Genomic DNA, 72,089 nt, shown 5'->3' on the forward strand with positions numbered 1-72,089 from the left:
ATCACTTTTAGGTGATTTGGAATCAAAACCACTTTTATTCCCCTTGAATGACTTATAAAGCTTAAAAAGCAGGAGTCCTTTGCCTGCATCCATGTGCTTTCTCCTGCCCACCTTCAAATGCTAGAAGGCAAATTGCTTGCATTTGGCCACACTTCTCCCTCCTGTGCCCATAGCAGACATTGCAAATCAATCATGGCAATTTTTCTTGTGGCCTTAGAATCCTTGTCAATGCAACACTCCAGACAGACACTGTTAATCCATAGGAGGTGGCATTACAGATGACATCTACTTTTCATTCTGAGCCTGAAAAGAATTAAACAGATGTGAGAAGGGAGCAGTATAAGTAGGCACAAGGAGAAAGGGACAAATCCATATTCCATGGAAATATTGTAAGCTTTATGTCTTCAGACTTGCATAACAGTGACAAACAGAAGAGCTTGGAGACAACACAGCATTGTGATTACAAACATAACTATCGATGTCAAGCTGGCTGGCGTCCAATTTTAGTTTCTATCGTTCCTAACCATGTAGCTGTAAGCAAACCACTTAACCTTTTTAAGCCTCAGTGTCCTCATCTGTACAATAAAACTAATAACTGCATCAAGTTGCTGTGGAGGAAACAATAATCCATGTTGGACCTGGCGTGATGGCTCATGTCTGTAATTCTAGCACTTTGGGAGGCCAAGACAAGCAGATCGCTTCAGCTCAAGGGTTTGAGACCAGCCTGGGCAACATGGTGAAACCTCATCTCTACAAAAATTTTAAAAAATTAGCTGGGTGTGGTGGCACACACCTGTTGTCCTAGCTGCTTGGGAGGCTGAGGCAGAAGGATCACTTGAGCCTGGGAAATTGAGGCTGCAGTGAGCCGAGATTGTGTCACTGCACTGCACTCCAGCCTGAGTGACAGAGCGACAATCTGTCTCAAAAAAAAAAAAAAAAAAAAAAAATCCATGTAAAGCACCTAACCCAGTGCCTAGAACACAGGAGGTAATAAATAATAAATATATATTAGTTATTGATTTTTTTTTTTTTTTTGAAATTGACAGATTAACAAGTATAAAGGTCACCAGGGGCTGAGTCTTGAACTCCAGAAATATTTCAAATGAAATGGTCTGCTTCCTATTAGGAAAATGTAAGACAAGACCACTTTCCACTCAACCCCAAGAAGCTTTCTATTTACTTTGTCCAATTTTTATTCACATCTAAACCACTATTATAAAAACATTAAAGAAAACATTTTAAACAATAAGCATTTACCCATAATCACAGCCCTCATACACAACTCATTTCATTTTTCAAGTTTCTTTCCAGTCTTTTCTCAAAAGCAGAGTTTTTAAAAATATGATAATCTTGATCTTGTTTTTTTCTTTTTTTTTTTTAATTTTTTTTTCTTTTATTATTATTATTCTTCTTATTATTATTATTATACTTTAGGTTTTATGGTACATGTGCGCAATGTGCAGGTAAGTTACATATGTATACATGTGCCATGCTGGTGCGCTGCACCCACCAACTCGTCATCTAGCATTAGGTATATCTCCCAGTGCTATCCCTCCCCCCTCCCCCCACCCCACAACAGTCCCCAGAGTGTGATATTCCCCTTCCTGTGTCCATGTGTTCTCATTGTTCAATTCCCACCTATGAGTGAGAATATGCGGTGTTTGGTTTTTTGTTCTTGAGATAGTTTACTGAGAATGATGATTTCCAATTTCATCCATGTCCCTACAAAGGACGTGAACTCATCATTTTTTATGGCTGCATAGTATTCCATGGTGTATATGTGCCACATTTTCTTAATCCAGTCTATCATTGTTGGACATTTGGGTTGGTTCCAAGTCTTTGCTATTGTGAATAATGCCACAATAAACATACGTGTGCATGTGTCTTTATAGCAGCATGATTTATAGTCCTTTGGGTATATACCCAGTAATGGGATGGCTGGGTCGAATGGAATTTCTAGTTCTAGATCCCTGAGGAATCGCCACACTGACTTCCACAAGGGTTGAACTAGTTTACAGTCCCACCAACAGTGTAAAAGTGTTCCTATTTCTCCACATCCTCTCCAGCACCTGTTGTTTCCTGAATTTTTAATGATTGCCATTCTAACTGGTGTGAGATGGTATCTCATTGTGGTTTTGATTTGCATTTCTCTGATGGCCAGTGATGGTGAGCATTTTTTCATGTGTTTTTTGGCTGCATAAATGTCTTCTTTTGAGAAGTGTCTGTTCATGTCCTTCGCCCACTTTTTGATGGGGTTGTTTGTTTTTTTCTTGTAAATTTGTTGGAGTTCATTGTAGATTCTGGATATTAGCCCTTTGTCAGATGAGTAGGTTGCGAAAATTTTCTCCCATTTTGTAGGTTGCCTGTTCACTCTGATGGTAGTTTCTTTTGCTGTGCAGAAGCTCTTGAGTTTAATTAGATCCCATTTGTCAATTTTGGCTTTTGTTGCCATTGCTTTTGGTGTTTTAGACATGAAGTCCTTGCCCATGCCTATGTCCTGAATGGTAATGCCTAGGTTTTCTTCTAGGGTTTTTATGGTTTTAGGTCTAACATTTAAGTCTTTAATCCATCTTGAATTGATTTTTGTATAAGGTGTAAGGAAGGGATCCAGTTTCAGCTTTCTACATATGGCTAGCCAGTTTTCCCAGCACCATTTATTAAATAGGGAATCCTTTCCCCATTTCTTGTTTTTCTCAGGTTTGTCAAAGATCAGATACTTGTAGATATGTGGCATTATTTCTGACGGCTCTGTTCTGTTCCATTGATCTATATCTCTGTTTTGGTACCAGTACCATGCTGTTTTGGTTACTGTAGCCTTGTAGTATAGTTTGAAGTCAGGTAGTGTGATGCCTCCAGCTTTGTTCTTTTGGCTTAGGATTGACTTGGCGATGCGGGCTCTTTTTTGGTTCCATATGAACTTTAAAGTAGTTTTTTCCAATTCTGTGAAGAAAGTCATTGGTAGCTTGATGGGGATGGCATTGAATCTGTAAATTACCTTGGGAAGGATGGCCATTCTCATGATATTGATTCTTCCTACCCATAAGCATGGAATGTTCTTCCATTTGTTTGTATCCTCTTTTATTTCCTTGAGCAGTGGTTTGTAGTTCTCCTTGAAGAGGTCTTTCACATCCCTTGTAAGTTGGATTCCTAGGTATTTTATTCTCTTTGAAGCAATTGTGAATGGGAGTTCACTCATGATTTGGCTCTCTGTTTGTCTGTTATTGATGTATAAGAATGTTTGTGATTTTTGCACATTGATTTTGTATCCTGAGACTTTGCTGAAGTTGCTTATCAGCTTAAGGAGATTTTGGGCTGAGACAATGGGTTTTTCTAGATATACTATCATGTCATCTGCAAACAGGGACAATTTGACTTCCTCTTTTCCTAATTGAATACCCTTGATTTCCTTCTGCTGCCTAATTGCCCTGGCCAGAACTTCCAACACTATGTTGAATAGAAGTGGTGAGAGAGGGCATCCCTGTCTTGTGCCAGTTTTCAAAGGGAATGCTTCCAGTTTTTGCCCATTCAGTATGATATTGGCTGTGGGTTTGTCATAAATAGCTCTTATTATTTTGAGATACGTCCCATCAATTCCTAATTTATTGAGAGTTTTTAGCATGAAGGGTTGTTGAATTTTGTCAAAGGCCTTTTCTGCATCTATTGAGATAATCATGTGGTTTTTGTCTTTCGTTCTGTTTATATGCTGGATTACATTTATTGATTTGCGTATATTGAACCAGCCTTGCATCCCAGGGATGAAGCCCACTTGATCATGGTGGATAAGCTTTTTGATGTGCTGCTGGATTCTGTTTGCCAGTATTTTATTGAGGATTTTTGCATCAATGTTCATCAAGGATATTGGTCTAAAATTCTCTTTTTTTGTTGTGTCTCTGCCAGGCTTTGGTATCAGGATGATGCTGGCCTCATAAAATGAGTTAGGGAGGATTCCCTCTTTTTCTATTGATTGGAATAGTTTCAGAAGGAATGGTACCAGCTCCTCCTTGTACCTCTGGTAGAATTCGGCTGTGAACCCATCTGGTCCTGGACTTTTTTTGGTTGGTAAGCTATTGATTATTGCCACAATTTCAGCTCCTGTTATTGGTCTATTCAGAGATTCAACTTCTTCCTGGTTTAGTCTTGGGAGGCTGTATGTGTTGAGGAATTTATCCATTTCTTCTAGATTTTCTAGTTTATTTGCATAGAGGTGTTTGTAATATTCTCTGATGGTAGTTTGTATTTCTGTGGGATCGGTGGTGATATCCCCTTTATCATTTTTTATTGCATCTATTTGATTCTTCTCTCTTTTTTTCTTTATTAATCTTGCTAGCGGTCTATCAATTTTGTTGATCCTTTCAAAAAACCAGCTCCTGGATTCATTGATTTTTTGAAGGGTTTTTTGTGTCTCTATTTCCTTCAGTTCTGCTCTGATTTTAGTTATTTCTTGCCTTCTGCTAGCTTTTGAATGTGTTTGCTCTTGCTTTTCTCGTTCTTTTAATTGTGATGTTAGGGTGTCAATTTTGGATCTTTCCTGCTTTCTCTTGTGGGCATTTAGTGCTATAAATTTCCCTCTACACACTGCTTTGAATGCATCCCAGAGATTCTGGTATGTTGTGTCTTGGTTCTCGTTGGTTTCAAAGAACATCTTTATTTCTGCCTTCATTTCGTTATGTACCCAGTAGTCATTCAGGAGCAGGTTGTTCAGTTTCCACGTAGTTGAGCAGTTTTGAGTGAGATTCTTAATCCTGAGTTCTAGCTTGATTGCACTGTGATCTGAGAGACAGTTTGTTACAATTTCTGTTCTTTTACATTTATTGAGGAGAGCTTTACTTCCAAGTATATGGTCAATTTTGGAATAGGTGTGGTGTGGTGCTGAAAAAATTGTATATTCTGTTGATTTGGGGTGGAGAGTTCTGTAGATGTCTATTAGGTCCGCTTGGTGCAGAGCTGAGTTCAATTCCTGGGTATCGTTGTTGACTTTCTGTCTCGTTGATCTGTCTAATGTTGATAGTGGGGTGTTAAAGTCTCCCATTATTAATGTGTGGGAGTCTAAGTCTCTTTGTAGGTCACTCAGGACTTGCTTTATGAATCTGGGTGCTCCTGTATTGGGTGCATATATATTTAGGATAGTTAGCTCTTCTTGTTGAATTAATCCCTTTACCATTATGTAATGGCCTTCTTTGTCTCTTTTGATCTTTGTTGGTTTAAAGTCTGTTTTATCAGAGACTAGGATTGCAACCCCTGCCTTTTTTTGTTTTCCATTTGCTTGGTAGATCTTCCTCCATCCTTTTATTTGGAGCCTATGTGTGTCTCTGCACGTGAGATGGGTTTCCTGAATACAGCACACTGATGGGTCTTGAGTCTTTATCCAGTTTGCCAGTCTGTGTCTTTTAATTGGAGCATTTAGTCCATTTACATTTAAAGTTAATATTGTTATGTGTGAATTTGATCCTGTCATTATGATGTTAGCTGGATATTTTCCTCGTTAGTTGATGCAGTCTCTTCCTAGTCTCGATGTTCTTTACATTTCGGTATGATTTTGCAGTGGCTGGTACCGGTTGTGCCTTTCCATGTTTAGCGCTTCCTTCAGGAGCTCTTTTAGGGCAGGCCTGGTGGTGACAAAATCTCTCAGCATTTGCTTGTCTGTAAAGTATTTTATTTCTCCTTCACTTATGAAGCTTAGTTTGGCAGGATATGAAATTCTGGGTTGAAAATTCTTTTGTTTAAGAATGTTGAATATTGGCCCCCACTCTCTTCTGGCTTGTAGAGTTTCTGCCGAGAGATCCGCTGTTAGTCTGATGGGCTTCCCTTTGATGGTAACCCAACCTTTCTCTCTGGCTGCCCTTAACATTTTTTCCTTCATTTCAACTTTGGTGAATCTGACAATTATGTGTCTTGGAGTTGCTCTTCTCGAGGAGTATCTTTGTGGCGTTCTCTGTATTTCCTGAATCTGAATGTTGGCCTGCCTTGCTAGATTGGGGAAGTTCTCCTGGATAATATCCTGCAGAGTGTTTTCCAACTTGTTTCCATTCTCCCCGTCACTTTCAGGTACACCAATCAGACGTAGATTTGGTCTTTTCACATAGTCCCACATTTCTTGGAGGCTTTGCTCGTTTCTTTTTATTCTTTTTTCTCTAAACTTCCCTTCTTGCTTCATTTCATTCATTTCATCTTCCAGGGCTGATACCCTTTCTTCCATTTGATTGCATCGGCTCCTGAGGCTTCTGCATTCTTCACGTAGTTCTCGAGCCTTGGTTTTCAGCTCCATCAGCTCCTTTAAGCACTTCTCTGTATTGGTTATTCTAGTTATACATTCTTCTAAATTTTTTTCAAAGTTTTCAACTTCTTTGCCTTTGGTTTGAATATCCTCCCGTAGCTCGGAGTAATTTGATCGTCTGAAGCCTTCTTCTCTCAGCTCGTCAAAGTCATTCTCCGTCCAGCTTTGTTCCGTTGCTGGTGAGGAACTGCGTTCCTTTGGAGGAGGAGAGGTACTCTGCTTTTTAGAGTTTCCAGTTTTTCTGCTCTGTTTTTTCCCCATCTTTGTGGTTTTATCTACTTTTGGTCTTTGATGATGGTGATGTACAGATGGGTTTTTGGTGTGGATGTCCTTTCTGTTAGTTTTCCTTCTAACAGACAGAACCCTCAGCTGCAGGTCTGTTGGAGTACCTGGCTGGCCGTGTGAGGTGTCAGTCTGCCCCTGCTGGGGGGTGCCTCCCAGTTAGGCTGCTCGGGGGTCAGGGGTCAGGGACCCACTTGAGGAGGCAGTCAGCCCGTTCTCAGATCTCCAGCTGCGTGCTGGGAGAACCACTGCTCTCCTCACAGCTGTCAGACAGGGACATTTAAGTCTGCAGAGGTTACTGCTGTCTTTTTGTTTGTCTGTGTCCTGCCCCCAGAGGTGGAGCCTACAGAGGCAGGCAGGCCTCCTTGAGCTGTGGTGGGCTCCACCCAGTTCAAGCTTCCAGGCTGCTTTGTTTACCTAAGCAAGCCTGGGCAATGGCGGGCGCCCCTCCCCCAGCCTCGCTGCCGACTTGCTGTTTGATCTCAGACTGCTGTGCTAGCAATCAGCGAGACTCCGTGGGCGTAGGACCCTCTGAGCCAGGTGCGGGCTATACTCTCCTGGGGCACCGTTTCCTAAGCCCGTCAGAAAAGCACAGTATTCGGGTGGGAGTGGCCCGATTTTCCAGGTGCCGTCTGTCACCCCTGGAAGGGGAACTCCCTGACCCCTTGCGCTTCCCGAGTGAGGCAATGCCTCGCCCCTGCTTCGGCTGGCGCACGGTGCGCTCACCCACTGACCTGCGCCCACTGTCTGGCACTCCCTAGTGAGATGAACACGGTACCTCAGATGGAAATGCAGAAATCACCCGTCTTCTGCGTCGCTGGCGCTGGGAGCTGTACACCGGAGCTGTTCCTATTCGGCCATCTTGGCTCCTCCCCTCCGATCTTGTTTTTTTCTATTAATTCTCTGAACCAAGAGTTTTTATTTCTAGGCTTCTCTCCATGACAGTTGCCACATGCAGGTAACTTGATCTGTCTTGGGCCCAGTGCCCTTGTCTGTCAAATGGGAATAATAACAGGAGCATTGCTAGCCTCAAAGCTTGTTAGATGGAGCAGATGAGAAAATGGATATGAAAATATGAAGTCAAAAACATAACTGTTGTAGTCATCTCAAAGGAGAGTTATTTACAGGAGCCAGTGAAATGACAAATGTGAAGGAACTTATGTAAAGTGGTATTTTTAAGTGAGCAGGGAATAGAGGGTTGAAATGTAAAATTTAAATAAAATTAGAAAATAATACATTAAATTGTAGATATGATTTAAAGTGCTTCAAAAATTATGGCAAATATCACCCAAATAATTCCCTCTGGCAATTATGGTAAATTGTTGGATCTTTTTGTTTTGTTTTGTGTTTCTTTTCCTCTTTTCTGCAATACATTTTAGATTTAATGGCCATTTTTCTCTACCTTCATAAATAATACAGTATCCTCCAGGGTGCTCAAATATTTAGTGAACATATTAAACAAAATCATTTATAAGTTACACTACGTAGTAAAGAAAAAATATCAAACTGGAATCAGAGACAAAAGTAGATACCTAAATGGATGTGTATAAAACCCTGACATTAACAGTCACTTCATGGTCCTGGAGCTTGCCCCAAGGAATCTTCTGCCATCAAAGTATTAGCGAGCAATGTTGAATTTACTGAGGATCTCATGGGGGAGATGACAGAGGGTTTATCATATGTTATGGTTTGGATGTCTCCTCCAAGTCTCATGTTAAAATGTAAACCCTGATGTTGAAAGTGGGGCCTGGTGGGAGGTATTTGGGTTATGGCGGCAGATCTCTCATGAATGACTTGGCGCCCTCCTCATTCATGGTAATGAGTGAGTTCTCACACTGAGTTCATGCAAAATCTGGTTGTTTAAAAGAGTGACACTTTCTCTCTCGCTGTCTCTCTCTCTCTCTCTCACTCTTCCCATGTATCACACCTCCTCCCACTTTACCTTCCATCATGAGTAAAAGCCCCCTGAGGCCTCACCAGAAGCCAAACAGGTGCCAGAGCCAGGTTTCCTGTACAGCCTGTAGAACTATAAGCCAAATACACTTCTTTTCTTTATAAATTACTCAGCCTCCAGTATTTCCTTTATAGCAGTGCAAGAATGGACTAATGTGGAAAATTCGTACTGGGGATGAAGCATTGCTATGAAGATACCTGAAAATGTGGAGGCAGCTTTTGAACTGGGCAACAGGCAGAGGTTGGAAAACTTTGGAGGGCTCAGAAGAAGACAGGAAGACCAAGGAAAGTTGGGACTTCTGAGAGACTTGTTAAGTGGTTGTGACCACAATGCTAATAGAAATATGGACAAGGAGGCCAGGCTGACAAGGTCTCAGATGGAAATGAGGAATTTATTGGGAACTGTGGCAAAGGTCACCCTTGCTCTTTGCTATGCCTTAGCAAAGAGCTTGGCTGCGTTGAATCCACGCCCTGAGAATTTGAAGACATAGGGTAGCTGGTAGAAGAAATTTCTAAGCAGGAAAGCATTCAAGATGTGATGTGGCTGCTTCTAACCACCTAGGATCAGAGACAAGAGCAAATAAATGACTTAAATTGGAACTCATATTTAAAAGGGAAGCAGAGCATACAAATTTGGAAAATTTGTAGGCTGGCCATGTGGTAGAGAAGGAAAAAGCATTTTTAGGGGAGGAATTCAAGTGGGCTGTGGACCAATCACTTGCTAGAGAGATTAGCATGACTAAAAAGAGGAAAGTGCTAATACCCAAGAAAATGAAAAAAAAAAAAAAAAAAAGGCCTCAAGAGCATTTCAGAAGTGTTCAGGACAGTCTTTGCCATCACAGGCCTAGGGAGAGGCCTAGGAGAAAAGAATGGTTTCAGGAGCCAGACCCAGGGCCCCACTGTCCTGCACAGCCTCAGGATGCTATTCTCCACATCCTGGCTGCTCCAGCTCAAAGCAGCACAGGTACAACTCAGGACACTACTTCAGAGGGCACAAGCTGTAAGCCTTAGAGGCTTCCATGTGGTCAAAAACCTGCAGGTACACAGAAGGGAAACATGAAGTAGGTTTGGCAGCTTCCACCTAGATTTCAGAGGATGTATTGGAAAGCATGGGTGCCTAGGCAAAAGTCTGCCACAGGGTCAGAGCCTCCAATGAGAGACTCTACTATGGCACTGCCAAGGGAAAATGTGGAATTGAAGCTCCACACAGAGTCTCCACTGGGGCATTGCCTAGTAGAGCTGTGGGAAGGGGGCTATTGCCCCCTAGACCTCAGAATAGTAGAGCCACTGTCAGCTTGCACCTTGAACCTAGAAAAGCTGCAGCCTCTCAATTCTAACCCATGAGTGTAAACTCACTCAAGTAAGCCATAGGGAAGGGACCGCCCAAGGCTTTGGGAGGCCACCCCTCATACCAGTTTGCTCAGAATGCAGGATATGAAGTCAAGGATTGTTTTGGAGCTTTAAGATTTAATGTCTGTCCTGCTGGGTTTCAGTCTTGCATGGGGCCTGTTGCCCTTTTCATTTGGCTAATTTCTTCCTTTTGAAATGGAAATGTTTATCCAATGCCTGTACCACTATAGTATCTCAGAAGTAAATGACTTGTTTTTTTGTTTTTTAATCATACAGGCTCATAGGTGGAAGGAACCTGTCTTGAGACTTTTATGAGATTTTGGACTTTGGATTTTTTATTTAGTTGATGCTAGAAAGAGTTAAGACTTTGGGAGACTACTAAGAAGGGATGATTGTATTTTGCAATGTGAGAAGGACATGAGATTTAGGGGGCAAGAGGTGAAATAATATGGTTTGGATGTTTGTCTTCTCCAAATCTCTTGTTGAAAGGTAATCCCGAATATTGGAGGTGGGGCCTGGGGAGAAGCATTTGTATTATGGGGGTAGATCTCTCATGAATGTCTTAGTGCCTGTCTTGTGGTAATGAGTGAGTTCTTGCTGTGAGTTCATGCAAGATCTGGTTGTTTAAGAGTGTGGTACTTCCTCTTTCTCTCTCTCTCTATTGCTCTCTATTCCTCTCTCTCTATTGCTCACTCTCACCTCACCATGTGACACACCTGCTTCTGCTTCACCTTCCACCATGAGTCAAAGCTCCTTGGGGCCTCACCAGAAGCCAAGCAGATGCCAACATTATGCTTCCTGAACAGCCTACAGAACCATGAGACAGTTAAACCTCTTTTCTTTATAAATCAGCCTCAGGTATTTCTTTATAGAAATGCAAGAACCGACTAACACACCATAGCAGACAACCTGAAATATTCTATATCAGTCAGTTGAGATTAGGTAATGTTGCAGTAACAAACGTTTCCAAATCTCAAAGCCTTAGCAAAACAAGTGTTTATTTCTCCCTCGCTCTAAATATTCAAAATAGGTTGACAGGAAGATGCTGCTCAACGAGCTTGTTCAGGGATAAGGCTGATGGGAACTCCGTTGTCTTTTCCCTTGCCATGATCAACTTGGCAAGGGAAAGGAAGCAAGGTCCAGAAGTAACAAATGTCTCTTCTCATCACTTCTGCTCCCATCATTGACAAAAGCCAATAACACGGTTTCACCTAGCTTCAAAGGAGGTGGTGAAGTATAATTCTGCCTGTGCCTGAGAGGAGAACTAGAAATGTTTGGTACACAGCAATAATGGCTACTGTGTAGTCCTGAGATACTTCTTCATCTCTTAGATCCTCTTATCTCTGTTCTTTCCAAGTTGGGTTGGAGAACAAAGGGAAGTAAAAGAAGAGGTGAAGGGCATTCTTTTGTTCTTCATTTCTTGCTTGCAGTACCCAGTCTTCCAGGCTTCTATGCTCTTCTAGATTATTCTCTATAAAAATTCAGAAGTTGGAGAGGCTAGGTACTGCAAATACCTTCCCTCCAAATTCCTCACTTTAAAAAATTATGATGAGTAATTCTACTGTGGCACACAGTGTCATTGGTCACAAGTTTTCATACCAAAGCTATAACAGGCCTCAGCTAATAAACTTTCTGCTATCAGATCCCACCTTCCTCAGAAAGGTGTGTATGTGTGTATTTTTTCTCTCTCTCTCTCTCTCTCTCTGTGTGTGTGTGTGTGTGTGTGTGTGTGTGTTGGAAGCAATAAAATAAAACTATTTTTCAAATATCCAGATAGTTATTGATAAAGTAGGAATTTCTCTGAATTTTATCTTGGAAAACTTTAAGTAGAGAAAAGAGATCAGTTTCAAAGTCAAGAACATGAGATTTAATATTGAATTCGAATTTGGCTTCTTCACTCATCAATTGTGTGACCTTAAGACAAATCTTTAATCCTTCTAAGCTTCAATTTCTAATCTGTAATATGAGGGAATAATATTAACTTCTATCTCAACATAGAACATAGAGTTGTAATGAGGGTTTAATGAGCACAGTGCTAAGCATATAGTAAGCATTCAATAAATTCTGGCTCCTATAATAATAGTCTTTTCCTCTTCCAACAAAAAATCCCTTTTTTAACCTTTGTGACCAGCACAGAAGACAATGAGATCATCACCATCTTGAATGTGGGCTTTTTTACTTTTATTAAATCACAAATATTCACTAGGGAATATTCATTCCCTAGAAATTCATTATTTGGTTAAAAGGGTCAGAAAACCAAACACGAAATGTCTTAAGCCAAAAGATAAAATTTCTCTGATGTATATGTATGAAAGGCTTTAGGCACAGCTAGATCTAGTTGCTCAAATAACATCACCAGATTCAATATCTGTTGTCTTTATTTTCCCTTCTTTGGTTTTATTATCAGGCTTTCTTTCCTCTCATAGTGCTAAAAGGATTGCCAAGCAGCTCCACAGTTTTATCTTATTCTCTCAATAACCATGCTGAATAGTCATAGGGAGATTTCCTTTTTTAAAACATAGCAAAAATCTCAGAATTTTATTTCATTGATTCTGCTGGGACCACCTGATATCCTTGAAACAATCATGGCGGCCATGGGAATGTGGTGCACTGGTAGGGCAAACCTGGTTCTCTCCCATACACCAAATTGGTAGTAGAGTCAGCAACGCTGGAATTATTTGTGTGGGGTGTGGTGAAGGCTTATATATCCAAAGAAAAACGGGTTTCACTTACCAGAAAAAGAGTATAGGGATGGATACTGAGCAAGGAAAAACCAGGTGACTACTACACATTTTATGAATATACACACTTTTGGAAACAGCAGGGTCCTACCATTGACTTAGAGCAAAAAATGCAGTATCTCCACTGGCACCCTCCCATTCCTTGCCCACAGCTAACACTGCTAATCATTCATAGCCCTCTTGTCTATGGAGTTCAGAAAATACTTCAGAATCCTCCTTCTTCATGTTTTCTTGGTTATTTTTTTATTTTACATTTGTCTTTAGGCTTCTAATCCACAAGCACAAACTAGTTTATTTTGTAAGTTCAGCACATGCTGTTTATACTTCTTACACTTTATCTAGTCTCATTTGGTCTATTGTCCCGGTCTGTTGAGATCTTAGGTGAGCACTCATAGTACCCAGTTTTAACTTCATATTGCTGACAGAGCCAGTGAAGAGACTGAAAAAACAGTCCTGAATCTCTAATGCCACCCGAGCAGCTGTGGTGGCGTGGCATGGAGAGCATCTCTGGTTGCTGGTAGAGGAAGAACACAACAATTGTGAGGCATTGAAATCACCGCCGTCCTGTTGGAGCACGAAGGAAAACTAGACCAAACTCAGCTGACACTTGTTCATGGAGGGAGCATTTAAAACCAGCCTTACCCAAAGGGGAATCTCCAATCCTAGTGGTCCAAACTTGAGTTCCCACAAACCTTGCCACCAAGGACTACAGTGCTCTGTGTCTCCAAGTAAACTTGAAAGGCAGTCTAGGCCATAAGGACTGCAACTCTCAGGTGAGTCCTAGTGCTGAACTAGGCCCAGAGACAGTTGACTGTGTGTTGGGGGTAGGGCATGTGACATACTGATACACCAGCTAAGGCAGCCAAGGGAGTGCTGGCATCACCCCTTCCCTAACCCCAGGCTGCACAGCTCCTGGCTCCAAAAAAAGACCCCTTCCTTCTGCTTGAGAACAAGAGAGGAAAGAGTGGGAAGGACATTGTCTTGCATCTTGCATACCAGCTCAACCACAGCAGGATAGGGCACCGGTCAGGGTCATGAGGCCCCCATCAAAGCCCTAGCTCTCAGACAACATTTCTAGATATGACCTGGGCCAGAAGGGAACCCACTGCCTTGAAAGAAAGAAGCCAGTCCTGGCAGCATTCATTACCTGCTAAGTGAAGAGCCCGTGGACCCTGAATAACCTTCCTCAAGCAGGAGGAAGGTGTCTCTTTTGGAGCCAAGAGCTGTGCAGCCTGACATTAGGGAAAGAGTGATGCCAGCACTCCCTTGGCTGCCCTAGCTGGTGTCTCAGTATGTCACATGCTCTACCCCCAACACCCAGTCAACTGTCTCTGGGCCTAGTTCAGATACCCAGATACTACATTGAAGGCCTCAGGTGAACCTCCAAGACTTGCTGGCTTCAGGTACCAGCATGGCCACAGTTGGGTAGAACACCAAGCATGCTCTTAGAGTGCCCAAGTCCAGGACTTGACTCTTGGATGGCACTTCTGGACCTGCCCTCGGCCAGAGGGGAGCCCACTGCCCTAAAGTTTGCATCTCAGGCCAGGCAGCATTCTCCACAGGCTGACTTAAGAGCTCTTAGGCCTTTAGGGAACATCAGCAGTAGTCTGGCAGTACTTGTTGTGGCCTGGAGTGGCAGTGGCTGCAGGGTGAGACTTCTCTGACTTTGGAAAGAGGAGGGAAGAGTAGGAAGAACTGCATCTTGTGATTGAGTGCCAGCTTAGTCTCAGTACAATAGAACACCAGGTAGTCTTGTAAAGTTTTTGACTCTAATCTCTGACTTCCAGATGGCACCTCTGGACCCACCCAGTGCTTGGGGAACCTTGTTTCCCTATGGGGAAGGACATAAGCAATTTAATTTAATTTAATTTAATTTCAGCAATATGAAGTTAAAACCAGGTACATAAGCCTGGCTGACTTTATCACCTGCTTGTGATGGAGCCCCAGGGCCTTGAGTGAACATAGGCAGTAGTCAGGGAGTAATTACAGCAGACCTTGGGTGAGACCCAGTGCTGTGCTGGCTTCATGCTTGATCCAGCAAAGTCAAAGTCATGGTGGCCTCAGTGGAGCTTGTGTCACTCCATCCCCAGCTTTAGGTGGCTCAGAACAGAGAGACTCTATTTGTTTGTGAGAAAATAAGGAAACAGAACAAGAGTCTCTGCCAGGTAATCAAGAAAATTCTCCCAGATCTTGTCCAAGACCATTGTATTAGTCAGTTCTTGCATTGCTATAAAGAAATGTCTGAGACTGGGTAATTGATAAGAAAAGAGGTTTAATTGGCTTACAGTTCTGCAGGCCATACAGGAAGCATAGTGGCTTCTGCTTCTGGGGAGGCCTCAGGAAACTTACAATCACGGCAAAAAGTGAAGCAGAAGCAGACAGTTCTTATATGGCCAGAGCAGGAGGAAGAGAGCAAGTGGGGAGGTGCCACACACTTTTTTAAAAAATCAGATCTTCGAAAACTCACTCACCATCATGAGAACGTCACCAAGGGGATGGTGCTAAACTATTCATGAAGGATCCACCTGCATGATTCAATCACCTCCCACCATGCCCTGCCTCCAACACTGGGGATTACAATTCAACATGAGATTTAGGCAGGGACACATATCCAAACCATATCATTCCGCCCCTGGCCCCTCTCAAATCTCATGTCCTTCTCACATTTCAGAATACAATTATGCCTTCCTGTAAAGTCTTAACTCATTCTAGGTCTTAACTCAAAAGTCCACAGTCCAAAGTCTCATCTGAGACAAGGCTAGTCCCTTCTGCCTATGAGCCCATAAAATAAAAAACAAGTTATTTACTTCCGAGATACAATGGAAGTATAGCCATTAGATAAATACTCCCATTCCAAGAGAGAAATCAGCCAAAAGAAAAGAGCTACAGGCCCCATGCAAGTCCAAAACCCAGCAGAGTAGTCATTAAATCTTAAAGCTCCGAAATAATTTCCTTTGACTCCATGTCTCGCGTCCAGGACATACTGATGCAAGGGGTGGGGTTCCAAGGCCTTGGGCAGCCCCACCCCTGTGGCTTTGTAGAGTTCAGCCCCCATGTCTGCTGTCATGGGCTGGCACTGAGTGCCTGAAGTTTTTCCAGTCAATAGTTGCAAGCTGCCAGTGTATCTATCATTCTGGAGGCTGAAGGCCCTCTTCTCACAGCTCCACCAGGCAGTGTTCCAGTGGGGACTCTCTGTGGGAGTTCTAACCCCACAGTTCCCCTCCACACTGCCTAATATGGTTGGGCTGTGTCCACACCCAAATCTTATTTTGAATTGCAGTTCTCATAATCCCCATGTGTCATGGGAAGGGCCAGGTAGAGATAATTGAATAATGGGGGTGGTTTACCCCATCCTGTTCTCATGATAGTGAGTTAGTTCTCACAAGATCTTATTGTTTGATAAGAGGCTTCCCCCTACACTGAGCTCTTATTCTCTCTCCTGCCACCCTGTGAAGAGATGCCTTCTGCCATGATTGTAATTTTCCTGAGGCCTCCCCAGCCATGTGGAACTGTGAGTCAGTAAAACCTCTGTTATTTATAAATTACACAGTCTTGAGTATTTCTTCATAGCAGTGTGAGAATGGACTAATATAGTAGATTGATACCTCAGGGAGTGGGGTACTGCTATAAGGATACTCAAAAATGTGGAAGCAGCTTTGGAACTGGGTAACAGGCAGAGGCTTGAATAGTTTTGAGGGCTCAGAAGAAGATAGGGAAATGTGGGAAAGTTTTGAACTTCCTAGACACTTGGAGGGCTCAGAAGACAGGAAGATGTGGGAAAGTTTGGAACTTCATAGAGGCTTCAGAATGGCTTTGACCAAAATGCTGATAGTGATATGGACAATAAAGGTCACACTGAGGTGGTCTCAGATGGAGATGAGGAACTTATTGGGAACTGGAGCAAAGATGACTGTTATTATGCTTTAGCAAAGAAACTGGTGGGATTTCATCCCTGCCCTAGAGATCTGTGAAACTTTAAACTTGAGAGAGATGATTCAGGGTTATTTGGTGGAAGAAATTTCCAAGCAGCACAGCATTCAAGAGGATGCAAGGCATGAAAGAAAATTCACAGGGAAAAAAAAATTTCTGGGGATAAATTCAAGCTAGCTGCAGAAATTTGCATAAGTAATAAGGAGTCCAATGTTAATCCCCGAGACAATGGGGAAAATGTCTCCAGGGCACGTCAGCCACCTTTGTGGCAGCCCCTTCTATCACAGGCCTGGAGGCGTAGGAGAAAAAATCATGGTTTCATGGGCCCCACCCAGGGCCACCACTTTTGTGTGCAGCCTAGGAACTTGGTACCATGCATCCCAGCTGCTCCAGCTGTGGCTAAAAGGAGCCAAGGTACAGCTTGGGCCGTGGCTTCAGAAGGTGCAAACCCCAAGCCTTGGCAGCTTCCATGTGGTGTTGAGTCTGTAGGTGCAGAGAAGTTAAGAATTAATGTTTGGGAACCTCTGCCTAGATTTCAGAGGATGTATGGCAGCACCTGGATGTCCAGGCAGGAATTTGCTGCAGGGTTGGGGCCCTCATCAAGAACATCTGCCAGGACAGCAAGGAGGGAAATGTGGGGTCAGAGCCCCCACACAGAGTCCCCAGTGGAGCACTGCCTAGTGAAGCTGTGAGAAGAGGGCCACTGTCCTCCAGACCCCAGAATGGTAGATCCACTAACAGTGTGTGCTGTGTGCCTGGAAAAGCTGCAGGCCCTCAATGCCAGCCTGCGAAAGCAGCTGGGAGTGTGGCTGTACCCTACAAAGCCACAGAGGCAGAGCTGCCCAAGGCCATGGGAGCCCACCTCTTGCATCAGTGTGACCTGAATGTCAGACATGGAGTCAAAGGAGATCATTTTGGAATTTTAAGATTTAATGACTGTCCTATTGGATTTTGGACTTGCATGGGGCCTATAGCCCCTTTGTTTGGGCCAGTTTCTCCCATTTGGAATGGGCATATATGCCGAATGCCTGTACCCTCATTATATCTAGGAGTAACTAACTTGCTTTTGATTTTATGAAGCTCCTAGGTGGAAGGGACTTGCCTTGTCTCAGATGAGACTTTGGACTTGGACCTTTGAGTTAATGCTGGAATGAGTTAAGATTTTGGGGAACTGTTGGAAGAGCATCATTGTGTTTTGAATTGTGAGAACATGAGATTTGGGAGGGGGCAAGAGTGCAGTGATATGGTTTGGCTGTGTCCCCACCCAAATCTCATCTTGAATTGTAATTTCCATAATCACCATGTGTTGTGAGAAGGGCCAGGTGGAGATAATTGAATCACAATAATTGAATAATTGAATAATAACTGTTTCCCTTATTCTGTTATCATGATAATGAGTTAGTTATCATGAGATCTGATGGTTTTATAAGAGGTTTCCCCCTTCCCTGGTCTCTCATTCTCTCTCCTGCCACGCTGTGAAGAGGTGCCTTCAACCATGATTGTAATTTTCCTGAAGTCTCCCCAGCCATGTGGAACTGTCAGTCAATTACAGCTCTTCTATTTGTAAATTATCCAGTCTCAGGTATTTCTCCATAGCAGTGTGAGAACAGACTAATTCATTGCCCTAGTAGAGGTTCTCCATGAGGGCTCTGACCCTGCAGCAGGCTTCTGCCTGGACATCCAGGCTTTTCAATACATCCTCTGAAATCTATGCAGAGGCTTCCAACCCTCAACACTTGCACTCTGCAACCACAGGCTTAACACCACATGAAAGATATCAAGGCTTTCTGTTTGCACCCTCTGAAGAAGTGACCTGAGCTGTACCTGGGTCCCTTTGAGCCACCACTGGAGCTGGAGTGGCTGGGATGCAGGGATCAGTGTCCTAAGGTAGGGCAGGGTGGTGGAACACTGGGCCTGGACCGCAAGACTATTCTTCCCTCCTAGGATTCTGGGCCTGTGATGGGAGGAGCTGCTGCTAAGGTCTCTGAAATGCCTTTGAGGCCTTTTCCCCATTGTTTGGCTATCAGTACTTGACTCCTCTTTACTTATGTAAATTTCTGCAGCCCACTTGAATTCTTCCTCTGAAAACAGGCTTTTCTTTTGTACCACATGGCCAGGCTGCAAATTTTCCAATCTTTCACATTCTGTTTCCCTTTTTAATATAAGTTTCAGTTTCAGGTCATTTATTTGCTTACCCATATGAGCAAAAAAACTCGCATGCTCACTGTTAGAAGCAGCCACGCCACATCTTGAGCACTTTGCTGCTTAGAAATTTCTTCCACCACATACCCTAAATCATCATTCTCAAGTTCAAAGTTCTCATTATTCTCAAGTTCCTGCTCCCTAGAGCAGGAACACAATGCAGCCGATCTCTTTGCTAACACATAAGTGACCTTTGCTCCAGTTTCCAGTAAGTCCCTCATCTCCATCTTAGACATCCTCAGCTTGGACTTCACTGTCCATATCACTATCAAAATTTTGGTGACAACAATTTAACAACTCTCTAGGAAGTTCCAAATTTTTCCTCATCTTCCTCTCTTCTTCTGAGTACTCCACACTTTTACAACCTTTGCCTGTTACTCAATTCCAAAGTAGCTTCCACATTTTCAGGTATATTTATAGCAATACCCTACTCTTGATACCAATTTTCTGTATTAGTCTGTTCTCATATTGCTATAAAGGAATTCCTGAGACAATTTTCAAGGGCAATTTACAAGAGAAGAGGTTTAATTTGCTCATGATTCCACAGGCTGTACAGACATCATTGTTGCTTCTGCATCTAGGGAGACCTCAGGAAACTTACAATCATGCCAGAAGGTGAAGGGGAAGCTGGCATGTCTTACATGGCTGGAATGGGAGGAGGTGCTACACACTTTTAAAGCAACCAGATCTCATGAGAACTCACTCACCATCATGAGAAAAGCACTGAAGGGTGGTGCTAAACCATTCATGAAGGATCCACCCCCATGATTCAATCACCTTCCACCAGGACCCACCTCCAACACTGGGGATTACAATTCAACATGAGATTTGGGCAGGGACACATATCCAAACCATATCAACCATCAAGGCAGTACCTCTATGAGTCTATATGAACCATAGCATCCCTGGGCTTGTGGTGCCCCCTAAAGGAGATACAGCTTAGATCACAAAATCCAAGTTCTTTTAAATATCTGAAAAGCCCTCCCCAAGAAGGACAGGTACAAATAAGCCCAGAAAGTGAAGATTACAATAAATACCTAGCTCTTCAATACCCAGACACCAAAGAATATCTACTAGCATCAACATCATGCAGGAAAACAAGATTTCACCAAATGAACTAACTAAATAAGGTGCCAGGGACTAACCATGTCAGATATGGGAACTTTCAGACAGAGAATTCAAAATAGCTATGTTAAGGAAACTGAAATAAATTCCAGACAACACAAAAAGGAAATTCAGAATTCTATCAGATAAATTTAACAAGGAGATTGAAATAATTTTAAAGAATCAAACAGAAATTCTATAGCTGAAAAATGCAACTGGCATACTGAAGAATGAATCAGAGTTTTTTTTTTTCCTTTTTTTATTATTATACTTTAAGTTTTAGGGTACATGTGCACAATGTGCAGGTTTGTTACATACGTATACATATACCATGTTGCTGTGCTGCACCCATTAACTGGTCATTTAGCATTAGGTATATCTCCTAATGCTATCCCTCCCCCCTCCCCCCACCCCACAACAGTCCCCAGTGTGTGATCTTCCCCTTCCTGTGTCCATGTGTTCTCATTGTTCAATTCCCACCCATGAGTGAGAACATGCAGTGTTTGGTTTTTTGTTCTTGTGATAGTTTGCTGAGAATGATGGTTTCCAGCTTCATCCATGTCCCTACAAAGGACATGAACTCTTCATTTTTTATGGCTGCATAGTATTCCATGGTGCATATGTGCCACATTTTCTTAATCCAGTCTATCATTGATGGACATTTGGGTTGGTTCCAAGTCCTTGCTATTGTGAATACTGCCGCAGTAAACATACATGTGCATGTGTCTTTATAGCAGCATGATTTATAATCCTTTGGGTATATACCCAGTAATGGGATGGCTGGGTCAAATGGTATTTCTAGTTCTAGATCCCTGAGGAATCGCCACACTGACTTCCACAATGGTTGAACTAGTTTACAGTCCCACCAACAGCGTAAAAGTGTTCCTATTTCTCCAACTCCTCTCCGGCACCTGTTGTTTCCTGACTTTTTAATGATCGCCATTCTAACTGGTGTGAGATGGTTTCTCATTGTGGTTTTGATTTGCATTTCTCTGATGGCCAGTGATGATGAGCATTTTTTCATGTGTTTTTTGACTGCATGAGTGTCTTCTTTTTTTTTCTTTTTTTAGGTTTTTTTTTTTTTATTATTATACTTTAAGTTTTAGGGTACATGTGCACAATGTGCAGGTTTGTTACATATGTATACATGTGCCATATTGGTGTGCTGCACCCATTAACTCATCATTTAGCATTAGGTATATCTCCTAATGCTATCCCTCCCCCCTCCTCCCACCCCACAACAGTCCCCAGTGTGTGATGTTCCCCTTCTTGTGTCCATGTGTTCTCATTGTTCAATTCCCACCTATGAGTGAGAACATGCGGTGTTTGGTTTTTTGTCCTTGCGATAGTTTGCTGAGAAGGATGGTTTCCAGCTTCATCCATGTCCCTATAAAGGACATGAACTCTTCATTTTTTATGGCTGCATAGTATTCCATGGTGTATATGTGCCACATTTTCTTAATCCAGTCTATCATTGTTGGACATTTGGGTTGGTTCCAAGCCTTTGCTATTGTGAATAGTGCCGCAATAAACATATGTGTGCATGTGTCTTTATAGCAGCATGATTTGTAATCCTTTGGGTATATACCCAGTAATGGGATGGCTGGGTCAAATGGAATTTCTAGTTCTAGATCCCTGAGGAATCGCCACACTGACTTCCACAATGGTTGAACTGGTTTACAGTCCCACCAATGGTGTAAAAGTCTTCCTATTTCTCCACATCCTCTCCAGCACCTGTTGTTTCCTGAATTTTTAATGATCACCATTCTAACTGGTGTGAGATGGTATCTCATTGTGGTTTTGATTTGCATTTCTCTGATGGCCAGTGATGATGAGCATTTTTTTCATGTGTTTTTTGGCTGCATAAATGTCTTTTTTTGAGAAGTGTCTGTTCATATCCTTTGCCCACTTTTTGATGGGGTTGTTTGTTTTTTTCTTGTAAATTTATTGGAGTTCATTGTAGATTCTGGGTATTAGCCCTTTGTCAGATGAGTAGGTTGCAAAAATTTTCTCCCATTTTGTAGGTTTCCTGTTCACTCTGATGGTAGTTTCTTTTGCTGTGCAGAAGCTCTTTAGTTTAATTAGATCACATTTGTCAATTTTGGCTTCTGTTGCCATTGCTTTTGGTGTTTTAGACATGAAGTCCTTGCCCATACCTATGTACTGAATGGTATTGCCTAGGTTTTCTTCTAGGGTTTTTATGGTTTTAGGTCTAACATGTAAGTCTTTAATCCATCTTGAATTAATTTTTGTATAGGGTGTAAGGAAGGGATCCAGTTTCAGCTTTCTACATATGGCCAGCCAGTTTTCCCAGAACCATTTATTAAATACAGAATCCTTTCCCCATTGCTTGTTTTTGTCAGGTTAGTCAAAGATCAGATGGTTGTAGATATGTGGCATTATTTCTGAGGGCTCCGTTCTGCTCCATTGATCTATATTTCTGTTTTGGTACCAGTACCATGCTGTTTTGGTTACTGTAGCCTTGTAGTATAGTTTGAAGTCAGGTAGCGTGATGCCTCCAGCTTTGTTCTTTTGGCTTAGGATTGACTTAGTGATTTGGGCTCTTTTTTGGTTCCATACGAACTTTAAAGTAGTTTTTTCCAATTCTGTGAAGAAAATCATTGGTAGCTTGATGGGGATGGCATTGAATCTATAAATTGCCTTGGGCAGTATGGCCCATTTTCACAATATTGATTCTTCCTACCCATGAGCATGGAATGTTCTTCCATTTGTTTGTATCCTCTTTTATTTCATTGAGCAGTGGTTTGTAGTTCTCCTTGAAGAGGTCCTTCACGTCCCTTGTACATTGGATTCCTAGGTATTTTATTCTCTTTGTAGCAATTGTGAATGGGAGTTCACTCATGATTTGGCTCTCTGTTTGTCTGTTATAAGAATATGTATATTCTGTTAATTTGGGGTGGAGAGTTCTGTAGATGTCTATTAGGTCCACTTGGTGCAGAGCTGAGTTCAATTCCTGTATAAGAATGCTTGTGATTTTTGCACATTGATTTTGTATCCTGAGACTTTGCTGAAGTTGCTTATCAGCTTGAGGAGATTTTGGGCTGAGACAATGGGGTTTTCTAGATATACAATCAGTCATCTGCAAACAGGGACAATTTGACTTCCTCTTTACCTAATTGAATGTCCTTTATTCCCTTTTCCTGCCTAATTGCCCTGGCCAGAACTTCCAACACTATGTTGAATAGGAGTGGTGAGAGAGGGCATCTCTGTCTTGTGCCAGTTTTCAAAGGGAATGCTTCCAGTTTTTGTCCATTCAGTATGATATTGGCTGTGGGTTTGTCATAAATAGCTCTTATTATTTTGAGATATGCCCCATCAATACCTAATTTATTGAGAGTTTTTAGCATGAAGCATTGTTGAATTTTGTCAAAGGCCTTTTCTGCATCTATTGAGATAATCATGTGGTTTTTGTCTTTGGCTCTGTTTATATGCTGGATTACATTTATTAATTTTCATATGTTGAACCAGCCTTGCATCCCATGGATGAAGCCCACTCGATCATGGTGGATAAGCTTTTTGATGTGTTGCTGGATTCGATTTGCCAGTATTTTATTGAGGATTTTTGCCTCAATGTTCATCAAGGATATTGGTCTAAAATTCTCTTTTTTTGTTGTGTCTCTGCCATGCTTTGGTATCAGGATGATGCTGGCCTCATAAAATGAGTTATGGAGGATTCCCTCTTTTTCTATTGATTGGAATAGTTTCAGAAGGAATGGTACCAGCTCCTCCTTGTACCTCTGGTGGAATTTGGCTGTGAATCCATCTGGTCCTGGACTTTTTTTTGTTGGTAAGCTATTAATTATTGCCTCAATTTCAGAGCCCGTTATTGGTCTATTCAGAGATTCAACTTCTTCCTGGTTTAGTCTTGGGAGGGTGTATGTGTCGAGGAATTTATCCATTTCTTCTAGATTTTCTAGTTTATTTGTGTAGAGGTGTTTTCAGTGTTCTCTGATGGTAGTTTGTATTTCTGTGGGATTGGTGGTGATATCCCCTTTGTCATTTTTTATTGCGTCTATTTGATTCTTCTCTCTTTTCTTCTTTATTAGTCTTGCTAGCAGTCTATCAATTTTGTTGATCTTTTCAAAAAACTAGCTCGTGGATTCATTAATTTTTTGAAGGGTTTTTTGTGTCTCTATTTCCTTCAGTTCTGCTCTGATCTTAGTTATTTCTTGCCTTCTGCTAGCTTTCGAATGTGTTTGCTCTTGCTTCTCTAGTTCTTTTAATTGTGATGTTAGGGTGTCAATTTTAGATCTTTCCTGCTTTCTCTTGTGGGCATTTAGTGCTATAAATTTCCCTCTACACACTACTTTGAATGTGTCCCAGAGATTCTGGTATGTTGTATCTTTGTTCTCATTGGTTTCAAAGAACATCTTTATTTCTGACTTCATTTGGTTATGTACCCAGTAGTCATTCAGGAGCAGGTTGTTCAGTTTCCATTGATTGAGTGGTTTTGAGTGAGTTTCTTAATCTTGAGTTCTAGTTTGATTGCACTGTGGTCTGAGAGACAGTTTGTTATAATTTCTGTTCTTTTACATTTGCTGAGGAGTGCTTTACTTCCAAGTATGTGGTCAATTTTGGAATAAATGTGTGGTGCTGAAAAGAATGTATATTCTGTTGATTTGGGGTTTAGAGTTCTGTAGATGTCTATTAGGTCCACTTGGTGCAGAGCTGAGTTCAATTCCTGTGTTTCCTTGTTAACTTTCTGTCTCATTGATCTGTCTAATGTTGACAGTGGAGTGTTAAAGTCTCCCATTATTATTGTGTGGGAGTCTAAGTCTCTTTGTAAGTCACTTGGGACTTCCTTTATGAAACTGGGTGCTCCCGTATTGGGTGCATATATATTTAGGATAGTTAGTTCTTCTTGTTGAATTGATCCCTTTACCATTATGTAATGGCCTTCTTTGTCTCTTTTGATCTTTGTTGGTTTATAGTCTGTTTTATCCGAGACTAGGATTGCAACCCCTGCCTTTTTTTGTTTTCCATTTGCTTGGTAGATCTTCCTCCATCCCTTTATTTTGAGCCTATGTGTGTCTCTGCACATGAGATGGGTTTCCTGAATACAGCACACTAATGGGTCTTGAGTCTTTATCCAATTTGCCAGTCTGTGTCTTTTAATTGGAGCATTTAGCCCATTTACATTTAAGGTTAGTATTGTTATGTGTGAATTTGATCCTGTCATTATGATGTTAGCTGGTTATTTTGCTCGTTAGTTGATGCAGTTTCTTCCTAGCCTTGATGGTCTTTACAATTTGGCATGTTTTTGCAGTGTCTGGTACTGGTTGTTCCTTTCCATGTTTAGTGCTTCAGAGTTTTTTAATAGCAGAATTTATCAAGCAGCAGAAAGAGTTCATCAGCTTGAAGACAGGCTATTTGAAAATACACAATCAGAGGTGACCAAAAAAAAAAGAAGAAAAAACAACAAAGCACACCTACAGAATCTAGAAAATAGCCTCAAAAGGGCAAATCTAAGAGTTATTGGCATTAAAGAGGAGGTAAAGAAAGAGATGAGTAGAAAGTTTATTCAAACAGATAGTAACAGTGAACTTCCCAAATCTAGAAAAAAATTACTATCCAAGTATGAAAAGGTTATAGAACACCAAGCAGATTTAACTCAAAGAAGAATACCTCAAGGCATTTAATAATCAAACTCCCAAAGGTCAAGGATAAAGAAAGGATCCCAAAAGCAGCAAGAGAAAAGAAACAAATATCATACAATGGAACTCTGATATGTCAGGCAGCAGACTTTTCAGTGGAAACTTTACAGGCCAGGGGATATTGGTGTGACATATTTAAAGTGCTAAAGAAAAAAATCTTTTACCCTAAAATAGCACATTTGATGAAAATATTCTTCAAACATGAAGGAGAAATAAAGAAGTTTCCAGACAAAGAAAAGCTGAGGGATTTCATCAACACCAAACCTGTAGCTCAAGAAATGCTAAAGGGAGTACTTTAATCAGAAAGAAAATGATATTAATGGAGCAATAATCACCTGAAGGTACAGAACTCACTAATAATAAGAAGTACAGAGAAAAACACAGAATATCATAAAACTGTAACTGTAGTGTGTAAACTACTCTTATCCTAAGTAGGAAGACTAAATGATAAACCAATCAAAAATAATAACTACACCAACTTTTGTAGACAAAAGACATAGACAGTGCAATAAGATATAAATAGAAACAACAGAAAGTTAACAAGCAGGGGGATGCTGGGTGCTGTGGCTCATGTCTGTAATCCCAGCACTTTAAGGCTGAGGTGGGCCTCTCAGGAGTTTGAGATCAGCCTGGCCAACATGGTGAAACCCCATCTCTACTAAGAATACAAAAATTAGCTGGGCATGGTGGCATATGCTTGTAATCCTAGCTACTCAGGAGGCTGAGGAGGGAGAATGGCTTGAACCTGGGAGGCTGAGGAGGGAGAATGGCTTGAACCCAGGAAGTGGAGGTTGCAGTGAGCAAAGATCAAGCCACTGCACACCAGCCTGGGTGACAGAGCAAGACTCGGTCTCAAAAAAAAAAAAAAAAAAAGCAGGGGGATGAAATTAAGGATTAAAGTGTAAAGTTCTTATTAGTTTACTTTTTGCTTTATTGTTTGTTTATGCCAACAGTGTTAAGTTATTATCAGGTGAAAACAATGGGTTATGAGATGATACAATACTTGCAAGCCTCATGGTAACCTCAAACCAAAGAACATATAATAATTACACAAAAAATAAAAAGCTAGAAACTAAATCATATCACCAGATGAAATTACCTTCACTGAAGGAAGACAGGAAGGAAAGGTAGAAGGAAGAGAAAATCACAAAGCAAACAGAAGCCAATAACAAAATGGCAGGAGTAAGTCCTTACTTATCAATAATAACATTGAATGTAAATAAACTAAACTCTCCAATCAAAAGACATAGACTGGCTGAATGGATGAAAAAAAACAAGACCCACCAATCTGTTACCTACAAAAAACACACTTCATCTGTAAAGACACACATAGACTGAAAGTACAGGAATGGAAGAAGATATCCCATACCAATAGAAACCAAAAAATAACAGGAATCGCTATACTTATATCAGGCAAAATAGATTTCAAAACAAAAACTGTAAGAAGAGACAAAGAAGGTCATAATATAATGATAAAGGGGTTAATTTAGCAAAAGGATATAACAATTTTAAGTATATATGCACCCAACACTGAAGCACCCACGTATAAAGGAAATATTAAAGACAGAGATAAGCCCCGATACAATAATAGCTGGAGACTTCAACACCCCACTTTCAGCATTAGACAGACAGAAAATTAACAAAGAAACATCAGACTTAATCTGCACTATAGATTGAATGAATCTAATAGATACATACAGAACATTTCATCCCGTGGCTATAGAATACACATTCTTCCTCAGCACATGGATCATTCTCAAGGATAAACATGTTAGGTCACAAAACAAGTCTTAAAGCATTCAAAAAACTGAAATAATGTCAAGAATCTTCTCTGACCACAATGAAATAAAACTAGAAATTAATAACAAGATGAATTTTGGAAACTATACAAATACATGGAAATTAAACAATATGCTTCTGAATGACCAGTGGGTCAATGAAAAAGTTAAGAAGAAAATTGAAGGTGTAGGGTATGGTGACTCATGCCTATAATCCCAGCACTTTGGGAGGCCAAGATGGGTGGGTTGCTTGAACCCAGGACTGTGAGACCAGCTTGGGCAACATGACAAAACCCCATTTTTACAAAAAAATACAGAAATTAGGCAAGTGTGGTGGCACACACCTGTAGTTCCAACTACTCGGGAGGCTGAGGCAGGAGGATTTCTTGAGCCCAGAAGTTGGTGGTTGCAGTGAGCCATGATCATGCCACTGCACTCCAGCCTGGAAGACATAGAGAGAACTTGTCTCAAAAAAAACAAAAAAGGAAAATGAAAATGAAAGATTTCTTGAAACAAATGATAATGGAAACACAACATACAAAAACATATGAGATACAGCAAAAACAACACTAAGAGGGAAGTTTATAGCTACAAGTGCCTACATTACAACTGATACTGAAGAAATTCAAAGGATAATTAGTGGTCACAATGAGCAATTATATGCTAATAATTTGGAAAATCTAGAAGAAAAGGACAAACTCCTAGACACATACAACCTACCAAGATTGAAACAAGATGAAATTCAAAGCCTAAACAGATCAATAACTGACATACATATGTATGTATATGGCAAGAGATAGGAGTTTAGTTTTATTCTTCTACATATGGATACCAGTTTTCCCAGCACCATATATTGAAGAGACTGTCTTTTCCCCAGTGTATGTTCTTCACACCTTTGTTAAAAACTAGTTCACTCTAGGTGTGTGGATTTGTTTCTGGGTTCTGTATTCTGTTCCATTGGTCTATGTGTCCTTTTTTTTACTTTCTTTGTTTGTTTGTTTTTTCCAGTCCCATGTTGTTTTGGTTACTATAGCTTTGTAGTATAATTTAAAGTTAAGTAATGTAATTTCTCTAGTTTGGAAACTGAAGAGGGCATCAAAAAATGGAAAAGTAATTAATTTTCATGTATTGGAAGAATCAATATTGTTAAAATGTCCATACTATCCAAAACAATCTACAGATTCAATGCAATCCCTATCAAAATACCAACAATATTCTTCACAAAAATAGAAAGAAATTCTAAAATTAATATGAAACTATGGAAGGCCCAGAATAACTAAAGCTACTCTAAGCAACAAAAACAAAGCTGGAGGATGCACATTATCTGACTTCCTATTACACTACAGAGCTATAGTAACCGAAACAGCAAGGTACTGGCATAAAAACATTCAATGAACAGAATAAGGAACCTAGAAACAAATCCACTCATCTACAGTGAACTCATTTTTCACAAAGGTGCTGAGAATATATACTGGGGAAAAGATAGTCTTTTCAATAAATGGTGCTCAGAAAACTGGATATTCATATGCAAAGGAATGAAATTAGACTCCTGTCTCTCACCATATACAAAAATCAAATCAAAATGGATGAAAGACTTACATCTAAGACTGCAACTATGAAACTACCACAGGTAAACATTGACAAAAATCTCCAGTACATAGGATTGGGCAAAAGTTGACCAATACCTCACAAGCACAGGCAACTAAAGCAAAATGGACGAATGGGATTACATCAAGTTAAAAAGCTTCTGCACAGAAAAGGAAACAATCAACAAAGTGAAGAGACAAACCACAGAATGGAATAATGTATTTGCAAACTAACCATGTGACAAGGGATTAATATGCAGAATATATAAGGAGTTCAAACAACTCTACAGGAAAAAAAATCCAATAATCTGATCAAAAAGTGGGCAAAAGATTTAAATAGACATTTCTCAAAAGAAGACATACAAATGGCAAATAGGCATATAAAAAGGTGCTCACCAGAGAAATGCAAATCAAAACTACAATGAGATATCATCTCACACCAGTTAAAATGGCTTATATCCAAAAGATAGACAATAACAAATGCTAGCAAGGATGCAGAGAAAAGGGAACCCTTGTACACCAGGAAGGGTGGCAATGTAAATTAGTACAGCCACTATGGAGAACAGTTTGGAGGTTCCTCAAAAAAACTACAAATTGAGCTACCATATGATCCAGCAATCACATTGCTAGGTATACACCTGAAAGAAAGGAAATCAGTATGTTGAAGAGATATCTGCACTCCTATGTTTGTTGTAGCACTGTTTATAATAGCTAATACTTGGAAGCCACCTAAATGTCCATCAACAGATGAATGGATAAAGAAAGTGTGATACATATACACAATGGAGTACTATTCAGCCATATAAAAAGAATGAGATTCATTTGCAACAACATTATGGAACTGGAGATCATTATGTTAAGTGAAATAAGCTGAGAACAGAAACACAAACATTACATGTTCTCACTTATTTGTGGGATCTAAAAGTCAAAACAATTGAACTCATGGATATAGAGAGTAGAAAGATAGTTATTAGAGGTCGGGAAGGGTATGGGGGCATGGTGAGGAAGTGAGTGTGGTTAATGGGTTAAAAAAAAGTTTTAAAAAAATGAATAAGATCTACTATTTGATAGCATAACAGGGTGACTATAGCCAATAATAACTTAATTGTACATTTTTAAATAACTCCAAGAGTATAATTGGATTGTTTGTAACTCAAACGATAAATGCTTGAGGGGATGGATACCCCATTCTCTATGATGTGCTTATTTCACATTCCATACCTGTATCAAAACATCTCATGGAGCTGGAACAAGACAAGGATGCCCTCTTTCACCACTTCTATTCAACATAGTACTGGAAATCCTAGCCAGAGCAATCATACAAGAAAAAGAAATAAAGGGCATCCAAATCTGTAAAGAGGAAGTCAAACTGTTGCTGTTTGCTGATGACATAATTGTATCCCTAGAAAACCCCAAAGACTCGTCCAAAAAGCTCTGAGAACTGGTAAACAAATTCAGTAAAGTTACAAGATACAAAATTAAACTACACAAATCAGTAGCCCTGCTATACACCAACAGTGACCAAGCTGAGAATCAAGAATTCAACCCCTTTTACAATAGCTGCAAAAATAAAATAAAATAAAATAAAATACTTAGGAATATACTTAACCAAGGAAGTGAAATACCTCTACAAGGAAAACTACAAAATACTGCTGAAAGAAATCATAGATGACACAAACAAATGGAAACACATCCCATGCTTGTGGATGGGTAGAATCAATATTGTGAAAATAACCATACTGCCAAAAGCAATCTACAAATCTAATGCAATTCTCATCAAAATACCACCATCATTCTTTACAGAACTAGAAAAAAAAAATCCTAAAATTTATATGGAACCAAAAAAGAGCCCACATAGCCAAAGCAAGACTAAGCAAAAAGAACAAATCTGGAGGCACCACATTACCCAACTTCAAACTATACTATAAGGCCATAGTCACCAAAAAAGCATGGTACTGGTATACAGACAGGCATATAGACCAATGGAACAGAATAGAGAACCCAGAAATAAAGCCAAATACTTACAGTCAACGGATCTTTGAAAAAGCAAATAAAAACATAAAGTGGAGAAAAGACATCCTATTTACCAGAGGTGCTCGGATAATTGACAAGCCACATGTAGACGAATGAAACTGGATCCTCATCTCTCATCTTATACAAAAATCAACTCAAGATGGATCAAAGACTTAAATCTAAGACCTGAAACAGTAAAAATTCTACAAGATAACATTGAAAAAACCCTTCTAGACATCTGCTTAGGCAAAGACTTCATGACCAAGAACCCAAAAGCAAACAAAAAACAAAGATAAATAGATAGGACTTAATAACTAAATAGCTTCTGCAAACCAAAAGAAAGAATCAACAGAGTAAACAGACAGCTCACAAAGTGGGAGAAAATCTTTGCAATTTATACATCCAACAAAGGACTAATATCCAGAATCTATAAGGAACTCAAACAAATCAGCAAGAAAAAAAACCAAACAATTCCATCAAAAAGTGGGTTAAGGACATGAACGGACAATTCTAAAAAGAAGATATGCAAATGGCCAACAAACATATGAAAAAATGCTCAACATCATTAATGATCAGAGAAATGCAAATCAAAACCACAATGCAATACCACCTTACTCCTGCAAGAATGGCCATAATCAAAAAATCAAAAAATAATAGATGTCAGCATGGATGTGGTGAAAAGAGAACACTTTTACACTGTTGGAGGGAATGTAAACTATGTACAACCACTATGGAAAACAGTGTGGAGATTCCTTAAAGAACCAAAAGTAGATCTACCATTTGATCCACCAATCCCACTACTGGGTATCTACTCAGAGGAAAAGAAGTCATTATATGAAAAAGATACTTGCACACACATGTTTATAGCAGCACAACTCACAACTTCAAAAATATGGAACCAGCCCAAATGCCCATCAATCAACAAATGGATAAACAAAATGCTATGTACATATATATACATATATATGGTTATTCTAAGTGAAGTAACTCAGGAATGAAAAACCAAACATCATATGTTCTCATTCATAAGTGGGATGCAAAGGCATAGGCATGATACAATGGATTTGGGGGACTTGGGGGAAAAGGTGGTGGGGGATGAGGGATAAAAGATTATACACTGAGTACAGTGTACACTGCTCAGGTGATGGGTGGACCAAAATCTCAGAAATCACCACTGAAGAATGTATTCACATAACCAAACACCATCTGTTCTCCAAAAACCTATTGAAATCTTTTAAAGGAGAAAAAAAACCTCTCATGTACCCCATAAATATATATACCTGCTTTGTACCCACAAAAATTAAAAATTAAAAAAAGATATTCAATCTTGACTTTGTCATCCAAGTTTCAGTTAAACTCCAAGTTTCATGCCTCTCGTAAAGGCAACCCATGTCTGTTTGATTAATGTTGAGTGGAGGGGCTAATAATAACAGTTCTTGGTGTGTCTCAAAACATCGCTCTTCAGCTGCTTCCAGTTAGATTATAAACAACAGAACTGGCTGGCATTTTAGAATAAGAAAAAGTTCAAGGTAAATATAAACTCACACACACATACATTAAAGTGCTACTATATCTTCTTTTTTTTTTTTTTTCTATTTTTGATAGACTTGGTAAAACTGGTCCTACCCAAATTTAACAAATTTCAATCAAGACAAAAGCAATTCTCTAACAAAGAAGGGAAAGAACTTTGACCTATCTTAACTAAATCCATCATAGCTCCAAAATAGAATATTTTTCTTTGCCCAACATGGCAAGTTTCAGGGAGCACCAGGGCCCCGGAAAACAATCTACTTGGGTGAAGCAGAAACAGTTTGTTTCATGTCAACAGTTTGCTTAGCTTGCCGTAGGAAGAATTCAGAGGCATACATGGATTGGGAGAAATGTGTCCCGCCTCCCATGGGAATGCAGATATGCAGAGCGGAGAATGTAACTCCACATATTAAAACAAGCTCCTCCTGGTATTTGGGAATCTGCCTCTTGCTGCTTAATACACACTGTGTTCTCACACCCCAGGCTGGGACCTTCATCTGGGATGCCAAGGGACAGGACCTCTGTGGGACATTTGAGTCCTATTGTAGGAGGTTAGTCGAGAAAGGTCATTTTTCTGGTTTTGCAAGAACACATGGGACCAAAGGCTAGGCTGGTTGTTTGGACAGACCCCATTAGTTTTGTTCTTTGGCCCCCAGCTGCTTGAAGACGCTTTTGAAAGCATCATCTCTGGGACTCAGCAAACGAGAAGCACAAGCGATGTCTTGCTTCCTGTTAGTTGGCCTGAAACCACCCTGCTGTCTTCCAGTTGACCCTGCTTGTCTCTCCAGCCAAGATTGTTCCTTACTTTTCCAACAACATCATGCACCTTCTATCCCTCTTTTTCAGTCCTACAAGTGAGACAATACTTTTCCTATGGTATATGGAGGTCTCCAACATTGGAGCAATTGTATTAAGCACTTTGTTTACATCTGCTATTGACTCATAAATACTCACGATAGTCCTAAAAGATAAGTGTTATTATAACTTTCTTTTGCAAATGAGGACAGTGAGGTCAGATAAACCAGAGATCCATATTACAGGGGCAGAAGCGAGAATCCAACCCAGCTCTGGCTGACTCTCCAGGCAGACTCTTACCGGCATGCTAACTGACCCTTTACCTCCTAGTGGGCAATTCCACAGATGTTGACTGCACTCTATTGTGCTGGCCTTCTGGGGACATAATGAGAGATGTGACACTGTCCCTGAAGAAGCTTTCTGGTGTTACTTGAAACACTGATTTGGAGCTTGTATCCAGCTGAAAATTTGTTCCAGATCAAAAAAAAAAAAAAAAATGCTTCCACTCCTGAGTCGGATCCAGAGCCAGCCTTAAATGTGCTATGAATGCTTCTTGCCAAGCACCTGCAGATGCCTCCCCAAAGGCCTGGCATGCCTTTGTTAGAGATGTGGGCCTTTGGGCAAAGGCACCTGTGACAGCACTCAGCACAGAGTCTTGGGAGTCTCCTGTGGCCTAAGCCAACTTTACCCTAGTCCCCAGAGAAGCAAACGCTGAGTCTACACAGACATATGGATGGAGGGTTTGCAACCAGCCTTGAAAAGTCATCTATTGAGTCCTGAGTATGATTTGGGGAACAATGTAGGGAGGGCAGAAAGTTCCCCAGTAAAAACATTGCCTCTGGGGAGGGTGGGATGAGAGTGACTGCTTCATGGGTATAGTCTCCCTTGGGGGTGATGGAAATGTTTGAGAATTAGAGCTGATGGTTGCACAACATTGCGAATGTATTAAAATGCCACCAAAATGCACACTTTAAGGTGGTTAATTTTATATGATATAAATTTTACCTTGATTTTTTAAAAAAGTTAAAAAAGTCACCTCTGCCAAGTGCCATAGTTCCTGAAGTGCTACTGTTCAGAATAGGACTATTCTCTCCCTCCACCTCCCTCCTGCCCCTGTTTTCACCTGGACCTTCTGTCTTGTCTGAAGCTGTGGGAGGGTCACTTTCAGGCCCCTTTTTGTCTCTTATGTGTTCTTCCCTCTAGGAAGAGATACACCTTCCGAGGCTGGTGAGGCTCAGAAAAGAAAGAGGACCTTTTCATGTCTTTGATCTAAGGGTGTCCATGGACCTAGTTCTCAGCTCTGGACTGATATTGTTACCAAGTGTAATAAATATGCGAAGGGACTGAGGCCTTCCCACCACTGCCTAGAGCCACCTCCTCCCTCACCAGCTGCTCCCTGAGTCACTGATCACCAGATCCAAGTGTGCCTCTCTCTAAACGTGTTCATGATCTTGCTTGCAGGAGTAAGTTGGCCTTTGTTTCTCTATGTAGGGCTTTTCTTTAGGAAACATCCTACCTACTTTCTCGTCCACCTTGAAATTCTTTGTGTTCAACAGCCACCACCAGAAAAATGACATGAAACTATTTTTGTAGCAAAAATGTACTTATTGATTTCCTTTACATCGGTTTTCATTTTAAATTCAAGTCAAAGGACAATTCTCACTGTCAATCACCAGCTGTTTGGCCCCATTTGTCCTTCTAAGCTGGAGGAAATGTGAATAAACGTTAGAAGGACAAGTAAGATTGTTCTTGCAAAATCTGCCATGTTCAGGAATCTGGAACTTCAAAAGAAAACAAAAAGGTCTTTTCATCTCCTTTCTAAGTTTTCATTGTTTCTTTTTTTAAGCTAATTTCTAACTGTAATCACAGGAGAAAGGAGGTTTGGGCAATTATGCCGCAAATCTGATCTGCAGAGGCAGCCCACTGGGATGCTATTTTCCTCAGGAGCTGGAATTTTGGCCAAAATCATCTGGGAAACTTTTCTCTTCTTCTAATTTATTCTGCCTATGGAGACCTTGTTAATAATGCCAAAAATGCTTCACATTTGTATCGCCATTTTAAATTTTTTCCAAACCCTTGTCACATTACTCATCTTACTTGATCTTCACAAGTCTCTTGGGAAGTGAGTGGAGAAGGGACTGGGATTCATACATTATGGATAAGAGAAGTGAGCTCAGAGAGGTTAAGCAACTTGACCAAGATCACACAGCCAGGCAGTCAGAACAGAGTCTAGAGATCTTATTTCTAGTCTTGTATCTTTAGAAGTAGACTGGGTCACAAACACAGATTACTGCCCTCCTGGCCTACATCAGAAACCCATCCATGAATGTCCAAGGAAGTATAATTCCACCCCTGGATATACTTGGTTCTCTCTTCTCATTAATATTTGACTTGAGCATCACAGTTGTTCTTTGGAGCTATGTTTATCATTCTCATGACTTGTTGTTCTCTTCACTGTCTGCCTGATGCTTGGAGAAATCAGTGGATGACGGAGTGATTCAGTAAATCTTTCTTTGATCTGTTTTAAATGAAATCCTATTTACAGGATACACTTCACTTCTTTTGATGTGCAGCTCACTAATTAGCTCACATCTGAGAGTAGGTTCCCTGGAAGAAAAAAAAATTAATTAGCTCATTCCATCTTGAAAAGACACAATTCTTGAACTAATTATGGTATTTGAATGATTAATCTCCTTTAAATACACATGTGTTCAATGGTATTACAGTTAGGAAGAATGCATAATGAGAAAAAAGACAGAAAGCTAAGGGAAGTGAAACCAAGTGGCAGCTCGAGGCAAAAATCCTGCCCTTGAGGCCCAAGGTAGAGTTTAGGGATTCTTTATTACCCAGGTGGAATTTCATTGGCATGCAAAATGGTGGAGCAGGCAAAAGTTGGTTCTGAACCCTCTTCAAATCTTTCACTTTCTGCTTCTTTGCCAGCTCTTGATGCCAATGTCTTAAGATCAAACTACGTATGTAAGCCTGCTGCCAAGAAAAGAAGTTATTTAATTTACACTAAAGTGTTAATGACTGATCATTAACTAAATTACCTAAATTAATTGATTAACTAAAGTGTTAATCACGTTCTATCTAGTTTTGCTCCTTCCACAGTTATGTACTTTTGAATAGGAAGCTACAATTCTACTCCAATGAATGATTCTGTACTTGTGGATTTTTAGGAGATGACATATGGATTTGATTCAAGATCCCTTTCTGACTTATTGGCAGTGGCTGTGTGCTTCATGCCACAACCTGAATATAATCAGTTAATATAAAATAATACTGTGGTACATTAGTGACATCTGCCATGGGCACAGAAATTGGGATTGGTCATATACAAATTATGTACCTATCATCCTGACTATAGTTTGTAGGAAAATGATATTTGGGGTACTAGGGAGAGCTTTCAGGGGTTCATGAAATCACACTGTATGGGGTATCACCCATTCCACTCAAAAGGTTGGTGACCACTCTCAATCACCTGGCCAGTTAGTAAGTGTTTTTCTTCACTTCAACATTTATATTGTCAATCCCTTGAGAATAGAAATTATTACTTTTTTATCTCAAGGGTATGGTTCTTACTTGGTCTTAAATAAATATTTGTTGAATAAATACAAAGAACATAGCACTGTAAGTGTGAAAAGAAATGTATTACTAATTACTATAAAAGTTTAGAGCTAAGTGAGACTGAAGGAAGGGCACAAATATGATAGAACCCTTAGATAAGCTGGTTACCAAAATTAAGCACAGACCTCACAAAATCAGTAAGCCAAGCAACATGTTGGCTTGTAGAGTTCTCACTATATGATAAAAAACACTATGCGAGTCCATCTTGAAGGGCAACATTTTTTCTGGCACTTAGTCCTAGAAGAAATCTATCATGTGACTTATCCCTATGAAAGACCAATGAGTAATATAATGGCCAATGGGTTTAAAAAGGATTTTGCAAAAACTCAGCAATATTCCTTAAATGGAGTTTTTTTGTACCAACCCTTTGAGATGCAGTGAGCATAGCATTAAATTGTGACACAGTGAAGCTATTTTTGAAATAATGTGTAAGATAATAGTATGGTAGGCCGGTTATCATAGGAACTCCCTCCTCCTGCCCCACCAAGGTGGGTTCCTGCCTTCTCTGTGATATTTTTCCTTGTGCCTTGCCCTCTCTTCAGGGCCTTCCTGTGCCCTTGGATGGAGATGAGTGACTCATTGTGAAATGGAAGCTGAGTCCACGCTGATAGGTAGAATGTCTTTCACCGTCTCACCCCATTGAGTAAACTGAGGTGCAATGTAGTGCAAGGAGCAGGTAAGGGGTGAAGCCCTACCCCATTGTGGAATGTTCACGTGCCTTTGAGTCATTTTCCCTCTCTGGGCTTTGCTTTCTCCCCTGTAAGATACAGAAAAAGTTGGATTATCAGGAGTCTGCAAACTTTTCCTAGTTTATAAAAAATAGTAAATAGGCCGGGCTTCAAACATTCCCTTTTGTAACAACTCAACTCTGCCATCAAAGTTTGAAAACACCCATAGACAATATGCAAAGAAATGGATGTGTGTGTGTTCTGATGTAACTTGATTTACAAAAATAAACAATTAGCTGGATTGGATCCATAGGCCATAGTTTGCTGACCATTGGATAAATCGATATAAAGACAAAGCTAAGCGATAAAAATAGAATGCAAGCCACAGATGCAAGCCATGTATGTGATTTTAAATTTTCTAGGAGCCCCATTTTTTAATAGTTTTTTAAAGGTAAAATTGATTATAAGAACGTTTTAGTAACTCAACATATTCAAAACATTGTCAATTCAACATGTAATCAATATGAAAAAATGTATCTATGAGATATTTTCCCCTCCTTTTTTAATTCCAGGTCTCCGAAATCCAGACTGTCCTTTACATATCAGCACATCTGAGTTGAACTCATCACATTTTAAGGGTTCAGTATTCACATGTGGCCAGAGTTACCATCCTGGACAGCACACAATTCTAAGAGGTTCTTTTTTTTTTTGAGATGGAGTCTTGCTCTGTTACCTAGGCTGGAGTGCAGTGGCGCAATCTCAGCTCACTGCAACCTCTGCCTCCCGGGTTCAAGCAATTCTTCTGCCTCAGCCTCCCAAGTAGCTGGGACTACAGATGCCTGCCACCATTCCTATAGCCTGGAAACAAGGAAAATTAGCCATCACACCCAGCTAATTTTTTGTATTTTTAGTAGAGACAGGGTTTCGCCATGTTGGCCAGGCTGGTCTCAAATTCCTGACCTCAGGTGATCTGCCTGCCTTGGCCTCCCAAAGTGCTGGGATATCAGGCTTGAAACACCACTCCTGGCCCTAAGAGGTTCTTTCTACCCTACACCTACACCTTATATTCTGCCAGAAAACACATAGCAGTGTGGTGGTGTTCTGTTTCCTCATCCCTGATAATTTAACATGTAAGTCTGCAAAAGATGTGATAATGAATGTCAGGAGGTCAGTGCAGCTACTGAGTGACTTATTACTATCTCCACTGCAATTTGTATATAGCTGACAATGTCTTCATGCAGAGCTTCAAAAAAAGCCTCCTTCCACCTACCCCAAGCACTCTCCTAATGGGAGAGAAGTGTGAACATTTACTCTAGTGGTGAAGGGGAGTGGGAGTGCTGGTAAAAGCCACTTTAAATAAGATATTACTCTGACATCTCATGTTTTACTTTGATGTGTATTCAATTTTTCTTTCTACTCCATAATATAATCTGTTTGAATTTTTAATTTGAATTTCTTGTCAGTTAAAATATTCAAACTCCCTGCCCTGCAAACACTCCCTTCATCACCTGTCCTTCTCACCACAAATTGGTGAGTAAAAAATTCATGCTCCAAAAAGATGCATCACAGTTACCATCGTACCCTTGGGAATGGGTTTATGTAACAAGGTGTTAAATTAGAATTGTTAACTGAGGACCAAGACACAATATGTATCAAATCCTAAGGTGGGTTGTGGCAGACCAAAAGGCAGACATTTCCTTTGAGAACCGTTCGTCCAGAGTGAGGGTATAAAAGGACTGGGAGAGAGGATTCATGGAGAGGATTTCTTTGGAGAGGGCTGTGCTGTGAGTCTCATCCTCACTTCCACTTTGCTATATCCTGGTGACAGGAGCTGTCCAAGGCAGCTGGGGACTTGACAGTGGCACACAGAGACTAAAATCTGAAGGGCAAAAGATGGGCTGCTAAGGAGCCCATCTAAGGGGAGATGGGCTAAGGAGAGACTGCAGTAACCAGCTAAGGAGAGGCTGCAGTGCTTGGGTTTTCTTCTAGCCCTAGAATATTCCAGAGCCATAGAGTTCATGTGGACCAGACACAAGCCATGAAAAACAAGGAGTAGGGGGTCAGGGGGAGGGAGGATAGGGAAAGAACAAGGCTGGTCCTCTTTCCTAGTGGAGGGTGCAGCGGGTGACAAACATGAGTGAAGGTAGGAGCTTTGACCTTTTGACCATCTTAGGACCAAGTGAGCCTGAACTTCAGGAATTACAGTGATCAGGGCACTTCATATTGTCTGACAGTGTCCAGAAAAGTACTCTTCCCCTCATAAAAGAAAGAATATGAGAACAGACTATGATTGTGTCATGCACTGGTTTAAGACTTCTGGCTTTAATATGTTACTACATACTCATGAGTAATATATTCACATTAAATGAGAGATAGGTAAGAGAAGAGGAAGATTACTGCCTCCTGGATTCACTCCAAAGATTGGAATTTCAGGGCCCATTTGCCAGGCTGGTCCAGGAGCTATGAGGTACAGGTGGTGGTCTGTCCAACTCCTCAAATGATACCAAACTCCCTATGACAATACTGATATCTGTGATGTGTAGATAGCACACAGACTTAGTCTAGAAGAAAAATTAGTAACAATTACAGATAACCGTTTACTGAGGAATCACTATGTGCTAGGCACTGTACTTTTCTTACAACAAAAACCAAATGATCCCATTTTATAGAGGGGAAAGTGAGATTCAGAGGGGTTACACAGTTCCTTGTAAATCATAGAAGCAGTAAGTAGGAAAGACAGGATTGGAACACAGTTTTGTTCACTGAAACCACTACCCTCTGCTGCTTCTCTTTCCCAGCCCAACTGTGCCCTTCAGCCATTTGTTGCCTTTTTCTTTTATGCCCCTGTTCTCTTCTTCCTACATCTTCTTCCCTTTCTTCTAAGTGGTGGGATTCTATTCCCAGCTAAACAGAAACTCCCCTTCCCTCTTACCTGGGGTGTATGAAATGAACAAGAACTCCCTGAGACTCACTAATTTTCAGCCAACTAACGCCTCAGCTACAGAGAGCACACCAAGAAGCTTCACTGAATCCTGCAAAATGCTGGCTGAGCAAAAGCATGAAGATGGAGAAAAGCAAATTCTCACTACTTCATGCAATCAGCTCAGAGTTCTGTTAACATGGGGTTGGATTGAAGATGAAGAAGGATCTGTCTGTGGGCTCCAAGCAAACATCATGGTTGTGGTCAATAGGATAAAAACCAAATGCTACCATCTCATTACTGTTTCCACCCCTGCTGACCATCCTGAGATGGCTTCTGTTTGGTGCCCACCTAGCAGAGCAGTTTCCCAGTGGAAAATGGATCAGCAACTGGTCAGATTCTCTTGTGTCCTTTCAGGGCAATGCTGGAGCACATTTTATCCAAAGCTCCAGGAACGGACAGGCAGCAATTGTTAAGCACTCTCAAAATAGCTGCACCCCATTTACATTGTCTACAAAAACATTATCTCTTGCTTTTTCTTCCTGTACTCCACTGAGTTATTAGGCTTCCATTATAAAATTGTAAAAATGAGTGTTTAGGCAGCCAGCATAATCACCACTTCACCAGGCCTCATGCTAAAGCAGGACGAGATCTTGAATGACATTTTTTGATGAGCAGAATCAGATTTCTTACTCATACAGGACTCTTCCCAGAATGAGATTCTTGACCTGAGAACACGCCAGAAGAGCGTTTTTTGCCCACGTCTTCATGTGAACTCTGCCCTTGGATGTACATTTCAAACAGAATGATAGAAATTCCTCCCTGCAAGGAGCTGATCTGACCCGGATTAAAATATGTTCATCTCTGAAATTAGTAAAGATCAGGGAAAAAAACTGGATGATGTCTTGATTCTAATGCTGGAGTGTCTTGACCAGGAAGGGGCAAGCCCTAGAGCAGGAAGAAACAATAATAAATCATAGTGAAGCAGGACAAGCTATGATTTGAAGAGGACTCAAAGAAATTCATCCACAAATTCCTTGATGCTTTAATTTTTTAAAAAAATGTTTATTGAGCGCTCTGAAGGAAAAAACAAACTGTTTTTTTTCTCTCTACTCTCTTATACAGTCACTCAACACAACACTTCCGACACCAGCTTCTCCAGTGGACACTAACTGGTGTCCTTTAATTTGATTTAATTCTGATGCCGTCTAGCTGAAAATGGCATCAGATCCTAGGAGTTAAGGGTTAGTCTCACAAGAGTGCCCCCCGCCACCCTCTTCCCATTTCACATGCCAATTGCAAGTCCTAGGTTGTGACCCATGCTTCTGACAAACCAGCTATAAATTAGGGTTCCTACAACCGCCTCCTTGGGTTCAATTAATTTGCTAGAGCAGCTCACAGAACTTAGGGAAACGCTGTACTTAGATTTACCCATTTACTATAAATGATATTTTAAAGAATACAGATAAAGAGAAACATAGGACAAGGCTAGAAGGGTCTCCAAATGCAGGACCTTCCAGACCCAGGGAGTTGGGGTATGCCACCCTCCCAGCACATGAGTGTTGTCTTGTTCACTAACTCGAAAACTCCCTAAACCCATTCTCTTTGGGTTTTTAGAGGCTTCATTCCATAGGCATGATTGATTAAATCACTGACCATTGGCAATCAAGTCAACCTTCATCCTCTCTCTCCTCCCCAGAGGTGGTGGGTGGGGTTGAAAGATCCAATCTTCTAATCACTTGGTTGGTTCCCAAGGCAACTGGCCCCTATACTGAGGCTGTCCAGAAGCCCCCAGCCACCAGTCATTTCATTGGCACACAAAAGACACTTTTGTCACTCCAGAGAGGCCAAGGGTCTTTCTTGGTATGTGCCAGGAACCAGGGACAGAAACCAAATATGTATTTCTTATTATATCACAATATCACAAACACCTAGAAGATATAACTTTTATTTTAAAAAAGCAAGATGGATTATAACAAAAGAAAACATTTCCTAAGTGTGTAACTATGAGCTGGACTCTGAATAATGGCTTTAAATGTATTGATATATCTACCTAATAACCTTATGATGTAGACACTAGTATTATTCCTATTTGATAAATGAAAATTTTGAAGCTCAGAGATTAAGGAATATTAATTAAGATCTCAAACCTATTAAGGGTGAATCCAAAACAGGAATCCTGCCTGTGATCTTTATGACTATGCAATTCTGCTCTAAAGGATAGAAGCTTAGGCTTAGGCTTTCAGTTATGAATGAAATGAACATATAAATCCAGGTAGAAACTTCAAATAAGACTTCCAGCAACATTTTGGACAAATACACTGAATATTACTGTCTCATAAATCTATTGCTTCACAACATACCACCCCAACATTTAGCAGCTTAAAACAATAATGATTTATTATTTGTCATAATTCTATGGGCTGGCCAGGCTTAGAGGGAGCAGTTCTTCTGCTCCTCATGGTGTTATCTGGAATCACTCACGTGACTGCATTTACCTGAAGCTCAGATGAGTCTGAAACTTCTACGATTGCCTCTCCTTCTCGCCACAGGGCCTCTCCAGCAGTTTAATCTGAACTTCTTAAGTGGTGGATCTGATTTTTCGAGACAGCAAAAGCAGAAACTCCAGGCCTCTTCAAGCTTATGCCTAGAACTGGTGCAATGTCAACTCTGTGGCAATTCCGTCTGTCAAAGGAAGACAAACAAGCCCAGATCTAAGGGAAGCAGAGATATGGCCCACCTCTTGATAGGACAAGCAGCATGTGTGTATTGGAAGATGAGAAATTGTTTGCATCATTTCTGAACTTTGGGCCTGCAAGGTGAAGGAGCTGAACCTTAGACAATTTCATTAAGCTGGACTCTTCAGAGGCACTAATGTATAATAGTTCCAGGTCAATAGTGTCTCTCAGCTTCCTGAAGAAGCAGATATAAATCCTCGTTGGAGGATAGCACTTTCAGTATACTTCACCAAGATTCTCATTAAGTTTAACAAAATATGAGCTCAAAATTTTTAAAATCTCCAAAACACAAGAAGTAAGCCATCATGAATAATAAGCAGTAAACACATCAAAAAATACAATTAGACCTCTCCAAAACTTCAGATTTTGAAATTTTCATATATAGTATATAAACATGTATAAATGTATATATTTTTAAATAGTTTTATTTTATAAATTAACCATGTAAATGACTTAGCCAATATGAAAAGTGAAAATTTTAGAAATTATAAGTGTAGTTTTTGTCATTAAGCTAGCATTAAATAACATAGTAAGCATAGCTTAAATAAGAATCAGTAAACTGGCACTTTGGGAGGCCAAGGTGGATGGATCATGAGGTCAGGAGATTGAGATCATCCTGGCTAACACGGTGAAACCCTGTCTCTACCAAAATAATAATAATAATAATAATAATAATAATAATAATGATAATCAGTAAACTAGAAGATGGAGCTAAAGAAATTACCTGGAATGTAACAGAGAGACAAGAAGATGGAAAATATAACAGATTGATAGACATGAAGAATAGAATGAGGAAGTATCATTGTTTCCATTGCTTAGTAGAGACCCAGAAGAAGAGAATAGAGAAGATGATTATTCATAGAGATAATGGTTTATAATTTTCCAGAACTGATAAGCACCCCAAATCCATAGATACAGAAGGCAGAATGTGTATTAGGTAGGATCAGTAAAAAGAAATGCATGTCTAGACACAGTGCAATGAAACTGACCACCAATCAAAGACAAAGGAACGATCTTAAAAGCAGTCAGAGAGAAAATGCATGTCCCTCACACAGATGGATGTTGATTTCTCAGTAACCACAGGGATATCAAATACCTTCAAAGCATGGAAATAAATTAAATATCAAGATAAAATTGTGTGCTAATAAAAACTATCTTTCAAGAGTGAGGACAAAATAAAAAACACTTTCAGATAAATGGAGACAGTTTACTTTTAGCAGATCCTCATCAAATAACTGTAGTGTTTCAAGGAGAGAAAAACAACCCATTCATAATTGTAAAAAAATCATTATCACATAAGAGATGGAAGGAAATTTCCTTAACCAAATGAAGAATATCTATCAAAAACTCTACTGCAACCTTATTCTTCATGGTGATACAGTAAAGGCATTCTCATTTGAAAATGAGGCTCCACATAAAGTGCTGTCATAGACAGTGTTCCACAGGAAGCAGACATTGAGCTAGAGGTTGGGATACAAAATGCTTACTCAGGAGTGCTCCTGGGATTGATGTACGTGGAAAAGAGAGGAAGGAAACTGGCTTGGGCAGAGGAAAAAGTTGATCTAGGACACAGTTCCAATGAAGACCTCAGTCAACCTCATGGAGGGTACTGGAACTGGCCTTTTAGAATTGTACCCCATTGGGAAATGAAGGCTAGGCTTTTATATCCCCATGTCAATCAGTCATTGGATGCTGGTTGGTCCTGGAAGAAGGCCTACCTTGTGTAAGACAGTTTTTTTCAAGCAAGACAAACCCTGAAAAGGGCTTAAAGCTGAGGGTTGTCTTCAGGTAGCACTCTCAGTAGCTGTAGGCATGAGTCCTTCATTTCCAAAGGGATCTAGGCAGCGTATAATAACAGCCATCAAAGATGCCCATCACCCAAACTTCTATTCAGTGTTGTCTGGAAGTAAATACTGCCAATGCAATAAGACAAGAAAAACCCTAAGCGTTACAAGGATTAGAAAGAAAAATTGCCATTATTCACAGATAATATGATTAGCTTTAAAAACTCAAATAATGTACAGAAACATTATTATAATGAATAAAAATAATTAAGAACGTGGCTAAAAATAAGAGTAATATATAAAAATTAATTGCATTTCTAAATACCAGTTAAAACAGAATTCCTGAAGAAACTCTTACATACACACCAGGAGACATGTACAAGAATGTTCATTGTTTCAGTATTTGTAGTAATGACACTGTAGAAACAATGCAAATATCTGTTCATGGAGAATAATAGATCAATTATGGTATATCCACACATGAAATTGTATGCAGCAGTGAAAATGAATGAACACACAACACAGATATATCTGAGAAACAGTTTTGAGCAAAAAAGGCAATTTCTTGAAGACTACATAGAGTGTAACTTTTTTTTAATGAATACAATCAAACGTACACTTTGAATTATTTAGATAAATATACATGCATAATAAAATTTTTTTAAAACAAAGATCATATAAAGGAAAATTTCAACATAATAGTTGCTGGGATAAAAGAGGAGAATGGAATTGGAAAATAACACACATGTAACCTTAATAGGGAAAGTTCTTACATCAGGTGGTGGGTTCGTGGGCGTTTGTTTTATGATTATGCTTTATAAGTTGTACATATATTACAAATGCTCTTTTATATGTATCAATAATTTTGAAATTGTAAAAAATATTTTTAAAGAAAGAAAATCCAGCATCACAAGATATAGTAGATATGTTCTGTTAAGGAAAAGAAATTCAATGACACTTGTTAAAGCAAAATAAGGGAGAGTTTATTTAGCACCATCCCAATGCAATGCTATTTTTCCATGAAGGAGACAGATTGAGCTCAACTGTGAATACAGCATGGGCAAGGGGGAATTTATAGCCAAGAAGTAAGGTAGGAACCAGTGGATGAAAAATCAGTGAGAAGTAACATCAGGAGCAACGAGGATTTTGGCTCAATCATTCTAACATGATGTTTGCTGAAGACAGGCTAGTGTGATCAGACATCACCTGGAGGATGGTGGAAGATGAGGAGCCTGATCAGTACTAAGAGTGATCAGGTATAGAGAGTAGGGATTCCTTGCTAAACTGATTTAGCAGGGTTCTTGCTCAAACTGGATTTTACAAGGAAGTGCACAAGTGAGTCTAAAGGTTCAGGAGGCTGACTTACGTTTGGTTAACAAAGAATCTTTGCCAGAACTATAGTGGAAGGACTAGAAAAGGCTTCGTGGAGAAGGTGGATGAGACTCTGGCCTTGAATTACAAATAGTATTTGAAGAACGATTACGTTAATCTGAGAGCCAAGAGACCCCCAGGGAGGTCAGAGTCTTCCCTGATTCCTTACCTGGTAGGTGATGAGGGAAGCAGTACTTAAAGATTTCTTGGGCAAAAGTGCAACCTTTTCCAAAATGAGGAGAAAAACTCACTCTTGCTTCTGTCTGTGATAGCTGTGGGGCCTTTGTGAAGTGTTGGCTTGAGACACAAAAGCATGCACAATAGAGAGACTGCCCAGGATGACAATATTAACACACTAGACCTGGGCTCAGGTACACGTACCAGGGAGCATTCTAAACTTCTGGAATTTGAGCAGGACAAAGTTTCTAATTGATATATAAAGCATGACCACAAGGCTAGTTCTTTGAGAATATTATGATGTTAGTAAGTGGAAGTCTATTGTTTTTGCTGCCTAATCATACCCATCTACTTTTCTTCAAGGCACCAGACCTGACTTTTGCTTATAGCACTATTCCCTCTACTTTCAGCCCCTGTAGTTTAGATGGGTTTTTCTCCCACCAGATCCAGGAGTGGGTGGCTGACCCAGGTCTAGAAAATCAAATCGCTTCTTTCTAATTAGCCATAATGATAGCTCAGGGTTGAGTACTTAATGCAAGTCAAACCAAAAACATACACTCTTGGGTTTTTACTAGGGCTATAGAGGAAAAGAATTGCTCTTCCTTTTGGAGTTGCTGAAGGAATTGGTGCAAAGTCTGGTGCTGATGGCAGCTATCTTGCCGCCATGAAGGGACGGACTGAGAGCGAAGTGGAAAGCAGAGCCGCTAGAGAAGAGGAACAGCTTGCTCATGGTGAGTCTTCTGTTAATTACACTGAAAGAGACTTGGGTAACACCTTGGGGTGATTTGAGAAAAGCTCTGCAGTGCTGGATTGAGAGAAGCAGTGTGGCGTGGTGGAAGAAGAAAGAGACGTGACTCACAGATTTTCCTCTTCTTCAAACTCACTGCAGGACTCTGAAAAAGTTATTTAATCCCCCAGGCCTAAATTTTCTCATCTATAAAAGAGAGATTATTAACAGATTGTCATAGTTTGTCATGATTAAATGTGTTAATGCCATGTTTGACACACAGAAAGTACCCAATAAATATTATCTTTTATTCCTTCTATTAGCATTCTTCCCTCCTTTTCCACCCTCTGCAGTTCTACCTGCCTTACTTTCCCTTCACCACAAAAAATAGTACTTTATTTCCAAAAAATTGACAGAGAGAGAGAAAGAAGAGATTGAAATTATTGATCTAGTATCCAAGACAAATAAAAGCAATTTAAGTCTGAAACAAGACAAGAAAAACTAGTTTCTTGCCGGAGAAAGATGCTAGCAATGACTGCTTAACAGATGCCAGCCCTGTTAGGTTTTCCTTGACATTGTGAGCCAAGCTTCACTCAAGCCTAATCCGATTGTTCCAACCCCAGAGAACTTGTCTGCAAGTTGGACACACAGCTCCTGCAGTTGTGTGAACATCTAATGCTTTTCATGTCTGATATGTCCAGACACATTCAATGTCACCTGAATCTTGATACGTTATGAAGCCAGAGATTTGTAATAACAGTGTGTGTAATAACAGGTGCCCCATTTTTCAAAAAGGGATAAGAACATCTAGAATCCACAAAACACAGAATGCTTGCATGGAGGAGCCCCAGGAATTCTCCTTTTACAAATCAGCACCCAAAGTAGGTAACCTGCCCAAGGTCCCTTATCTGTTTTAAATCACAAATCCTTTTTTAAATTGCTTTTCTCTGCTTGAATCAGGAGGAAATTTGAGCCCAAGATGCAAATAGACTTCGGCTTACATGCCAACTCCAATCAATCATTGCTTTTTGGAGAAGCACTATATTGAGAAAGATTCCCAGTCTAGCCTTAAAAGAAAATGGTGCTATCATCAATAAGCAATACCCGCCGTGGACAACAGTTAGAATGGGAGGCCTGTCTGCCACGTGTTTGCTGACCTTGAATTCTGGGCCAACAAGGTGGTTATAGCAGGGATGGGGATAGGCAGGTAAAATTTTAGGTTACTTGTCCTCTCTGCCCTTCTTCCTAGACAGGCCCTGTATTTCTACTTATCCCACTGTGTATTTTATTTTATGTGGTGAACCTGGTGGTTAGGGTGGCTGTGAATCCTTGCTCCAGGTTTTTTCCATCCTACATTAAATAAGAAGACAAATTGCAACATTGGGTCTTGAGCCAGCCAGATAACAAGTTTTGTTTGTTCCTCCTCTTATAGGGGATGATCCCCTAGCCAAAGATATCACAGATTCTGGAACGCAGGAGAGGCTTCATGTATTATTTGAGAAGACCTGATTTTATAGGTAAGGAAACTGAGTCCTGAAGTGGGGAAATGGCATTGAAGTTATAGAGGGAAATACAGACCACCGGTCTTTCCGCAATACCATAGACATTTGCTTTATTCTTCCCCCAAATTTATTTCCCCAGTTATGGTAAATCTAGAAAATTTTGGAAAAAAACTAAATTACTGGCCCTGTGGGATACTGCAGTTTTAGCAGATAAAATGCAACATAAACACAAAGTGGCAATGACTAGCTTATGTCTCAAAGGCAAGTGACAGAGAGTGACAGGAAGACTTTGAAATGACAGTGGTAGTGTTATTCTACTAAGAAGCACCTCCACTTTCTCATTACATCAGAAGTCACTCAGAAATCTTTTCCTATGGTCCAGAATGTAACACATCGCTTTATGGTAATATCTGCTAAAGACAATATATGAATATATTGATAGTCTTGCATTTTGATGATTTTGAAAGTTTTGATGGTTTTGTATTTGTTTTAGCCTCTACTCTGGGCTGAGTATGTTGCTAGGTGTTAGAAAGACAGAGATGATAAAGCACAGTCCCAGCTTTGCAAAGCTCACATCTAGTTGGAGAGACAAACAGGCAAAAATAATAATAATAATAATGTATGGCACAATATAAATGGAATTACAAATGTGTACATAGGTACAATATCACAAAGTCTAAAATGATTAACTTTGGAAGGCACTAGAAAATTTTTTACAGAAACAACATCTGGGCTAGGTTTAAAAGGGCTAGGCTTAACATGAAGAGGAATTCATTACTAGTTCTTGTACACTTACCTGTTCAATAAACATACAAACTCACCCAAGGCATGTCAATCACCGTGTTAGGAACTGAAGATTGGGAGATACATAAAACGGGGTCCTGAACTCTCTAATCTTCAGACTAAACAAGAGGCGCTTACATAAACAAAGTATTACATTACAGTGTGTTCAAAGCAATAGTCAGTGGGAGCACCAAGTAAAGACATAGGAAAGACTGTGCTTAGGAAAGGATGTGACTGGTCTTTTTTTGTCTGCGTTTGGAATGCCCCTTTTCAGCAAGTATGTATGGATCATTATGACAAAATTGGAATATCAAGGGGACAATGACTATTTATGAGCAAATCAATGAGCAGATAAGGAACTGAAAAAAATGACTGAAACCCAGCTATCAACCTCCATTTAGCAAAAATTCCTACGCATTTACCTTGTGCTAGGCACCATACTAATTTCAAAAAACATACGAGAGAGAAATACTAAGCAGCCATGAAACCAAGAGGGTATGGTATAGGTGATGAGTCAGTCTTCCTGGGCTCAAATCCTAGTTTCTCAACCCACTAGCCTCAGGATCTTGGACAAACTGTTCTCTGTACTTCAGTTTTTTTTCACTTACAAAAAGCAGATGACAAATAACTCTGCTAGTTGTGATATTAAAAACATAAAATAGGCAAAGTGCTTAACCCAGTCCCTAGCAAATGCTAAGTACCCAATAAAAATGTTATCAACAAAGAAGAAGACATTAATCATGCTAACAGTCTTAAGATCCAAATGATAAGTAGAACTTTGTCAGAAAAAGAGGCGGGAACATGCAGGTTTTAATCAAAGAAATGACATAATTAGATTAAATTTTTAAAATGTTTTTATTAAAGAAATTTAAAACAATATACTAAAACAGAGGACATAATATAACAGACAACATAATATAACGTGCTCTAATATTCATACCTCTCAGATTCCACAATTACCTAGATTTTGCCACATTTGCTTCATCTGTCACATTTTTATTTGCTTAAGAATTTTAAAATGTTACAAATTAAAGACATGATTTTACCTTTATGTACCTAAGCATGCATCTTTTTGAAATAATATGGATATTTTCTTACAAGACTCACCTTGCGCCTTTATCTCTCTGCCATGAAGAAAAATGAGAAGGCATGTCAAGATAGACTCCCTCTCCCTCTCCCTCTCCCTCTCCCTCTCCCTCTCCCTCTCCCTCTCCCTCTCCCTCTCCCTCTCCCTCTCCCTCTCCCTCTCCCTCTCCCTCTCCCTCTCCCTCTCCCTCTCCCTCTCCCTCTCCCTCTCCCTCTCCCTCTCCCTCTCCCTCTCCCTCTCCCTCTCCCTCTCCCTCTCCCTCTCCCTCTCCCTCTCCCTCTCCCTCTCCCTCTCCCTCTCCCTCTCCCTCTCCCCTCTTTTTTCGGTCTCCCTCTCCTTCTTTTTTCGGTCTCCCTCTGTTGCCGAAGCTGGACTGTACTGCCGGGATCTCGGCTTGCTGCAACCTCCCTGCCTCGGGCTCCTGTGACTCTCCTGCCTTGGCCTGCCGAGTGCCTGGGATTGCAGGCGCGCGCCGCCACGCCTGAATGGTTTTTGTATTTTTGGTGGAGACGGGGTTTCGCCGTGTTGACCCGGCTGGTCTCCAGCTCCTGGCCTCGAGTGATCTGCCTGCCGCGGCCTCCCGAGGTGCTGGGACTGCAGACGGAGTCTCGCTAACTCAATGCTCAATGGTGCTCAGGCTGGAGTGCAGTGGTGTGATCTCGGCTCTCTGCAACCTCCACCTACCAGCCTCCTGCCTTGGCCTCTTAAAGTGCTAAGATTACAGCCTCTGCCCCACCGCCACCCCGTCTAGGAAGTGAGGAGCGTCTCTGCCTGGCCGCCCATCGTCTGGGATGTGAGGAGCCCCTCTGCCCGGCCGCCCTATCTGGGAAGTGAGGAGCGCCTCTGCCCGGCCGCCCATCATCTGGGATGTGAGGAGCGCCTCTGCCCGGCTGCCACCCCGTCTGGGAGGAAGTCAGGAGCGCCTCTGCCCGGCTGCCCCGTCTGGGAGATGAGGAGCACCTCTGCCCGGCCGCCCCGTATGGGAGGAAGTGAGGAACGCCTCTGCCCTGTTGCCCTATCTGGGAAGTGAGGAGCGCCTCTGCCTGGCCGCCACCCCGTCTGGGAAGTGAGGAGCGCCTCTGCCCGGCTGCCACCCCATATGGGAAGTGAGGAGCGCCTCTGCCCAGCCGCCCCTTCTGGGAGGTGAGGAGCGCCTCTGCCCAGCCGCCCCGTCTGGGAGGTGAGGAGTGCCTCTGCCCGGCCGCCCCGTCTGGGAGGTGAGGAGCGCCTCTGCCTGGCCGCCACCCCGTCTGGGAGGAAGTGAGGAGCACCTCTGCCCAGCTGCCCCATCTGGGAAGTGAGGAGCGCCTCTGCCCGGCTGCCACCCCCTATGGGAAGTGAGGAGCGCCTCTGCCCGGCCGCCCACTCTGGGAAGTGAGGAGCGCCTCTGCCCGGCCGCCCACTCTGGGAAGTGAGGAGCGCCTCTGCCCGGCCGCCCACTCTGGGAGGTGAGGAGTGCCTCTGCCCGGCCGCCCCGTCTGGGAGGTGAGGAGCGCCTCTGCCTGGCCGCCACCCCGTCTGGGAGGAAGTGAGGAGCACCTCTGCCCAGCTGCCCCATCTGGGAAGTGAGGAGCGCCTCTGCCCGGCTGCCACCCCCTATGGGAAGTGAGGAGCGCCTCTGCCCGGCCGCCCACTCTGGGAAGTGAGGAGCGCCTCTGCCCGGCCGCCCACTCTGGGAAGTGAGGAGCGCCTCTGCCCGGCCGCCCACTCTGGGAGGTGAGGAGGGCCTCTGCCCGGCCGCCCCGTCTGGGAGGTGAGGAGCGCCTCTGCCTGGCCGCCACCCCGTCTGGGAGGAAGTGAGGAGCACCTCTGCCCGGCCGCCCACTCTGGGAGGTGAGGAGCGCCTCTGCCTGGCCACTCCGTCTGGGAAGGGAGGAGCGCCTCTGCCCGGCCACCCCGTCTGGGAGGTGAGGAGCGCCTCTGCCCGGCTGCCACCCCGTCTGGGAGGAAGTGAGGAGCACCTCTGCCCGGCTGCCACATCTGGGAAGTGAGGAGCGCCTCTGCCCGGCCGCCACCCCATATGGGAAGTGAGGAGCGCCTCTGCCTGACCACTCCGTCTGGGAGGTGAGGAGCGCCTCTGCCCGGCCGCCCCGTCTGGGAGGTGAGGAGTGCCTCTGCCCGGCCGTCACCCCGTCTGGGAGGAAGTGAGGAGCACCTCTGCCCGGCTGCCCCGTCTGGGAGATGAGGAGCACCTCTGCCCGGCCGCCCCGTCTGGGAGATGAGGAGCACCTCTGCCCGGCCGCCCCGTCTGGGAGGTGAGGAGTGCCTCTGCCCGGCTGCCACCCCGTCTGGGAGGAAGTGAGGAGCACCTCTGCCCGGCCGCCCCCTCTGGGAAGTGAGGAGCGCCTCTGCCTGGCCGCCACCCCGTCTGGGAGGAAGTGAGGAGCGCCTCTGCCTGGCTGCCCCATCTGGGAAGGGAGGAGCACCTCTGCCCGGCCGCCACACCGTCTGGGAAGTGAGGAGCGCCTCTGCCTGGTCGCCCCGTCTAGGAGGTGAGGAGCGCCTCTGCCTGGCCGCCACCCCATCTGGGAGGAAGTGAGGAGCGTCTCTGCCCGGCCGCCCCGTCTGGGAAGTGAGGAGTGCCTCTGCCCGGCCGCCCCCTCTGGGAAGTGAGGAGTGCCTCTGCTCGGCCGCCCCCTCTGGGAAGTGAGGAGCGCCTCTGCTCGGCCGCCCCGTCGGGGAAGTGAGGAGCGCCTCTGCCCGGCCGCCCCGTCTGGGAGGTGAGGAGCGCCTCTGCCCGGCTGCCACCCGGTCTGGGAGGAACTGAGGAGCGCCTCTGCCCGGGCGGCCCGGTCTGGGAAGCGAGGAGCGCCTCTGCCCGGGCGGCCCCGTCGGGGAAGTGAGGAGCGCCTCTGCCCGGCCGCCCCGTCTGGGAGGAGAGGAGCGCCTCTGCCCGGGCAGCCCCGTCTGGGAAGCGAGGGGCGCCTCTGCCCAGCCGCCCTGTCTGGGAGGTGAGGAGCGCCTCTGCCCGGCTGCCCTGTCTGGGAGGTGTACCCAACAGCTCCGAAGAGACAGCGACCATCGGGAGCGGGCCATGAGGACGATGGCGGTTTTGTTGAAGAGAAGGGGAGGAAGTATGGGGAAAGGAAGGAGAGATCAGATTGTTGCTGTGTCTGTGTAGAAAGGGGTGGGCATAGGAGACTCCATTTTGTTCTGACTAGGAGAAATTCTTCTGCCTTGGGATGCTGTTGATCTATGGCCTTTTCCCCAGCCCCCTGCTCTCTGAAACATGTGCTGTGTCAACTCAGGGTTAAATGGATTAAGGGTGGTGCAAGATGTGCTTTGTTAAACAGATGCTTGAAGGCAGCATGCTCTTTAAGAGTCATCACCACTCCCTAATCTCAAGTACTCAGGGGCACAAACACTGCAGAAGGCCGCAGGGTCCTCTGCCTAGGAAAACCAGAGACCTTTGTTCATGTGTTTATCGCCTGACCTTCTCTCCACTATTATCCTATGACCCTGCCATATCCCCCTCTCCGAGAAACACCCAAGAATGATCAATAAATACTTCAGAAATTAAAAAAAAAAAAAAAAAAAAAAAAAAAAAAAAAAAGAAAAACTGGAGGATACCCCTTTTAGTCAATATGTTTACACACAGAGCTGCCTCTAAAATCAGCCTTTCACAACTAGCCCAAACCTTCATTTTTATTTATCCAACTGAAAAAAAAATCCTTTAACCTTTTAAACTTGGCAAAAATCCACATTCTCATGCCTCCCTGCAATCTTTCTACCAAAAGTATATTTTACTTTTCCTACATACCTTGCATGTAAGGACAGTGGCTTGGAATGTTGGAGCCTTTCCTTGGAATGTTCTGGGTTTCAGCACCAAATGTAAGACTTGAAGAGGAAAGAAATAAACATGAAAAGCGAAAAAAAAAAAAAAAAAAAAAAAAAAAAAAAAAAAAAAAGATAGACTGCCATCAGCCTGGGCCGTTAGTAGATAAATAGTTCCTAAGATTTCGGTTATTTTCGTTGCACTATAATCTACTCTATTTTGTTTAATGTAGGTGGTATTGTGAACCACCTGTTGCATCACATCACAGGGCACATAATTTCTGCTTGTCCCACTTTCAGTAATGCCAAGATTCATTAGCGCCTTCCCTCTTCACAAGCACTTATGAAATATTCTCCAGGATGGATCACATGGTAGACCGTAAAATAAGTTTCAACACATTTTTAAAAATTGAAATCATATAAAATATGTTCTTCAAACACAACAGAATTAAACTAGAAATCTACAGCAGAAAGAACTATGGAAAATCCACAAATACTTTGAAATAAAGCAACACATTTCTAAATAACCCATGGATCAAAGTTGAAAATGCAGGGTAAATCTTAACTGAATGAAAATGAAAACACAACATATCAAAATTTATGGGGTGCAGCTAAAAAGGTGCTTAGAGGGAAATGTGTAGCTTTATATGATTGTGTTTTTAAAAAGGAGAAAAATCTCAAGTCAGTAACCAAAGTTTCCACCTTAGGAACCTAGAAAATGAAAACAAACTCAATACGAAGTAAGGAGAAGAAAGGAAATAGCAAAGATTGGAATGGAAATTAATGAAATATAGAACAAAAAAGTAAGTTAATAAAATCATGTTGATTTCTTTGAAAAGATCATCAAAATTGGCAATCTTTAGTGAGACTAATCAAGAAAAAGAAATCAGAAAGCAAAAAGGTGATACCACCAGCTCTACAGAAATTTAAAAGGTAAGGAAATACACAAACAATTTTACACCAACAAATAGATAATTTATATAAAATAAACAAATTCCTAGAAAGACACTGGTTACCAAAACTGATACAAGAAGAAATAGAAAATCTGAATCGATCCAAAACAAGTAAAGAAATTAAATTAGTGATTAAACTATCTTTACACACACACACACACACACACACAGACACACACACACACACACACACAAAAAAAAAGCTCAGGCCTGGATGGCCTCATTGGTGAATTCTATCAAACCTTTAAAGAAATAAGAGCAATCCTCTACAAATTCTTCCAGAAAATACTGGGAAAAAGATCACTTCTCAACTCATTCTATGAGACCAGTATTACTCTGATACCAAAGCCAGACAAAGTTACCACACAAAAAGAAAATTACAGACCAATATCTCTCATGAATATAAACATTTTAATTATATCAATTATTTCTATCTATGAGCATGGAATGTTTATCCATTTGTCTGTGTCATCTCTGATTTCCTTGAGGAGTGTTTTGTAATTGTCATTGTAGAAATATTTCACCTCTCTGTTTAGCCGTATTCCTAGGTATTTTATTATTTTTGTGGCAATTGTGAATAGGATTGCATTCCTGATTTGGCTCTCAGCTTGGCTATTGTTGGTGCATGTAAATGCTAGTGATTTTTGTACATTGATTTTGTATCCTGAAACTTTGCTGAAGTTGTTTATCAGCTGAAGGAGCTTTGGGGCCGAGAATATGGGGTTTTCTAGCTATAGAATCGTGTCGTCTGCGAACAGGGATAGTTTGACTTCCTCTCTTCCTATTTGGATGCCTTTTATTTCTTCCTCTTACCTGATTGCTCTGGCCAGAACTTCTAACACTATGTTGAATAGGAATGGTGAGAGAGGACATCCTTGTCTTGTGCTGGTTTTCAAGGGGAATTCTTCCACCAGCCTTTGCCTATTCATTATGATGTTGGCTGTGGGTTTGTTATAGATGGCTCTTATTATTTTAAGGTATGTTCCTTCAATACCCAGTTTATTGAGAGTTTTTAATAGGAAGGGATGTTAAATTTTATTGAAAGCCTTTTCTGTGTCTATTGAGATAATCATGTGGGTTTTGTCTTTAATTATGTTTATGTGATGTAGCACATTTATTGATTTGTGTGTGCTGTACCAACCTTGCATCCCAGGAATAAACCTTACATGATCATGGTGGATTAGCTTTTTGATGTACTCCTGGATTCCTTTTGCAAGTATTTTGTTGAGGATTTTTGCATCAAGGTTCATCAAGGATATTGGCTTGAAATTTTCTTTTTTAACTGTGTCTCTTCTAGGTTTTGGTATCAGGATGATGTTGGCCTCATAGAATGAACTGAGGAGGTGTCCCTCCTCCTCAATTTTTGGGAATAATTTCCATAGGAATGGTACCAACTCTTCTTTGTACATCTGGTGGAATTCAGCTGTGAATCCATCTGGAGTGGGTCCTTTTTTGGTTGATAGGTTATTTATTGCTGATTCAATTTTAGAGCTCATTATTGCTCTGTTCAAGGAATCAATTTCTTCCTAGTTCAGTCTTGGGAGGGTGTATATGTCCAAGAATTTATCTGTCTCTTCTAGGTTTTCTACTTTGTGTAAATAGAGGAGTTTATAGTAGTTTCTGATGGTTGTTTTTATTTCTGTGGGGTCAGTAGTAACATTCCCTTCATCATTTATAATTGTGTTTATTTGGGCCTTCTCTCTTTTCTTCATTATTCTAGCTAGTGGCCTATCCATGTTATTAATTTTTTTCAAAAAACAAAATTCCTGGGTTTATTGATCTTTTGAATGATTTTTCTTTTCTTGATCTCCTTAAATTTAGCTCTCATTTTTGTTATTTGTTGTCTTCTGCTAGCTTTACTACCCACACATGTTTTAAAGAAATTGCTGGACATTCTATCATCTGAGTACTCTCCAGCACCTTGAAGAGACATCATTATCCAAATCCCTGTCCCTTTTCTCAATTTCTGCCAATCTGGTGTTTTGTTAAAGTTCATTTCTTTATTGAAAGATTTTGATTCCCTTTAAAAAGTCAACACAGCTTGGCTGGGTGCGGTGGCTCACACCTGTAATCCCAGCACTTTGGGAGGCCTAGGCGGGTGGATCATGAGGTCAGGAGATTGAGACCATCCTGGCTAACATGGTGAAACCCCGTCTCTACTAAAAATACAAAAAAATTAGCCGGGCACGGCAGCGGGTGCCTGTAGTCCCAGCTACTCAGGAGGCTGAGGCAGGAGAATGGCGTGAACCTAGGAGGCGGCGCTTGCAGTGAGCCGAGATCACGCCACTGCACTCCAGCCTGGGCGAGAGCGAGACACCGTCTCAAAAAAAAAAAAAAAAAAAAAAAAAATTCAACACAGCTGTGTTTCAAAGAGATACTTAATGCAAAGTTTGACTTAAAAATAGAATCCTTCTGTTAGCCAGAAGATAGCGTAGAAGAAGGTCAGATGTAATGGTAACTTCATTCTCAAACCCTCTTCGGATTCCTGACTTTCCCATAAAAATACTGAGGTTTGGTTGGCACTAGACAGCCCCTAATCAAGTGCACCTGTGCATGGGGGCAGAGAAAAGATGCACCTCATTCTTCTTAGAAAAGATCTTGACTGATGGCAACCGTTCAGCCTCTTGTCCTCGACTTCTTAGAGTCATGGTTCAGATATAACTTCCTACTCACGTCCCCAAACACTTGGATGTTGTGTTACAGCCCTGCATACTTGTTAAGTAAAAAAGCTTTTGTCCCACTTGGAGTCTTTTTTGTTATTACTTGCAGTCTGAAGCTGTTTTGACTTATCTCAATGCCCTTTGTCACTGATATCTGCTTTGTTCTATAAACTGTGCCTACATGAGGGCTGAAGCCCAGTGCTCAGTTGCTAGTGATTTCCTTAGGCTCCGTGAGACCTCCATTTCCCCACCTCTAAAACAGGGTTCATTTTCCTACCTACTTCATATAATCACTATGATGATTACATTAAATATGGTACCTAAAGAAGCATAGCACCATGCCTTGAATATGCTGTTATTGTTGTACTTACCCATTTATCTCATGTGTGTGGTTCAATCTTCCACATTTATCTCCTATTCTGAGAGACCTTTTTCCTGTCCACTTGGGTGATAATGGTTAAGATGATTATGATTGGGATTATGATGATTATGATTGTCTGTCCAAGGTAAGGTTCTTAATCATCATGAGTCTGAATATTCTCATACGTAAAATGGGATTTTAACATGTTTTGTAAAAAAAAAAAAAAGTTGTAGTGTGGATTAAACAAATAGTGGATATAAAAGCAGCCAACACTGTGCCTGACACATTGTAAGTATTCAACAAAGATTTGAGTGATGGTAAGAGCCTAGGCTGGGTCACTGGTTTAGGTGGAAGTATTTTTCTGACAAAGTGAAAAGATTCAGGTGTCATCCTTCAGGTGGGTGGAGAAACACAGTTCTCCTGTGCCTGTACAGGAGACCCAAATCAGTGTCGTTTTCAAACATAAAGTTATTTGAGCTAATCTGAATAGTTTAATAAATGTCACAAATTTCCAGAGTTCTCCAGGCACACTAAAAAGAGGTTATTCCATTATTGTCAATTCTCTCCAAATTATCAACCATAGTCAACTAATCATTTATCTGTTCCCAGAGCTAGAAAAATCAATCCATTTTAGGTAGGTTATGAATCTAGTTCTAGAACTCAGTAGCCTTTGTGCTACTAAACTCAGCTGAACAGGCCCCCAGGGATGAAGGAGTGGGAAGGAGACAGCACTATACTGGAAAAAGTGGTTTTAATTTTAACTTTTATTCTGTATTAACCATTTTCCCACACTGCTTTGTAAATCACAGCAAGGAAAGAGAACAAAGTAATAAAAACAAAATATATTCAAATAAAGCCCCACAGTACAACATAGTACTAGGTGATGGTGCCGTTGGGGGGCTTATTTTTTTTAATGCCTCATTTGCGTCTGATTTTGAAATTTCAGAAGGCAGAAAAAAACCTCAGTTTTGACTTGTTCAAAAAAAGTAGAAGTGTAGATTGCCTTTGAATCAATGTACAAAACATGGCCCCTTAAAGCTCCTTTTTTCTTTTTCCAGGACACCATTCTGAGGACCCCATCCATTTCTTAGTAAAAATCAAAGAGACTGTTAAGGTTCTTACTTCTCAGATTTGTTTAGGGCTATTATATTAATCTATCTCTGTGTACAATGGAGTTGCATCATATACACATTCAACTCCATGAATTTGACTTTGTGCGTTTGGCAAAAGAGAACTAGCTAGAGAGGACTGGGAAAGTTCAGGTGAGGCCATCTGCCATTTTTCTTGCCCCTGAGCAACGCTGGTTGGTTTCAGGGTAAACTCTTATTGCAAAAGTGCTTGTCCAGGCCAAATGTGAATCTGTGTTGGAAATTCACATTTTTTGCCTCTACACTTCTTTGTTTGGTGATCAAAGGAAGAGACAGCAACGTCTTCTGATCCTGGAGGGAAATGTAATGGACTTTCAAGAGTAGTTTTAGCTATATAGTCAACATCAAACCAACCCCCAAAAAGATGTGATTCTCCTGCACACCAGATGCGGAGACATGAATCGGGATGGCTGCCCAGATCACAGCAGTTGCCTCAGTGGTACCTTCTGTCCCGTGTTCATGGCTGAATAATCCTGGGACAGAGACATCTGATCCAAGCCAGAACAATCAGCTTCTCTCTTAGGAACCTGAAACCCTAAAACCCGAGTGGAAAAGTGCAGAGGGGTGTCTCTGCAGCAGTCGTTTGAGTGAAATTTCCAATGACCCCCAGGGCTGAAATCCCCCAAACTGCTCTGGTTTTGGCTCTTTTCAAATCCTAATTGTTGGACAACTCTCACAATTCTATGAGCTTTCCTAATATCTTCAAGTAAGTTAGCCAGTTTCTTTCTGTTTGCTACTAACAGAACCTTAATTAATACACCAAGCTATCATCCCCTTAAATTAACAGCTTCTTGGAATTAGAACTAAGTCATTAACAAAAGCTCAAAGGGCCCAGATGGTGCCTAGTGCATTAACAGCTCTGAATAGCACAAAAGAAGATGTCAAAAGGCAGAACCAGAGCAGTTCAGCGACATAGGCTGGTGTTTCCCAAAGTGGTTTCCTCAAACCCTAGGTCAGCAAGATGATCTCTGATAAAAAGGTCCCATGGTCAAATAAGTTTGAGAAATGAAGTACACTCTATTCCTCACCTACGAAGTCATACGAATAAGCCTTTCAGATGCACTTAAAAGCCCTGAAGTAGGCATTCAATTTCCTTAAGCCAGAATTTCAAAAACATATTAAAAATAGCATCTAATCTTCTCTATCTCCATCCCTCTACCTGACCCATCCCACACCCCAAATCCTATTAACACACACTTTGAGAAGCATTAATAGAGGCTATGGGGAGAAAACCTCTAGTGCAATGCTGCCTGGGAGCTTTGGCTTTTACATTGATAACTCTGGTTAAACGTTTTGGTCCCTCCATCACTTCTCAGGTCTTTACTGAGAATTACAAAGGGCTCAGCCCATGTTGGATGCTCTGGGAGCAACCATACTGTGATTAGAGGAGTGGGAGGACATGATGGGAGTCCTAACTCTGATCTGGAGCTCAAAACTGACTTGCTGTCTTGGGAAAAACTTGATCTCTTTATGACTCCGTTTCCTCATCAAATGGGGCTATTGCCATCAACCTCACCTCACCACTGAATAAAACAGATCTACTAGAATAATGAATATAAAGGCACTTTGCCAACTTCAAGACATCAAATAAGTATCAGCTATTACAGAGAATAAATAACTTAGAGAATGATGCCAGATATTATGGAAAGAGAGCCTGCTAACCACAGGATTGCAGCCTTATGCCTTGTGATTTTTGAACGCAATAAATACTTTAATATCTAGGCCAGGCGTGGTGGCTCACGCCTGTAATCCCAGCACTTTGGGAGGCTGAGGCGGGCTCCTGAGGTCAGGAGTTTGAGACCAGCCTAACCTGGCCAACATGGTGAAACCCTGTCTCTACTAAAAATACAAAAATTAGCCTGGCATGTTGGTGGGCACCTGTAATCCCAGCTCCTCAGGAGGGTGAGGCAGGAGAATCACTTGAACCCAGGAGGCGAATGTTGTAGTGAGCCGAGATCTTGCCACTGCACTCCAGCCTGGGTGACAGAGTAAGACTCTGTCTCAAGAAAAAAACAAACCAAAAAAACAAAAAAAACACTCTAATATCACAGCTGAGTATTAAGTCCATCGATAATTTACTAACCTACCAAAATAGGAATTTTCATTTGTACCGGTATGTGTTAATTATTTTGCAATAACAAATCACCTTGAAACTCACTAGCATACAATAATCAATATCTATTTCTCAATCATGTGTCTGGGGATGGCTGGGGTTCTTTGGGTCTAGACCAGGCTTGTTCAGGTTAGGCTCCAAGCTGTGAGTTGGTCCACATCTGCTTCACATATCTCATTCTCCTTGGACAAATGGCAATGACGATGGCAGAGGTAGAAGAGGGCAACTACATAAGCATATTTCAAGCCCGAGTTCAGTCAGGTCCATTAATATCCCATTGAACAAAGCAAGTCACATGGCCAAGCTCAACATCTGTGGGTGGGGGAAGAAGACTCCTCTTCTGGCTGTGTGGTCGGGGGAGAGGAAGAGAATATTTACTGAACGATAATCTAATCTACCACAGTATGGTTTTTACCTTCTTTCATTTCAAGCAGATAGTCAGACACATAAGGAATTGATTCCTTGGGAATTATGTTGTGTAGAAGAGGCAGAGGAGGAGTTGAAATTACCTGAAGGCAACAACTTTTTCTGTCTTTCATAAGAGCTTAGAAATTATGGAAGAAAACCATACCTTTGAGGTCAACCAGAAACGAGAGAATGGCTTTGAAGTTACTCAGAGGAGAAAGGAAGGCAGTTTGCAAAATTTAAAAAGAGATTAGTGTTAGGATAGGGAGATCATCTGCTAAAACATGGCTCCCAAGTGCAGAGCTACTTTACCTTCAAAAAACAAACAAAAAAATCCTTCAGCCACATATGGAACTCAAAATACTCAAAATAGAGCCCTCATATCTACAATGACCACTGAGCCCCAAGCTGTGAGCACATCTCTGGCCATCATGATAGCATGGGGTTTGGAGCCCCATCCCTGTCTTCTGGACACTATCTAAGAGTCTTGGATTCAGATGGGACCCTGGGATGGCACAGGGCCCTGTCATAGCTGAGGTTAAATTTCCTGCTGAGTTACACACTCAGAGGCAGAATAGGTTTCTCTTTGAAAAATTAAGGAGATGATACATCATACATACCTGTATTTATGGCCTAAGATTCATACCTACTGCATGGATAATTAATTTATTTCATTTTATTTTTTCTACTATGAATGCTATCCTGGCCTCTTTGGGTGACTTGATGTTGGTTGGCAAATTTAGCAAATATGTATAGGATGTCCAGTTAAATCTTTATTTCAGATAAACAATAAACAATTTTTAGTATAAGTGTATTTCACATAATATTTTGGACATACTTATACTAAAAAGCTACTCTTTGTTTATCTGAAATGGAATTTAATTGGATGTATTTTATCTGGCAGTTCTATGTAGGGCTTTATAAGCTTGAAGCATTTTTTGACAAGTAAAGGATAACTTTTGCCAGCCTGGCCTGTTCTATAGCTATACACCATACTTTGAGGACTAGGGTTGCTCAGAAGTCAGTGTGGAAGAAGCAGAAGGTAGACTCTCCACTGGGGACACTGAGGAGTGGTGAGCTCTGCTGTCCCTAGTGAACCAAGTGCTTCACCCACGACATGCCCCTTCGTTTGGAAGACATGTCAGATGAGAGCAGAGGGAATTCTCACATCCAGCCTGCTTCTTCCCTGACCTTACTAATTTAAGATGGTTGCCACAATTTTGTGGACATAACTGGGTAATCTAATAAAGGTATATTAAATTACAGCTGAGTATTTTCAGATCCGAACATGGGAAAAATGTATCTTGTTTCGAAAAACGATAAACCGCCCCACACTTGTTTTGTTTTTCTTTCATCTGGGAACTGGGAAAACAGGAACTATCTTGAGTTATTATATGTGAAAGTCCGTGCAGTTTGGTTGGTTTTTCTAACCAAAAAAAAAGGGAAAACAAAAGAGGAAGAAAAGAAAGAAAAGAAAAGAAAAAATTTAAAAAGAAAATCTTTAAATCCACAAAATTGTTTTTTTTTCTCATACCAAAAATGTAAGGGACCTGAACTACAACTTTAGAAATAGATATTTCATTTTTTGGAAAGCACCAATGTTTCATCAACACACACACACACACACACACACACACATTTCTAACCAATGTTTCAACACACACACACACACAAACACACACATACACATTTCTAAAGGCTTTTTGAGTAAAAAAATGCCAGCTACCAAATCACTTAGGTAATTCTGTAAGCAGAAAAAAAAAAAAAAAAAAAAAACATGGATTTGAACCAAATGAAATATTGGCCCTGTTCAGGTTCAGCTGGCAGCATATTTACAGAGATTTTGATCTGGTTCAATAGGTTTAGAAAATTAGCGTGGTGAACTCTAGGTTTTAGTTCACGTTGGAGGTTGAGTCCCAAGAGAGAAAATGATGGTCTTTTCTAATTTGCATCTTTAAGCCAGCTTTCTTTAAAGTTTCCCTTTACTTACTTTTTGTTCAGCAATATTAGGTTGGCATGGTGGTCTCACAAATAACAGCACATCTCCAGGGAAGCGGAGTTTGTTTGCTTAAAACTTGTGGGTATTTCTTGGGCATTTTCTCATGAGCAGAGTGTGATGGACAGGACCCGTGTGGAGTCGCACAGGCCAGGGTTGACCAGACCATTGGCAGTGCAGTCTCATTCTCTTTCGGATTCCCTCCAAGAATTGTTTTTCCTTCTTGCTTCAGCAAATGGATTTGGAGCTTCCCAAAACTCAGAAGGTTCAAGACAAGATGATCAGTGCTCCAGAAAATGCAAGATGCTTTCCTTAACTCAGACAATGCAAATTCTCAATCTATTGGCTGATGCCGACCTTTCCATGTTTTAGGAATAAAGTGTCTGAAAACAAAATGAGAATATGTACAAAAAAGCAACAACAAAGAACTTCAGGGAGTATAAAATATCCAAGAGAACAAACTGTTTTAAGCACTGTAGAACTCTTCAGAAACACCTATATATTCAGTGTACAATTACAAATAATTCATAAGTGATTTTTGAAATGTTTTATTTTAAGTTCCAGGATACATGTGCAGGATGTGCAGGTTTGTTACATAGGTAAACGTGTGCCATGGTGGTTTGCTGCACCTATCAACCCATCACCTAGGTGTTAAGCCTCACATGCATTAGCTATTAGCTATTTATTTTTAAAGTTTTAAAAATTTTTTTAAATAGGTAAACCCTCTCCCACCACCACCACTCCACAAATATACCCCACACATCCAAAATGTATTTACAAAGCAGGAGGGGTGTCTATCCTGGTTTGATCATACACTCAGCCTAATATCCTAAAATTGCTGTAAGTACAGACCTTTAAATTCAGCCATGTAGGAACTTCAAGCTCTGCATGGCTACAGTTCCTTGATTTTGCAGTTCAGTGAACTGAAATTCAGAGAAGTCAGGTGAAGTGACTTACCCAAGGTCACATGGTTCATGATTTATGAGGGCAGGATCAAAGCTTAAATCTCCTGTTCTTGAGTCAGAGCATAAAAGGAATCAAAGCTCATAACGGTGTTCCTGAAGCCTCACAACAATGCAAATCATACCAGGACAACTGAACTTTAGCCATCCTCCAGTCCTTACTAGGCCAGAAAGAGAACCTGGATGTTCTGGAAAGATGTTGAGTAATCCCAGGATTGGAACAAAAGCATTTTCTGCTTGACCCTTAATACTTTTAATACTCTGAAATACTCTTAATGTTCTGAAACAACTCAATTTCTCCAAGCATTTATAGCTGTTTTGCATTGTGTGGGGAGCCCTTACATTCTAGGTACCCTACTTTTCCGTATAAATCAGAAGGGTCTTTGTTAACACAAGCTTAAGCTATGGGGTTTTCTAAGCTTTCCTACGAGAGTCCCACACAACTGAAACTTGCTTTTCATTACAGTTTGGGGGTCTTGACATTTAGGACATCACTGTCTATTAAGCATCATGGGATGATTAATCAATATTTTGCCATCTCTCTGATTCTATGAGGAGAACCTCATTGTTCAGCTTCCAGTCTTTCTTTATGCCAACAACAGCAAACCCTGACTCTAGGTTGACAAAGAAGAGAAAATTTGTAAACATCCTGGGATTAATTACTACTGGGATCTGTCTGCCCATCCACGCTAATAAAGTATGAGACTTCCCTCTATTCATCATCTTTATTTCCTCAGAGACATCAGAAAACAGCCCACCCTAACAAAATGGAATGAATCTGATTAATGCAGGAGCTCAGCAGCCCGAATCCTTCATCACACCATCAGAAACAAAAAAGGAGGGGGGCATCCAATACAAAGTGCCTGCATAACCTTTTGTCTCTCATAGCCCACTGTCACCAGCCAGATTAGCATCGGAGGCAGGGAGTGTAAAGGCCTGACATTCGGCTCTGTGTTTTAGCTGAAATTAATTTCCTTTCCAGCATTCGAGGCCCTGGCCACTGGACCTTCCTGGCAGGTCTGGTTCTTTTGCCAAGGAACGAATGTCAAGGGCTTTCTTGTCTTGGAAAGGAATGCGCTGTTTCACTGGCCTGCAGCAGGTTGCAGGGGACCCAAACACCAGGTCAGAGCCCCGTATGTGCTGGCTGTGGACTAGCAGCAGTGCAGGCTGGCCAGAATGATGCCCACACCCTTGGCACGGTGTCCCCTTGAGCAGGTTTTCGCATTCTTTTGAAAGAGAAGGGGACAGCAGGGTTAAGGGAACAGATTCTTGAGAAAGAAGGAGAAAGGCAGGAGTCAGCAAAAATAAGTCATAAACTCTGGTAAACATTAGGTCCCTAAGGACCTAAAATGGCCTTTAAGCCACTGCATGGTTGATCTGTGTCCGTTTCCAGCTTCCCCTCCTTTCACATATCCTAACATCCTGTGCCCCAAACACACTGACCTTATTTCAGAGCCAAGCTCCATCCTTCCACAAGACTTTTGCACAGGGCTGTCCTCACCTCTTCAATGTCACCCATCCCACTACCACCCCTCTCCCCTTTATCTAGCTAACTCCACCAAACTCTTAGGTCTTAGTTCAAAGATAACTTCCTCAGGTTGTCTTCCCTGAACTTTTAGGCTAGGTCAGGCCCGCCTGGGTAGCAATTCAGAACACCTGCTTCCATTGGGATTTTACGTTTATTACTGGGGTCATTTGAATCACGTCTGTTCCTTTTATAAGACTGTAGTCTCCATGAAGCTAACTCTCACATCTTGTTTCCATGGTATCTGCAGCACCCAGGCCTCTTCATGGCATGGAGGAGACACGACTACACAGGAATCATGAACAGCATTTTTACCAATAAGAAAACTAAGCCCTAGAGACTTTAAGCACTTAACCCAAGGTTATACAGCTAGTAAATGCTAGACCAGAAGTCTACTTGGCTTCTAATACAACGTTTTTATAATGCTTATAACCAGGTAGTCCAGAGGACCTGGATGTTAATCTTGACTCTCCATTTCATTGCTGTGTAAATTTGGCCAAGTTACATAACTTCTCTTAGCCTAATTTTCCTCTTTTACAAAATAAGATTAATAACACACCCTCATTGGCCAGGTGCGATGGCTCACACCTGTAATCCCAGCACCTTGGGAGGCCAAGACAGGCAGATCATTTGAGGCCAGGAGTTCAAGACCAGCCTGGCCAACATGGTGAAACCTGTTTCCACTAAAAATACAAAAATTAGCCAGGCGTGGTGGTGCACACCTGTAATCTCAGCTGCTTGGGAGGCTGAGGCGTGAGAATCACTTGAACCAGGGAGGTGGAGGTTGCAGTGAGCCAAGGTCATGCCACTGCACTCCAGCCTGTGTGACAGAGCAAGACCCTGTCTCAAATTAAAAAAAAAGAAAAAAGAAAAAAGAAAAAAAAACTTCATCATAAATTGACAAATGGGATAATATATATAACTAATATAATAATTATCAGCTATTATTAATCCAGGAGGGCTCAAAAACTCAGAATTTATTAATTAAGAATTTATGATAATTCAGATAAGAACTTGACTGGTGCTGACTTTTTCAAAATCTATGAAGAACTTCAAGCTCATAAGAGTGGTTCAGAACTTATTTGAGGGGAAGACGGACAGAAGAGAAGAAAGATTTAGAATGCAAATGGAAGGTTATCATTTTGGAGAGCGTATGTTTAAACTGCTTAAGAGGACAAATTATTTTTAAAATGTCAAATTAGGCATTTTTAGAAGCATTTATTTACAGACAATTCTGTTATGATAATTACAAATAGTTATCATTCTCTATGCATCAAAATAGGTTCCCTAAGGATTTCTACAGTACAGTTATTTATTAGCCTACTTCCAATTAGTATTAGTGCTTAAAAGTAAGAAAACTGCGTACCCTTTCAAGTATTTTACATTATAATTGATCTCAGTGGTTCCAGCAAGCCCGTCTCTCCCAACTCCAATGCTGCCATTCCTTTGGCATCTTGTACAGAGTAAGCTCCCTCCTGCCTCCAAACCTTTGCACTTGTTCTTCTCTCCACCAGGAGCACCCACCCCTAAATCTTCACAGGGTATGTTTCTTCCTGTCACTCAGGAGCTAGGACAGGTTTGTTGCTCAGTGACCACTTTTCTAAGAGGGCCCTCTCCCACTCACTCTACTTTGCTTGGCTTGGTTTAAATTATTTCACAGCTCCAACTTTTGTTGAAAATTACCCTAGATCCATGTGGGTTTCTTTAATGCCCAACTCTGCCCTCTAGGCTGAGGGCTTCCTGAGCAAAGTGGCTTCTCCTGTTTATGTCCCAGTGTCTGGCAGAAGGTCTGGAACGTAGTGAGGGCTTAGGAATTTTTAATTGAATGTATGATATGTACAGTTTCTACACCAATTTGAGTGGGTTAGGAAAAGCTGATTCGAGAGCTAATCCTGATAGATCCAAACAAATAAACAGAAAGTCCTTTAACCTCTTCAGCATAAGAATGCTTTCTTTCAGAAATAGTGTACAATTTGGCATTTTTACAGAAAATCAGCTGCCATACCAGCAAACATTGTGTAGTCAGGGAGACGGAAACTGTTTAAAGGGTGGTTAAGATTGACTGATGATTTAATGAAACAATCGATGATAAACCTCACCTTTGTCTCTCTCCCTACCCCACCCACACAGCTCCACCACCCTTTATGAAAGCTTTAACTTAGAAACACTTGGGACCAATTGTCTTGTTTTGTGAAATTAATATGAGCTGGAAGAAAGCAGTAATGGTGTCGTTATATGGTAGCGCAAATCCTAAGCTCAATAAACTTTGCATCCGTCATCCTGGAAAGCTAATATAAACAGTGTGTTGTCATTGATTAATTTATTTAAGAATCTCCATCTGATTCACTCTCAGAGGAGCACCATGGAGAATTCATTATTTGATGATGAACGTGTTGATGCTGCCTTGCACTAATGGGAAAGTTACTGACCTGCAAAGATGACATGTCTTTTTCAAGGAAATTGAGGGGGGCCAGTTGGGCCAGGTGGGAAAGGAAAATCCTAATTTTTCCTGTTCTCTCCACCTGTCTACCTTCCCACTCCCTTGCCCTGGATTTTTCTCTTCCTGCTTTCAAATTTTCTTTCCCCTTTCATCTCTACCGCTTCCTTTCCACCCTTCAAAACCATCTCTTAGTTACTGCCTCTGTGCTGAGGTCTAGATTTGGAGAGTAGCTGGAAAAGAAGAAGATATTTCTAATACTAAAAATGACACAAATAAGCAAAGGCTCCCAACCCCAGGTACCTATAGAGACTGGGCAGATAATTTAAGCAAGTGAAGCAGGCTGAATGTGACAATAGAGAGTGGTGGGGACTGCGGTGACCTGGAAAGGACATATGCCTCCTCTAGAAGGAGTCACGGCCACCCGCTCCATTCCATGTTGCCAGGAAAAGATGTTAACCTTGCATGACCAGAACTTTCAAGCTGGAAATCTGAGTTTTTATGGGAATTTGTCCAAATTTTGAAACCCTATGTGAGCCCCCAAATTAGTGTTTGACCGGATTCAGCCCACAGGCTGCCACTTGCAGCCCCTGATGTTAATTGTTGCTGGATCAGAGTCTCTCTCCATGGCTCACCCACTCCACCTCCTGAGTACTCGTCTTCCCTTCTTACCCCCGTTTCCCATCGTGCCCCAGCTCTACTCCTTTTTAGAAAATTTTACTTTCTCTCTTTCATTCCCTCTGTGCCCTGTGTCTCTTTTCCTTCCATTGCCTCCGATGTTTTCAGAGTCATATCCCCTTTCAAGGCTTGCTTAGACATCAGCAACACAGCGTTAGTGGAGAGGAGAAGAAAAGTGGAGCTAGAAGCATTAGGACCAATTTACCAGGCTGGGGAGGTGTGGGGTGGAGTAGGAAGGATGGGGAGAAGAAAATTAGCTTGGCCAGAGCCCCGGTCCCTTTCAAAGACCCATCTTAGAAAAATGTAGAGAACAACAAGGAAAGCTACAAGACACAGCTAAAAGAAATCACAGATGACACAAAGAAATAGAAAAACATTCCATACTCATGGATTAGAAGAATCAATATCATTAAAATGGCCATACTACCCAAAGCAATCTACAGATTCAATGCTATTCCTATCAAACTACCAGCATCATTTTTCTCAGAACTAGAAAAAAATATTCTAAAATTCACATGGAATCAAAAACAAGCCTGAATATCCAAATCAATCCTAAACAAAAAGAATAAAACTGGAGGCATCACATTACCCAACTTTAAACTATAAGCTACAGTAACCAAAACAGCATGGTACTGGTACAAAAACAGACGACACATAGACCAATGGAACAGAATAGAGAACCAAGAAATAAAGCTCCACACCTACAGCCATCTGATCTTTGCCAAAGGTGACAAAAATAACCAATGAGGAAAGGACTCCCTGTTTAATAAACAGTGCTGGGATAGCTGTCTAGCCATATCCAGAAGAATAAAACTGGACCCCTACTTTTCACCATATACAAAAATTAACTCAAGATGGATCAAAGATTTAACTGTAAGACCTCAAACTATAAGAATCCTAGAGGAAAACCTAGGAGCATCCTTCTGGATATAAGCCTTGGAAAAGAATTTATTACTAAGTCCTCAAAAGCAATTGTAACAAAAACAAAAATTGACAAGTAGGACCTAATTAAACTAAAGAGTTTCTGCACATGAAAACACACTATCAACAGAGTAAACAGACAACCTACAGAATGGGAGAAAATATTCATAAACTATGCATCTGAAAAAGATCTAACATCCAGAATCTATAAGGAACTTAAACCATTGAACAAGCAAAAAACAAATAACTTTATTAAAAAATGGGCAAAAGACATTAACAGATACTTCTCAAAAGAAGACATAACTGGCCAATAAACATATGAAAAAATGCTCCACATCACTAATCATCAGAGAAATGCAAATCAAAACCACAATGAGATACCATCTCACACCAGTCAGAATGGCTATTATTAAAAAGTCAGAAAACAAACAAAAAAATGCTAGCAAGGCTGCAGAGAAAAGGGAACACTTATATACTTGGTGGGAATGTAAACTGTGGAGTCCTAATTAGGGAAAAGAAGTCAGGCTGATAGGAGCAGAGGAAAGCAAAAAGAAAAACTAGATAAGCTGCAAGTCTGCCTTTCTTCATGGTCCAGGACACATAGCCCTCCTGCACAAATTATTCACAATCTTCCTGCATCCAGCTATCATCAGACGTTTAGCTAATACAAAAAATTGCAAGTTAGTTCACTGCAACCTTGGTGTCATTGATACTGCACAAGCCCTCATCAGCACACAGCATAGTACCATTCTATTAAATCTCCAGCAAGCTTTTGTTTCTTTGCAGTCAGCCCCTCTTCTGCTGATTCTGCCCATTGCCCCTTGCAATGTATTTTCATACTCTCTAATAAGGTTGCCTTTCTTTACCTGCAACCGTCTTGGTAATTTCTTTTACCCCTGTGCTACTGGCCCAGATAGTCAGTGCTCACCCATGATATAAACTAGTTTAGCCACTGTGGAAAGCAGTTTGGAGATTTCTCAAAGAATTTAAAACAGAACTGCCATTCAACCCCACAACCCCATTACTGGTGTATATATATCCAAAAGAAAATAAATCGTTCTACTAAAAAGACACATGCACTCACATGCTCATCACAGCACTATGTGCAACAGCAAAGACATGGAATCAACCTAGGTGCCCATCAGTGGTGGACTGGATACAGAGAATGTGGTACGTATACACCATGGACTACTACACAGCCATAAAGAAGAATGAAATTATGTTCTTTGCAGCAACATGGATGCAGCTGGAGGCCATTATCCTAAGCAAATTAATGCAGGAACAGAAAACCAAATGCCACATGTTCTCACTTATACATGGGAGCAAAACATTAAGTACTTATGGACATAAAGATGGGAACAATAGAAACTGGGTACTCCTAGGGAAAGGAGGGAAGGAGGTGAGCAAGGGTTGAAAAACTAACTATTGGGTACTGTGCTCAGTATCTGGGTGACAGGATCATTCATAATCCAAACCTCACCATCATGCAATATACCCAGGCAACAAACCTGTGCATGTACCCCCTGAATCTAAAATAAAAGTTGGAAAAAATTAAATTA

Source organism: Pongo abelii, chromosome 4, assembly GCF_028885655.2.
Source record: "Pongo abelii isolate AG06213 chromosome 4, NHGRI_mPonAbe1-v2.0_pri, whole genome shotgun sequence".
Taxonomy (NCBI): domain Eukaryota; kingdom Metazoa; phylum Chordata; class Mammalia; order Primates; family Hominidae; genus Pongo; species Pongo abelii.